The sequence below is a fragment of the Barbatula barbatula genome, assembly GCF_947034865.1.
Source record: "Barbatula barbatula genome assembly, chromosome: 11".
NCBI classification, from domain to species: Eukaryota; Metazoa; Chordata; class Actinopteri; order Cypriniformes; family Nemacheilidae; genus Barbatula; species Barbatula barbatula.
Window position 1 is genome coordinate 2,094,074 of NC_136774.1, and position 72,089 is coordinate 2,166,162.

The window sequence follows — 72,089 nt, forward strand, 5'->3', positions numbered from 1 at the left end:
CATGATCCAGTTTTCATTTGCCCTGTGTATTGTGGACTTTTTATGTTACTTCCTGTCCTCTGTCATGTTTTGTAGTCCTTTGTAGTTTTTCTTGTTGATTGGTCTTGCTACCCTGTTTAGTTCTGTCTGTATAAGCCCTCGAGTTTCACTTGTCATTTGATGTTTCTGTGTACCTTAGTTCTTTGTTCTTCTTTATGTTGTAGGCCTACTTTGTTTTGTGTTAAATAATTCTTAAACTGCATATGGATCCACTTTCTTGCCTGGTTCCTATTATAACACATCACATGTTAAAGCGATCATTAAAGATGGACTTACATGCTATTTCATGTATTCTGACTTCTCAAAAACCAGTTGGACATATGACTTAATATTTCTGTGCTCGAAACACTCCCCCAGCACTCCAACTGGTTTCCGGAAGTGTTTTATAACTCTGGATTTGTAGCGGGGATCTGTTACATTTACATTTAGCAGACGCTTTTATCCAAAGCGACTTACATAGCATTATCCTATACATTTTTTTGACAAAGGTATCTGAAATCCCCCTGGGATAGAACCCACAACTTTACGTTGTTAACGCAATGCTCTTACCGCTGAGCTACAAGAAAGCTTCTCTTAAAGAAAACCATGCCCATGCGTCAAGCAGCCACATGAGAAAGAGCAGCAAAATTGCAGACAAATTGTTTGTGCAGGTCTTACTGGAGCATCCGAGACTAGGACAGCAAGTCTTTGTGGTGTATCGAGAGCCAGAGTAATGTCAGAATACCAGCATGAATGATGAACCACATCTAACAAGAGTAACTGTCGGCGAAGAGGAAGCCAAGTGTTGATTTGATAGACTAAATTGATCGAACGTAGTAAACTCACTATCGGACTTTAGCTTGGTCATCTCTTTAAAAAAAAACATGTTTATTTTATCAAACAAAATTTTTTTCCAAATGTTTTTCTAAATGAACTTGATAAAGGAAAAAATACATATATAACTACTTTACCATTAAAAAACAAAAACAAAACTATTTAAATGGCTACAACAGTAGTACTGGCTGTGTAATGGGATATAAGAAAAATAAAGAATCAGGCTCTAGGCGGGATTGGGCTGATAATTCTGATAAGCTTGTCGAGCAGGGCCGGACTAGGGTCTGGATTTAAGGCCTGCGCAGGTTTCTAGGGAGAGTTATGGTATGGAGAAGCCCCAGAGTTTACCACCCGGACTGTTGCATACTCAGAGTGAAGCATGGGGTGGATCAGTGATGGTTTGGGCTGCAATATCATGGCATTGTCTAGTCCCAATACTTGTGCTAGATAGGCACGTCACTGTCAAGGACTACCTTACCATTCTAAAGGACCATGTGTACCCAACATTGTACCGTAAAGGGTGTGCCGTGTATCAGGATGATAATTATTTGATGAAAATGAAAGGGAAGTTAAACATCTCCCATGGCCTCCAGTCACCAGATCTGAATATTGAGCCACTTGGGGTGTTTTGGACCAGTGAGTCAAGAAACGTTTTCCACCATCAGCATCACGAAGTGATGAGAAATCCCTCTGGCCACTGTGCATGTTACTTTTAAAATGTATGTAAAATTACTTGGATGCCCACAGTATTAAATATGTTAAAATCAATGAAATAGAAACTAAGTAGAATGATTTATTTTAATACAACATTGTACACTACTTTAATGTTGCTGTGGGACAATGTGAGAGACACATATTTTATTTACATTAAAATATATATTTTAATTTTAAATATTCTCATTGCTTTACTGGAACAAAACACAGTAGATGGATTAGAACTGTTAATTGTTATTGCACAGACAAAACAAATTATGTTCCTTAAGACCAAAAAATAAATGATATAAAAAATATACATGAACATTTTGCAAAAGTAAACAGTTTAACAAGAAGTGCTCTCAATGTTTGACTGCTTTCCAGTGTGATAGAGGTATTGTTAGAATGTGCATACTTAAGATTGCATTTCAGGAGACGTAATACTTCATTGTCAGCTAAATCTGAAACTGTTAGTCTTGCCATCGCTCTCTGTCTCTGTCTGAATACTGTGTGCCACCGTGCTTGTGTGTGAAAACCCACCCTACTATGCCTAATGTGGATACATATCCATGGTTTGCCAACCAAAACCAATCATCATCAGTTAATCGTTTTCATTAAGAGCTTAATCATTGTACCTCCCCTGGGGGTTGGTGAAGGAAATCGATCCCCTAGTTCCTCTGTTTTGTGACTAGCGGCCTGCAGTTCGCCTTCGAGGGCCGAGCAGGTTAGTATAAAATCCTGCCCTTCAGCCTGGCCCTGCTTCCTCGCATCTTTACCAAGGTCACAGAGGCTAGGAGCACTCGCAAGATCAGTTATGTACGCACAAGGACCTTGTTCTCTGGCACAAACACTTCAGACAGAAACCAGGGGTCCCTTTGAAACTGTTTCAGAGGCTCCTAGGACACATGGCATCCTTGGCAGGAGTTAAATTGAGTACTTACAATAAACAAATAGTTGGAAACATTTGAGATATTGTGAGAAAATCCTCAAATTTTTACCAGTGACACAGGACCGTGTCTGGCAGTCGTCTGTCAATGGCTTCATATCCACTTCACCAAAGACACTAGATGTTAAGCAGGATCTCCACTGAGACTGCACTGCTATCGGTCACAGAAGCAAAGAAGCACACAAAAGAAAAATACACCCGTATAAAGAAATGTTGTAGTCTACAATTTTTAGTTTAGAGCATGGGTCTTCAACTCGGGGTCTAGAACTGCAAGGGGTCCGCTAATTACGGTTTACTCACAGGCAACGTTCTGTTAAAAATGTAAAAAAATATTACAACCAATGTTCTCTTTAAGCTGCCCACGTGAGCAGCCGCGCAGTCACATTGAAGCTCCCGGCCACTGCTATTACAATCTGTGTGCGGACAAAAACATCCATTCAGGCTGCAGAAGTGATAGAAGAAATGTTACATCTGCATCATAAAAACCGGTAGGGCCTAAATCAAATAAGTACCTGTGTCTTTCAAGACTGCAGGTTTAGAATCAGAACATTCTCTGTTGCGTACAAATAAAGTGCATTCTCTAAAAATATGACCATAAGTTCCGAAATATATAAGGTGTAAAGTGCTAATTTGACAGGCAAATGACACCACACCGCTTCTGCATTCTGAAAAAATGATTAAAATCAATGAAATGTGCACCAAGAATAACACAGAATTGTTTCATATTGCTCTCCAGAAAAAACTTGTGAACTTTGCTGTAACGGCTACGACAATAATGATCCACGAGAAAGATAATAGCGGTAATAGCAACACAGAGAAGCGGAAAAAAAGGAAAAAAATGACACGAAATAAAACGGCCTGCTTTAACATAACATCTGCACTGATTTCATTCACATCTAGAGACGACCTCTACCTCCACTAGAATAGTCTTTGTGCCATCAACCAGGTTCAGTGATCTCATTGAAGCCTAAATGAAAACTAAGGGTAAAGGACAAGTAAATGTTTAACTGTCCGCCTCACAGTAAAATGAAAATAATCCCTTAAAATAATCAAACAATCAATATTAAAAATAAAAATAACAGAAAAGTGTGTATGTGCAACAATAACATGCATAATAGTGCTAATGTAATTTCTTAACATAATATTGCTGTGAACATAAGGGTTGTTTTATATTTGAATAGCTCCTAGTATAAGGGGGTCCCTGCTCCATGCATCTCTCATCTGAGGGGTCCTTGCCCCGAAGACCCCTGGTTTAGAGTATTTCTTATATCAGTACCTCATCTTATTGAATGAACTGTTGTTAAAACAGTTTACTACCCTTGAAAACTGGTGGGCATCACTAGGTTCTGAGGTAATGTAAAGCTGGGTATTAAAAAGAAAACTGACACCGTGAAAATGTCTCCTAGAGGAGGGATGTATACGTAGCAAGAGGATGTGGCCTAGAACTGATTCCTGTGGTAAACCATATTTAACCCATGAGTTATGACTTCCTCATCAAATCAATACCACTTTGTTTATGAAAATAAGTAGAACCTTAACCAAATGGATATCAATATAATTATTCGGTTGATCCATGCATTACATGTTTTACCATAGCTGGTTACTGTTATGTGGCATTGTGAGGTAGGACCATTCTTTTTCTATAGATTTTATTTTCCTTTTATTTTTTAATGAAGTAATATTGTTTATGTAATGAGTATTTTCATTTAGTTCTTTTTACAATGGATGTGTGCATTTGAATTATGTATTTTTGTTTGTTTATTTGTAGTGTTTGGAGGGGCTATGATGTATGTTGTTGCATCTATTTAGTGGTATAATCACACTGGGTGTTGTGTATTTGACTTCTACTCAATTGTGTGTGTGTATGAGGGGTGTGTTTTTGGAATATACAAGTGGCTGCCACTACCCTGCCTCTCCATCCCCCTTAAAACTGGTATCTTTTAGTTTTTCAGTGTGTGTCTATAGTCCTTGTGTCCACCCCTTTTATTGGGGATGCATGGAGAGGTGACTATATTTCCCATGACTATATTACGCTATATTTCCCGACATGCATTGCGCAGCAACTGCAATGGAGCAGGAAAACAGCCAAATGTTCATAATATTACGGTTATTTTGTAATAAAATGTGGGTGAAAATGTATGTGTTTAAAGTTCAAATCTGCAGTTGGTTAATAAAGATAGCGTCTATTTTAAAATATGCTGGAATGATTTCAGAGATGTGAGTTCCAAACAAACACCGGGCACTCAGCGCTCATGTACTAGCTAAGGGGCAACCTCACCTCTGGAAGTGCTTCTGAATCTCACGGCTGGCTCTGATGTAGCTGTAGCAGTTAAAACATGATATATAATGAATTTAGGGAATATCTAACGGTCAATCTTTGGGCTTTTAAATCTCTTATTTGTTCCCTGGCAAATCAGTCTGGCTGATGGCAAAGTTAAGTTTCACTTTTCAATTATTGATTTAATATTGCGCTTCCTACTGGAGTAATGTTGCTTATGACTAAATGATTTGCTTGTTATATTCCAAGCACACACTCGGTCACCATCTGGCCTCATGTGCAGCACAGATTCTTTAATATGCTTCAGTGTATGAATTGTGTCAAAGCTCTTGGGGGTCCCCTAATCAGCCTTAAAAAAATGACCATTACACGCATCAATCATATGATTCATTGGATCAGTAATATGATCACATTACACACATAAATGTCCTTAAAATGTTGGTAATCCCTTTAAAGAGATCCACATAAGGGAGAGATTTAAAATATATATTGATTTCTTTGCAGTGACCATGCTATCGATCTTGCTTTTAATTTATTTTACAATCAAACATTTTGCCTAGGTTTGAAGTCTTCCTTGTTGAGATTTAACTCTCTCTCTCTCTCTCTCTCTCCTTAGATTCTTGTTCTTTATATTATTGTAATGCAGCGCTGTCTCCTTTCTGGAAATATTAATAAAAAGAATCCTTGGTGCAAGTGATTGAGAGGACACATCAAAGTCAATACTGGCTTTCTGTACAGTACTGCCAAATCCACCAGTCACCGTGTGCAGAAGCGTACGGACGTTTTAAACGTGATTCATCTCCCGATAATGTAGATCAAGCATATGAACCAAAGCAGTATAAGAAAAAATATTGTCATTCCTGTGCTGCTTACATGCTCTCCAGTGTATGTTCTGTGTGTCCAGGTATCTCAGAGTGATCCTGTTATAAAGTCACACATCTGGTTATCCTAGTGACTTACCTATTACTCCTGACTATCCCGAGTTTTTACCAAAGTCATCCATTGCATCCTCCAGGGTTCCTGTTTTCTTCTGTATCCTGTGGAATCCCCATCTGCATGTGTGTGCTCTGGCAACCTGAAAAAGGATATTATCAGCAATCTGTCCATTAAAACCAAGTTCAATATCTGCTATATCAATACTTACCTCAGATTTACCAACCTGCACATGTGGAGGTCCAAACAAATGATCATTCATGTGTTCCTGCTTCATTTGGGTCATTCTGTGACAATAGCGACTTGAATATCTAACACTTCAACAATATATTAGTGCTGTCAAAATAATTGTATTAACTTTAAATGATTTACTTTTTTAGCTGTTAATCATGTTAAAAATTGAATTTCAATGTTATGAAGCTTTTTATCAGTCAAAAGTTTGAAGTAGATGTCGGTCAATAAAAATACTTAAAAAATGTATTCAGAGAAATAACATGGACGGCTAACTAACTTTAAGATAAGGAACTTTATTTAAAAACATTAACAGTTGTAAGTTTCTATATATCAGTTACTTTTCCCTAAAAATAGTAGACATTGCACATAACTTGATACAAAACGTACAAGGTGTTAATTATTCTTTAGACATCACTATAAACTAAAACACATTAAATTCACATGCACATGAATTATATTCACCAATGCATCCTCTAAACTGAACCCAAACCAATAGAACACAAAATCTCTTTTTTTAATGTTAGAAATCTATGCTACCGAGTATATCTAACATCGCACCGCACACTTTGGCTCCAACTCTAATCAAACACACATAATTCAGCTAATCAAGGTCTTAAGCATTCTAAGCAGGTGTGGTTTGGAGCTAAACTCTGCAGAGCTGTGACTCTCCAGAAATTGAGTTTGAGACCACTGTTGTAATAAAATAGAGAAAAGGGTATCCAGTTTCATGTGTCAATGAAATGTGTCAAGCAACTGAGTTTGTCTGCTTTATATACACCATGATGGTGGTTTAACTTCTACTAATGGTTTGAGTGTAGTTCTGAATAGATGTTTGAAAGTATGCAGCAGTGTTCTTCTTGGGCTGAAATAACATGATGTAAGATTTTGGTATGAAATAGCTTAAGAGAATTCCATATATACTGGTTATTTGGGCCAATGCATTCAAAAGCAGGACGTATTTGCTACTAAAAGTGAGATAAATTGTGAAGTATGTAATCCAGCTCAGATAGTACATAAGCAGACTAAAGGTAATTGGTTTGGCCTCGTTGTAACTTTTTGGCAAATCTCTTCCCATGTAAGAAAACGAGATACACAGAAAACCAAGGAACCAACTTATGAACAAAACTATGCTGATGGTTATCGTGTTTCTCCTTTCACAAATGAGCATAGTTTGATCATTAAAAGTGATCGAGTCCCTGACGGGATGGTCAGGTGAGACAGTTGCCCATAATACACAAGAAATAAAATGAATAAACGAAGAGAACAAAATAAAGAGCCACTGGCCGTTGTGCTTCACCCACAAACCGTGTAATTTAGGGAACTCGGCAGCCATTTTGAAGACGCAAACTATTTGAAAGGAACGAACAGTCAAACAGGAGAGACAGATAGTGAAGAAAAACGAAAATATGAAATTTCTCAGTATGCAGTCAACAGATGTGGGTTGTCCAAAGAAAAAGAAGACACTCACGCTTGACATAGTTAAACACGCCAACATAAGGAAACACATGTTGCCACCAGCAGATCTCACCACTGGTGTGTTATAGTTGAAGGCGAAAAGACAAAAGATGAAAATGAGCAGAGTGATCAGGCAAGCAGTGAGAGAGATGACAACAATGGAGGTGATTTCTGTGAACTGAAGATAGACGACAGAGCGAATCTTACATGTTGTGCTGCCCTCATCAGACCATTCGGTCTCTGCACATGGATAACATGTATAAGGATCACCTGAAAAAGATGTACATGTAAATGTTTAGTAATACTGCTATAATCCTAATCATAGTGATTCATTAACATCACATTATTTACAAACCATGAAAATGACATGCACACACTTCAATGAGATGCACAAATCATTTGATCTACAGACTGAATTGTGGATTTTTTTCAGAATAAAGTTAGCAAATAAAATGTTGATATTCAAGTATTGTGGAACAAAAATATCGTGTGCTACAGATATTTCAAAGCAAAACAGAAAAGCTAAGTAATTAAAGTTTTACAGTACGGCAGGGTCGGCCCTCTGTCCGCAGTGCTCTGTGATGTGGGGCTGGGCTCTGGGTCATTGGCGGGTTACTCACCAGCACCCACTCCACAAAATTGGCAAGATTCCCGAGGACCAATCTCCAGAGGACTAGGAAGGCTGGGTCGTCCACGATAAAAAAAACAGAAACAAAACCGAAAAAAAGGGAAAAGGATGAACAATATCACTTTGGGTCCGGTATTTTGTCACGCTGGCTCGTGCTGGAGAAGGCTCGACAGACGAATATAATCCAAAACACTTTTATAGTGATCCAAGCAGACCATAAAAAAAACATGTAATACGGGTGATGTAGTCCAGTGGTAAGTGAGGGCAGACAGGGAACACACGCAGCACAACATTACGAAGATAATCCCAGACAGGGAACTGTGACAACAACCTACGCCTACTAAGTAGCCAATGAAAATGCTAAATGAAATGATGAATAGATCAATACTACATGCCACTAAAATATAAGTAGGCCTAAATTATTACATTTATTTCCAGCACACATAAAAAACACAATGTTGTTGTGTTTGTTTACAATTTGCGCACCCTGATGCCCTGATGACATTTTATAACTTGCACCGTAGCCTAAGATTCAGATGTCATAATTTTAAAGTCTACGTGCATGTCGTACCCAAGTTTATTAGATCCACGTCCCACAGTGTGACCTGTCATGATCTTATAAAATCTCTGAAATCGCACAGTCTGTAGCTGTCCTTTGAGACAAAAACTGGCCCAGCATATACTGGGGGTCAATTTGCTGAAAACTTAGCTTCAAAATCAGATTTGGGGGAAAAAAATATTTTGTTCGATTATTAAATCAGAGCGTCTTGAAAGGAGTGCTGAATTAATGTACTGTATTCATTTGGGACTCAATGTATGTATGCAATATGTTTGATTTATTATTGTATTAAACACAAAATGGGTGTCATTTTCAGTAAGAATGTATCATGCAAATGTAAATATGTATAAAAGTGTGTCTTAAAATGCTGCCTATGCATTTAACTGCAGATGACAGCAGATCTGACAAAGAAGCTTTGTTATTGATAAGTGTCAAGTAGAGAAACTGTTTAAACTCTGAATATACCAAACTAATTTAGTACTATGGATTCAATTGAACCAAGAGAAAATGTATGTCAAAACGTCTTTGTTACGGATGTAACCTCAGTTTCCCGATAGAGGGAACGAGTAGTTGTGTCGAACTAAGACATGGGGTTTGATCTTGAAAACCAACTCTGATGTACTTTCTTATAAGGCCAATGAAATTGATGAAAGGCGTGGCACGCCAGTCCGCGCCCTGTACATACAGGAATAAAAGGAAGATGGCGTGCCCATTCATTCACCTTTTGGGCTGAGGAACCTGGGAAGGATACCAGGGTTGCTGCAGCGGACATCCATAACCAAGACATTGTCTCTCTGTCAGCCTCTCGATGTTGTGTCGAACCGACAGATGGGGTTCCTATACGAAACGCCACTGAGCTTTGCCAGATCACAATCTCAAGCGGCGCAACCCTGACCCTGATGGGGAGGTCACAGGTTCTCCAGCGGGGAACCAAGAGTAAGGAATACGTCAGAAGGGACGACCCTTAGGGGGGTTACTACGTGTGGAGCATCAGCTCAAGTGACAGGGGTTCTCCTCGAGGGGGAAACTCGCCCGGAAAAGGGGAAGCCGGGATATCAGGTCCACGTGGGAGTCCCCGGCACTCGTTGGACAGGGAGAGTTCATGTAGACCCCCTACCCTCAAGCTATCACAGCAGAGCCGTCTTTATTATAGATGAGATGGAGCGGCCTCTCCCCGGGGCTCTACAGGGCCTACAATGACCACATAGAGGTCCAAAATAGGTACAGAGCGTGCCTCCATGGGCCCATCAGGGATCTGAAGATCAGGTCGTGCTGACCGATACTTACCTGTGACCAGTACGTGATATGTGGTGATGGCGGCAACCTGAAGGGTAGAAGGGGAGATTGCTCTCCAACCCTTCCTGGAGCACGACCCTGACTGTACCACTCTGCGGGTCTTCCCAGAGGGAACCGAACTATGGCGAGAAGAGGCGCCACTGCCTAGTGGCGGAAGCCCTAAAAGATTTTCAGTGGGACTGCTGGTTGCCACCTGAGAACTAACAGGCGCTGACTGCATTCCACAGTGTAATGGTGACAGATTATAGTTCCACACCGAGAGAAGAGGTGCTCTCGCAGGGGAGAGCCTCTCCTGTCCCAGCTGACCTGCAGGCCCAATCGGTCAAGGTACCGATGCCCAAGGTCCCTGTGCGTACACAATTGATCTTGTGAGATGGTTGAGGATACGCAAGCCCTACTCCCCGAGGGGAGCAAGAGCCAGACCGAACGGCAGGACTTCGCACTGAAATGCTCGGGTCTAGAGTGAGGATCGAGACATGAAAGTATGTGTCCTCCAGGTCGACAGCCATGAAACAATCCTGATGTCAGATGGGCCTCGGGACACTCCTCTGCGTCAACATTGATTGATTGATTGATTTTATTTGACCATTTTGTTTAAAATACGATACATCTTTGCATCATACATTAAAAGAAACAAAACAAAGTCAGGATAACACAATAAAGCCCTAGGGCTTATTTCCTTTGAGGTCCTGAGGAAGGGGGGACATAGCAAGTGGCAACTAATCAAGTATCAATCATCACATCCATATAAATATTAAATGAAACCGTCAAGAAAAAACTGTTAAATACTAAGATTGGCATCCGAGCCATTTTTTCAGTGCCAGCTTAAAACCCTTAAAACTTCTGGTCATTTTTAGATTTCCTGGCAACCCTTTCCACAGGCTTGTTGCTACAAACAAGAAGGACTCTTTACCTAAATTACTCTTAACTCTTGGAGGTACAAAATCAGTAGAGCTGCCTCTGGTGGAGTAGCTGTGAACATCTCTCACTCTATTAAGATAATTAATCAAATATTTGGGGACAACCCCATGTACAGTCCAATTGCACAGGTGAATCTGAGAGATTCGATCTTCTACATTCAACCACCCAATAGTCTCAAAATGAGAAATATCTAGATGAATTCTCATGGGGAGGTTCAAAACAATCCTTATTATCTTATTTTGAGCAGTCTGAAGCCTGAATTTGAGGTGCTTTAAGACAACATTGTACCAAGAGCAACATGCATAATCAAAATAAGGCTGAATTAGAGCACTAGCCAGAATTAACTTAGTTTTTTTGTCCAAGAACTTTGAGATTCTGGACAAGAAACGTACTCTTTGATTTATCTTCATAAGAACCTTGTGCGCTTGGCCCACTCCAGACAAGTGGCAGTCCAGCACACAGCCAAGGTAACCAACCGAGTCCTTTACATTAATCTCATTATCATCAACTTAAACCTTAAAACCCTGGGATCTTTTCAATTACATTTTTGACCCAAACAGTATGGCTTCTGTTTTCCATAAGTGAAGTGATAGCTTATAATCTGACATCCATCTGCTGACATTCGATAGTTCTACACTTAGAGTTCTTTCAACTTTTGTGAAAACAATAACGCAGAATCATCTGCATATAAAAAAAGGTTGCATTAACATACAGACTTCAGGTCATTTATATATAGTAGGAAAGAAAGTGGGCCCAAAACACTCCCTTGAGGAACCCCAAATTCTATATACTGTGGACATTGCTCCTCCAATATTCACCACCTGCTTCCTATCCTTCAGATAAGATCTCACCCATTTGACCGCTTAGTCATTAAAGCCAATGGCTTTTAATGTACGTACCAAAATACCATGGTCAACGGTATCAAAGGCCTTCTGTAGGTCTAACATGACCATACCACAAAAAGGTGCTGAAAGCATTCTTTAGAAATGTTGGCCCATATTGATAGGATAGCATCTTGCAGTTGATGGAGATTTGTGGCATGCACATCCAGGGCATGAAGCTCCCGTTCCACCACATCCCAAAGATGCTCTATTGGGTTGAGATCTGGTGACTGTGGGGGCCATTTTAGTACAGTGAACTCATTGTCATGTTCAAGAAACCAATTTGAAATGATTCGAGCTTTGTGACATGGGGCATTATCCTGCTGGAAGTAGCCATCAGAGGATGGGTACATGGGGGTCATAAAGGGATGGACATGGTCAGAAACAATGCTCAGGTAGGCCTTGGCATTTAAACGATGCCCAATTGGCAGTAAGGGGCCTAAAGTGTGCCAAGAAAACATCCCCCACACCATTACACCACCATCACCAGCCTGCACTGTGGTAACAAGGCATGATGGATTCATGTTTTCATTCTGTTTATGCCAAATTCTGATTCTACCATCTGAATGTCTCAACAGAAATCGAGACTCATCAGACTAGGCAATTTTTTTTTCAGTCTTCAACTGTCCAATTTTGGGGAGCTCGTGCAAATTGTAGCCTCTTTTTACTATTTTTAGCGCAGATGAGTGGTACCCGGTGGGGTCTTTTGCTGTTGAAGCCCATCCGCCTCAAGATTGTGCGTGTTGTGGCTTGAATAAGTCGGCCCATTCTCCTCTGACCTCTAGCATCAACAAGGCATTTTCACCCACAGGACTGCCGCATACTGGATGTTTTTTCCTTTTCACACCGTTCTTCGTAAACCCTAGAGATGGTTGTGCGTGAAAATCCCAGTAACTGAGCAGATTATGAAATACTCAGAGCGGCCCGTCTGGCACCAACAACCATGCCACGCTCAAAATTGCTTAAATCACCTTTCTTTCCCATTCTGACATTCAGTTTGGAGTTCAGGAGATTGTCTTGACCAGGACCACACCCCTAAATGCATTGATGCAACTGCCATGTGATTGGTGATTAGATAATTGAATTAATGAGAAATTGAACAGGTGTTCCTAATATTCCTTTAGGTGAGTGTATACAGTACATGCCGTTTCATACAGCTCCTGTCAGACCTACCCTTGTGTAGCTTGTTAAATGCTACGACCTCATGGACCTGCAGGATAGCAATGGTGCTCACAGCAGAAGTGGCCCGACACACAACATTGTAAGCTTTTACCCACAATGACAAAGAGCATTTACAAGCTTTGAAAGGGATATGTAAACTATGCCTTTTTAAACTATGCTTATTGTTGGCTCCTTTAACAAAATATGCTAAATTAAACACACGTAATTGAAATACAATTGTTTCCTGTTTAGCTCCCTAATCAAACACAAGTTAATCAATAGGTGTGTTCGACTTGATGCAGCGCCGCAAGAACCGAAAGGCAGATGACATCACATTACTGCGAGAGAGAGAGTCAAGAGCAGACTGCGGCTCTGCATCAAGCACCTATTGTCTTTAGGATCACTAATGCTACAGGCGGGTGGGTTTTCTCAGGGTTTGAGCTAAACTCTGCACCTCTGTAGGATCAACATTGCAGGCCCCCTATACTATGAATCCAAAATGTTTTCAGTGTGCTAGGGGGCATGAAGAATACACAAGAGTGCCCCAGTAAACAGAAATTTAGTTAACACAGCAATTGTCTTTGCGTGTCATTAAGGTTTTATAAGGACATAGTAGTATAACAGGATTAATAAAAAAATATATATTTCTGTTAATTCCCTAAATCCACAATAATAGTGACAAAACAACAGTTTAATGTAGAAAATATTTTCCAAGGTACTTACGAGAATAATCCACATAGGTGTTTTGTGGGCATTTTTTACACCGAAAACAGCAAGCATGAAATCCTTCATGCTCCCTCGAATATCCCTTCCTACACTCAATAGAGCAGTTTGAGAAAGGAACCTTCATGGAACAGAAAATGATGAAGTAAGAATAAAACATATAGAGGATCAAATGTAAAGATCAACAAAACCACCTACTTACAAGTGTGTTGTCACGCCAGGGCATGAGAGAGTTGTTGAGGGTGAAGACAACTTCTGGATATGTATCATAGGTGCCCACTATCTCAAACTGTGGAGAATTTTTTTCAGTCTGCCAGAGCACAGCTGCATAACTGATGGTTGGGTCACCATTGACATCATATTTCACTTGACGCCCATTTAGTGGAAAATCCAAGTTCTTAATTTCTTTTACAATCTATTTTGACATATTAAATATTTTACACAACATTTAATACTGATTTACAATGAAATAACAGATATATTCATGTGTCTTTATAAAGATAATTCAGTTACCATGTATGGCTTTACTGTTATGTTTTTGTGGCATCCATTCGTGTTGCACTGAAGAACTTTATGTAAAGCGTGAGCTACTGAATACATAGCAGCGTAGATGGCAAAGGAAAATGAAGGATTTTCATTTATAATTTCCTCTGCAGTAAGCAATGCACTTTCCTTACATTCTTGATTGCAGATCTCACTCTGGACTTCACTCTCAACATTACTATTATTATCTTCATTTGGTGTTTCTTTGAATTTATATACAAACTCATCAAATCCAGGTAATGACAATAATCGCTCTGTAATGCCAATAACTGTACCAATTTTCTCAACTCCCGGCTCTCTAGGAAGCTGCTGATTCATTGACCATGTTTCACTTGCAATCCAAACTTTGTCTCGGATGTTGTTTGCTATTGCAGCTCTCACTATGTTTTCTGCATATATTGGCACAGCGAACACCACAATGACATTAATGTTTAGCATATTGATGTTTTTAAGTGTTTGATTGTAGTTTCCTCGTATTTGAAGAGTCTCTTGATAAGCCAAGCAAATGCCAGTATTGCTTGTATACTTGTAAAACAGTCTTAGACCATCTTCACTGTAATTATCTGGACCTCCAAGAAAGGCAACCCAGTTCCATCCGTACCACTGTATAATGTGAATAATCATCTCTATCATGTCTTTGTTGCTTGGGACTGCTCTTATGTAAGAAGGATACTGGAGTTTATTACTTAAGGCATAACTAGAAGCTCCGTAGTTCACCTTTGAAATGGAAAAAAACAAATGAGACATTTACTCATTTGGCAGACGCTTTTATCAAAAGCGTTATACTATACATTTGTTGGGATCAAACCCATGACCTTTAACCACGGAGCAGATTTTAGAAATATGTTTTACTCATTGCAACATACAATACACATACACATTAGGTCAAAGTAACAGAAAAAATTTAATACTGCAAAGAAAAGAAGTTGATATTAACTTCTAAGCAATACAATGCTTATACATGCATTTGGAAAAAGCTCAAAAACAATGTTTTATGTGAACTCAATTTTTATTGTAGTTCTAACATGTCTTGTCTTTCTGTCAGTCTTTCACATTTGTTGTAGGGTGACTTTGTGGGTTTGAGGTTTGTTTTGTTGAAATTCAAGAAACACTTAAATTGAAGGGCAATAATAAATATAGGAATGCTGATTTGAAAATAAAATAGAAATAAGTACAGTAGGAACAATAAATCTTAGCAATGTACAATATTTTTTTAACCAAATACCCATTCAACTGTACAATAATATTGAAATCATCAAGTTTCTTGTATGTATGTTTTTAGTTATGGCTATTAATAGATTCAATGTTTGTAGTTGCAACGGATGAGCATGTCTGAAACCTCCGTTCCCTAATGGAGGGAATGAGACGTTGTGTTGAGAGACTGACTGGGTTTGATCTTGAGAACCTATCTTCTCCGAGATAATTAATTATAAAACGCCAATGGGCTTGGAGAATGGCACGCATACGCCAGTCTCCGCCCCGTACATACGGGTATAAAGGAAGATGGCGGCGGTCATTCACTCAACCTTTGTACCTGAGAGGGCACTCCCGTTCACTGCAGTGGTTCGTCGCAGCGTTGTGGCATGAAGACATCCCTCCTTCATGGAACAGAGGTTACAGACGTAACCGAGACGTTCCCCTTCAAACGGTCTTTCGACGTTGTGTTGAGAGACTGACTGGGGATCTATCTATACGCCACAGCGCTTGCACCATATCATGACCTCCAGCGGGCGCAACCCTGACTAGGCTAGCGAGTCACAAGAGTGCTACCGCGAGACGTAATCTTCCAGTAACATAGTAGTGGTCATACTGAGAAGCCTGTACTTACGGAAATCACGAACAGTGGCGTACGCCTCTAGTAGCGAGGAGCTGTCCGGAGCCGAATACTGGGGAAACACCGCTCTCCTCTTTGAAGAGTGTGTTACGGAGGCCACATCCTACCCAGAGGGGAGGTTACATGTGGAGACACTAACATGGTCTCACCAGTGGGGTGAACAACATGCAACAAAAAGGTGTCAGCCCGAGTAGGGGGACAAATACAGGTGGGACTACCACCGGCGGGGAGGTCACAGATTCACCAATCGGGACATCAGGAGTGAGGAATTCAACACCAGGGACGACCCAGAGGGGAGTCACTACGTATGGGGCACTAGCCCTAGTACAGGGGTCTACCTGAGTAGGGATGACTCTACCTATACTGGACCTGGTTCCAACAGACGGCTCCGCTCAGTCTGTTACCAAGTGCCAATGCTTAGTGATGGATGGAATGCCTATACTTCGCCGCGAGAGGGGAAAGTAGGGAGGTTAAAATAGCGCACTAGTCTCACCTGATGAGGGGAGAAGGTGCTTTCGCAGGCGTACGCCCAAACCAGGAGTCTGCCCTAAACGCAGGGGGCGTTAAGGACATGGGCTGCAACTGGTTCAACGCGGAGATTGTAAAATCTCGAGAAAGTTACTGGGCGTAGCCCAACCTGCAGCACTGCAGATGTCTGCCAGAGAGGCGCCCTGCGCCAGTGCCCATGAGGAGGTCATGCTCCGAGTGGAGTATGCTCTTACTGCGAGCGGGCACGGGCAATCTTGGGATTGGTATGCCACCGCGATGGCATCCACAATCCAGTGCGCCAATCTCTGTTTGGAGACAGCCCTCCCCGGGTACTGTCCTCCATAACAGACAAAGAGCTGCTCAGAGCTTCTGAGGCTCCGTGTGCGGTCCAGATAGAGGCGCAGCGCGCGCACTGGACACAACACATTGAAGGCTGGGTCTTCCTCCCCTAGGGGGGAGTGCCTGCAGGTTCACCACCTGGTCCCGAAAGGGAGTGGTGGGAACCTTGGGCACGTAAACGGGGGGTCTCAAGACAAAGTGAGAATTGCCGGCCCCGAACTCTAGGCACCCTTGAGACACGGAGAATGCCTGTAGGTCCCCCACCCTCTTGGTGGAGGCGAGCGCCGTTAGGAGTGCAGTTTTCATCGACAGATGAGGAAGATTGGCATCTCCGAGGGGCTCAAACGGGGCGGTACCAATGCCCTGCCGGACCACGTTAAGGTCCCAAGAGGGTACGGAGCGCGGTCGAGGTGGATTCACCCTTCTCGCGCCCCTGAGGAACCTGGTGACCAGGTCGTGCTGACCGAGAGACTTACCCTCCATTAGATTGTGATGTGCGGCAATAGCGGCTACTTACACTCTCAACGCGGAGGGGGATTACTCTCTAGTCTCTGCTGTAGAAAAGCCAGCACCAACCCGATCGGGCAACTAGTCCGTGTTTGTCCTGCACGAGGGGCTGGAGCAATTATAGGCAGTTGATATGCCACCGCAGTCGGGGACCCGTACACCGACCCGATACTGCGTGCCCGTTGCACACCGCACCCCACCCTTGCAGGGAGGCGTCTGTCATCACCATGACACGCCTCGAAACCTGTCCAAGCAGAACCCCGGCCCGGAGAAAGGTCAAGTCTGACCAGGGTGAGAGAGTGCGAAGGCACTGAGGCGTTACCGTAATTCGCCTGGTACCGGCGTGCCACGCCGTCCAGTGAACCCGACTCTGTAGCCAGTGCTGAAGCGGCCGCATGTGCATCAACCCGAAAGGGATTACCCCTGTCGAGGACGCCATGTGCCCCAGGAGCCTCTGAAAGTTCTTCAGCGGCGTCGAGGGATTCCGCCTGATCAACCTCAGACAGCTCAGCGCCGACTGTGCACGCTTGTTGGTGACATACGGACAGAGTCTAGTTCCATACCGAGGTAAGAGGAGCTCTGCGCGGGGGAGAGCTTGCTCTTTTCCTGGTTGACCCGAAGGCCCAGACGGTCTAGGTGCCGAAGCACAAGGTCCCTGTGCGTGCACAACACATCTTGCGAGTGTGCTAAAATAAGCCAGTCGTCGAGATAGTTTAGAACTGGCACGCCTTGCTCCCTGACAGGAGCTAAGGCAGCCTCCACTAGTTTGGTAAAAACCCGTGGAGATGCGGCCAGACCGAAGGGCAGGACTCTGTGCTGATACGCCCTTCCCTCGAACACGAACCGTAGGAACGGCCGGTGTCGAGGGACAATAGAGACGTGAAAGTACGCGTCCTTCAGGTCGATTTCCACGATCCAATCCTGGTGACGTACTGAGCCCAGGATGCGCCTCTGCATCAAAATCCTGAACGGCAGCTTGTGTAAGTGCTTATTCAGCAGGCGCAGATCCAAAATGGGGCGTAGTCCCCCGCCCTTTTTGGGCACGATGAAGTACGGGCTGCAAAACCCGGCCGACATCTCTGTTATAGGGACGGGTTCAACCGCACCCTTCGCCAGAAGGGCGGCGACCTCCTCCCGAAGCAAGGGGGCATTCTCTCCTCGCACCGAGGTGTACAGAATGCCACGAAACTTGGGGGGGCGCCTGGCAAACTGGATCGAGTAACCGAGACGGATTGTCCTCTCTATCCGGCATGACGGGCTGGTGCGCTGCTAAGCGCCCAAGAACCGTGAAAGCGGGACCAAAGAGGCAATCTGCTACACCATGCCGGGGGAGGCTGGTTCGGTGGCTGACAGTGCGGTCACCTCGCACAGGGGGGACCCCAGGGAGGTAGACGGCTCTGCTTGTTTACCTGCTTTCAGCAGGGGAAACGGGGCAGGCAGCATCCTTCTTCGACCCAGCGTTGGTAAGGCCAGGATCGGGCCCAGTGAAATCTCCCCCAGGCTCGTACCGTCAGGGCTGCTTAGATGACCTCTTGGCGGTCTGCTGACGGGGAACAGATGCTTTGTTCCGCGGGGGTCTACGCCTCGGGTGGGCCGTCGCGGGAGGGCAGGGCTGCTGGGAAGCAGGCTGCGCTCGGGACCGTGACGACCTGTTGGTGGTCACGTCGCGGTGTGGCAGGATCTGCTTGATCACCTCAGTCTGCTTCTGGACCGCGGAGAACTGCTGTGCCAGGTCCTCCATGGTATCACCGAAGAGCCCTGCATGTGAGATGTGCGTAAGATTAAGCCACAGATGCCTCTCTTGGACCACCATAGTGTACATCGACCGACCCAAGGCACGTGCCGTGGCCTTCGTTGCTCGTAGCGCGAGGTCTGTGGCCGTACGCAGCTCACTCATACGAGTTGGGTCGGAATTCTGGCCGTCCAAATCCTTCAGGACTTTCGCCTGAAAAACCTGGAGGACCGCCATGGCGTGGAGAGCGGAGGCGGTTCGTCCAGCAGCACTGCAAGCCTTCGACACGAGTGTCGAAGAGAGCTTACATGCTCTGGACGGGAGTCTAGGTCGAGCCCCCCAAGTGGCATCTGTCTGCAGGCACAAGTGGCCCGCGACTGCACGCTCCACGCGGGGGACGTGAACATAGCCTCTAGCCGCCCCACCAACCAGGGAAGTCACAGCCACCGAGCCCTCCGGCCTGAAACGCGCCGAAAGGGCGCATTCCAGGACTTGGCGAGCTCGTCATGCACCTCCGGGAAGAATGGTAACGGAGCGGGCGTGGCTTTTGACCACGCCCCCGAAACCGCCCATCTAGCCGCGAGCGTTCTGGGGAGGATGTTGTTACACCCTGCAACCCGATGCAAGCGGCTGCCCGGGAAAGCATGGCCGACATCTCAGCGTCAGTCTCCTCCGGAGCTCGACTGCCTGACGACAGGAGATCAGAGGAGTCTTCCGCATCCGATGCCAGCAGGCAGCTATCTAATGCAGCGACAGAGATAGTCATCATCCCTGTACAAAGCCTTGCCACTATGAGACGGCCATCTGCCGCTCGTAGGGGACGAAACAGGTGAGCGTGTAGGGGTATGGATGGTCTGCGAGCATGAAGCTGACGCTGCGACATCCATAGGAGTCCCCAAATCACCCCCGCCGCTCACCGAAACGGTAGCTGAACACGCCTGGAAAGCAGATGGGGTGGTGGCAGTGCTCGAAAAGAACGTAGCCAACTGTGACCGCAACACCCTGATTGCCATGTCCGAATCAGTGAAACCTGCCTCAGCATGCTTGAGCCCCAAGCAAGTGACACAGGTATCATGGCCGTCAGACTCCGGGATGAGTCTGTCGCAGCCAAGGACACAGCCTCGAGACATGCTCGTAGCCGTGGGAACTTGCCTCTTAAGGTCTGTAGCTTTCTGCCGAAACACCCAGGGGATGTCCACCGAGAAGGAGAAGTCCGCTGCTCCGCGTCGTAAATCCAGCAGTTATTAAAAAGTCTCGGAGTCGAGTAAGTATTCGACAGCATGTGCCAAACACAGGTTCGAAAGAACAAAGGATGAGTGAATGACCGCCGCCATCTTCCTTTATACCCGTATGTACGGGGCGGAGACTGGCGTGCGCGTGCCATTCGCAGTTTTAAAATTAATTATCTCGGAGAAGGTAGGTTCTCAAGATCAAACCCAGTCAGTCTCTCAACACAATGCCGAGAGACCGACTGAAGGGGAACCATGGTTACAGTCAGAACCGAAGACGTTCCCTTTCAAGGGAACTCAACACTGTGTCATGGAATGACTCTTTGGGACCAAAATGCCCTTTACGCGATTATGAATTGTGTCAGTAGTGTGAAGATGTCTATGCTCATCTGGGATCCAGGAAAGGTCTAGCCTGTAGTACCTCATTAATGTATGCGGGGAAGACTAACCCGAGTTATCAAACGTTCAGACACTATATGCCCACAACGGAAAACTTACTTCACTACTAACTAGTTGTTATCTTCTCTTCAGTTTAACGTTTGCTAGTCTCCTTGTGTAGGGATGCAGTGCTTTTTGCACTCCTGACTGAGCTCTCGTTCTTTAAGTGTGCCCAGCACCATTTACAGTATTTTATAGGTTTCAACACTAGTTTCACACACATTTTCAATAGAGTATGTATTTTACCACAGTAAAGTGACTTTTACTTTTGATACTTGACTGTTGTACTTTTATTTTATTTATCTTTAAACCTTTTTTATCCAAATACCGTTCCTGTAAATTATATTGCTCAGCCAACTTGAGACAGTCATAACTTTTGTTGTGAACGATGATGAACTATGAACGAAATAAAAACTGACTTGAAAAGGGCTTGAACCCAGCTTTCATATGGTATTAAAACCTGGAATCTGTTAAATGTCACCATGTGTTGGGTTTTCTGAGATCCAGTGGATTAATCCTGAATTTGTAAAGTCCTTGCACAATTAGGCAAAACTATATAAGATTTAGAATTTAGTACAAAAACACATGCCTTCTTGTTCTTTTGCTTCACGTTGTTGGATTTTTTTCACTACGATGGATAGCTTCATTATAAAGCCATGGCCATATAAATACGCATCATCACATCACGCGCATGTAATCACCTGCCGCGCAATACATTATGTCCGAGAACGAGTAAAGTAATTCAATAAATTAAGTATTGAAAAGGAAATTTCCAAATGATTCCTGTAAAGTTTATTCCGCAAGTTATACAAATAGCATCTTGTTAACATTTTAGTGTTTTTGATTCGGTACTCAAGGGGGCCCCGATGGTGTAGGGGCCCTACGCAACCTGTTTAGTCTGCACAGAGGAAAAGATCGGCTCTGCTAGCAATAAATTTAATCTTTGCTGACTCGTGAGGTGGTGGATAAAACCCCTGAAGAACTAGGGTTCTGGCCACATTACTAGGTACCTTAGGAAAATACCCCGGCATATATTCTCCTCAGAGAAGTAATGGCTACTAAGAATGCTAGCTTAAGGGACAAATATTTGTCCAAGCTGGACTCAATTTGCTCAAAGGGTACATGGGAAATTCCTGAAAAAGAGGCCTCATCCTTAATGTGCCACACAAGAACTGAACAACCAAGGGATGTCTCCCCACAGACCCCTCCGGCAGAGGGGAGTGAAAGGCAGATATAGGTGCCACATTTACTTTGATAGTAGAAGATGCAAGACCCGTAGAAAATAATTCCTGAAGAAGCTCCAGTAATGAAGGTTTTGATTATGCGTGAAGTGCCGATAGAGGGCATCAAGTGATTGTCTCCATAGTAATTTAGGATCACAAACAACGACCAGGTTAGCCCCAATATCTGTTAATCCTTACTTGTTCTTTTAAAAGAAGCTAGTATTTATTACAAGTTCTTATTGAATGGCTAAAATAAAACATCTTGCGTAAACTTTTCTTCCCCATAGAAGTCCATTAAAAGGAAACGTTAAATAAATTTGTTTAACACTGATAACAAACATAAAAATGATAACAATAAAAGTTTTATGTTCTCAGTATGTCGCTGCCTTGAGCCATGTTATGTGGTTTCTTTATAATGAACTTCTATGAAGAACAAACTTAACATGAGACTATTCTCAAGAGCTAGTGTTGTATTACAATGAAGGTTTAAAATAAATGTAGTTTTACGTGGTCGTTATTTCATTATGTTAAGATGTTTCTTTTAATGGATTTCTATTGGAAAGAAACGCTTAATGCAAGATTTATCACTTTATCTGTATAAAGGACTTGTTTTTTTAACAGCAGCTCTTGTTTATTACAAGGTTTGACAGAAATTGGAGCACATCTGGTGATTGTTTAAGTACTTTAAACCTTGTTTAACATTTAAAACATGTTACCCAGTTCGGCTCCTTAAAACAGTTTCTTTGGGTAGACTGATGAATCTGTTTGATGGAAACCGACGTTTCCCTTAGCGTTGTGGACAGAGGGGCTAACATATTGATTTCCTTAGGGCTTCTTGTGAGGTAAGAACTCTTCAGTTCCCCAAGAGGGGGCGCCCTCTGATGCCCTGCAAAACCGTTAGCAGAACCCTTTAGGACATAATTTTTGGGCATGCATTTCTAGGACTCTAGGTTTTTAGCTACAACGGAAGCGACGAGTGCATCAAAGGGTTTTCCTGAAGTATGGACAACAATAAGAGTGTGAGTATCAAATGTGAATCATATTTTTTCGTTTAACATTAAATTTAATTGGAAAGTAAATGTAGCTGAAGTTAGTTGATTGCACAACATGTAGCACTTCGTAGTGAAACCTTGTTAATTATACTCATTCTTTATCCATTTTAAGTTATCTTTATCATTTAATTGCCTGTTCAACGTAAAAAGTCTGTTCAGTGCAGGCAATAGTATGACAAAAGATTAATAAAAAAACATTTGTTAAGTAATGTTACTAGGCTTCGGCCTTAGTGGTCACTATTCAATTCAATTCAAATTTATTTATATAGTGCTTTTTACAATGTACATGTCACGGCTCTCGTGTCAGACGAGACAGACGAGAATCCAGGTTTTACAAAAACAGGTAACTTTTAATCAACAGACTGGTACACGAAACGCAAAACAAGACATTCAATAACCGACAAGGGAACAAAAGGAAACACAGGGTATAAATAGTCTTTGGTGATGACTGGCAGGTGCGGGAATTCATGTGATCACCAATGACGAACAGGTGTGGGAACGTGGAAAATCAAGTGAAACAAACAAGGGAACAGACGGGAGTGTTACAGTGCATTGTTCAAAAGCAGCTTTACATGGGAAAATAAGAAAACAAACGAAAAATACTAAAAAGGTTTATTTAGCATATTTGCATTAATTGAATGGTTGGCTGAAAAGATGCGTCTTTAATCTAGATTTAAATTGGGCGAGTGTGTCAGATCCTCGAATAGTATGAGGAAGGCTATTCCAGAGTTTAGGTGCTAGGTATGAGAAAGCTCGTCCCCCTTTGGTGGATTTAGTTATTCTAGGTATTATCAAAAGTCCTGAGTTTTGAGATCTTAGAGAGCGTGATGGGTTGTAGTGTGATAGAAGCTCTGTTAGGTAGGTAGGGGCTAAACCCTTTAAAGAACTTTAAAGTCAATACAATACTTATTGGGTTGATAAATTTGGGGTTATGTGATGGTATTTTCTGGACCTGGTTAGAACGCTGGCAGCTGCATTCTGAACTAACTGTAGTTTGTTTATTGGTGATGCAGGACAACCACTAAGTAGAGCATTACAGTAGTCAAGTCTTGAGGTCACAAATGCATGAATAAGCTTCTCCGTGTCAGCAACACATAGAATATTTCGTAATTTGGTCCGATAAGTAATATTTCTGTTTTATTAGAAGTTAAAAGAAGGAAATTACAAGCCATCCAATGTTTTATATCTTCAATGCACTCTGCAAATTTGGATAGCTGGGAGGAAGCATCTGGTCTTGATGAGATATATAGCTGGGCATCATCTGCATAACAGTGGAAGCTAACACCATGTTTTTTAATAATGCTTCCGAGGGGCAGCATGTATATGGAGAACAGCACAGGTCCCAGAACCGATCCCTGAGGTAATCTATAATTTACTGTTTTTAAAAACCTCTAATTGGGTTTGTTTCCAGTTTACGTGTTTCTCTTTTAAGGGCGCAGGTGGTGCTATTGTACCATGGTGCTATGATTTTCTCATTGACTTCATAGGAGCAACAGCTTCTAATGTATTAGAGAAAATAGTGTCCAATTTGCTGGTCATGTCATCGAGCGATTCTTTATTTACTGGTATGGTTATTAAAAGAGTCAGATCTGGCAAGATCTTTGCGAAACTATCTTTAGTAGTCAAGGTAATTGTTCTACCCTGTCGATAACGAGTTAAACGGCTGATTTGCGCAGTGTACATGTAATAAGATAGTGATCGGTGACATCGTTGCTTTGAGGTATAATATCTATATTGGTAAGATCGGCTCTGTGAGATATAATCAGGTCTTTTGACTATGATCCAGGATCTACTACCTCGTCCTCTTGAATATCCCCCAGCAAGTCGGCCTGGTATGACCCATGGTGTGCAGACATGCCCCTACCTGACCTGCAGCCATATACGCCTGGCCCACTAAATTAGATGTACATGACACGGTTTGGTGGGTAATGTCGAAGGTTGTAAAGATGATGCCTTTTCTGGTGAAAGATAGTTGGCAAAGTAGTGGATTTGTAGTGAAGAAAACAGCTTTTTATGATTTAGACACTTCAGACACTTGAAAAAAAAGCAACCCCCACTTTAAGGCTGTACCTGTCTCCGCACACTAAACGAGCTCCATCTACGAACCCTACGAACAAGATGGCGCACCACCTTGGCCGAGGCTGGCCCCGAACCAGGTAGCTTGCTGAATATTGCTTGACCCATCAAGCAATGAGAAACGGGAGTGGCGCCATAGCCACAAATAGTGTTTACAGGCAGCCCCCTCTAGAGCTGCCTTAGGATGCCCAACTCCAAACACTCAACACAAAGCTCATGTGTATCCTCATTAGTAATGTCGGGAGGACAGGGAGTAGCACATGGCTTAATACTCCTTTGCTTCCTTACACACTCACAAACTAATCTAAACACCAAACAACTTTAGACAACACGGTAAGACAATATACAAGACACATTCACACACAGAGCGCTTTGGTGAAATGACAGAAGCTGATTTGCGTTTGCTTTAGCTTCCAGTGTCACACTTGACTGTGAATAATTTAATGAAATTGAAGGAAAAGTTAAAAAAAAGTAACCAAAATACAAATATGAGGTTCAAGCTGTAATGCTAAACACAATTATTTGAAGAGTCCAGATGCAAAACCAATCAAATGACTTTTAGTATAAATTAGAATGTTTCATCCTGCTCCTACATTTATGTACCTACAGTAATACTAGATATTTCAGACCAGGCAGAGACTCTTTGTGACAATTAAATACTTAAATAGCAAAACAGATGAAACTGTAGGTCACTATATGTATATACTTATTTGGATATAAATACTAGATATTTTTGGCCAATATAATTGTTGGATGTTGTTATAGCGATAGTGTTAATAGCGATTATTTTTTTTCCTGAAAGTTTAAATCAAAACTTGATTATTATTAGTCAAAACATTTTATATAAAATGCTAAATAATTTAACACAGATATTACCCCTTTGGGGTTGACATATAAACAATTAGTAAACTATTTAAACTGAATAATATACGAGTAACGCAGAAGAGTTTTAAACTGCTGATTATTCATTTAGAGCTTCACATTTAATTTTTGAATATGACAAAAGCTACAACCATGGTTTAATTCGATTTTTCTTAATGGAAACAAATACACAAATAAACGTATTAATTTATGTGAGCATCATAAAATATAACAGATGAAGTCAACATAATTTACCCATGGTATGAGGTCCATTGTGACCAATGGTGAAATGGTAATCGTTCTTGTGCTTCCATATGGTCCTGTCAAGGCAATCACTTTAGGTTGATGGCTGTTGAGTTTTTCTTGAGGTTTTATTGATCCATTCTGTGAGATAAAACTAAAGACTGAAGGGAAGTTCTTAGTGTTCGAACAATGGTCAAAAATTTCATAGCCCAGAGAAACATTAGGCAGCAGGGTGGTGGAGTTATTAATCTCCTCAATAGCAAACCTCATTACTTGGAGCATCTGATAGCCAGATTTGGAGAAAACATGCCTAGAAAACATCAGTAAGAGAACCAACAAAATTTCATTGACTTTAAAGATTTGACTTGGAACATAGATCATCATAGGCAGTACTGAAAATGGAAAATTCTTCAGTATTTAAAATGTTGTAAGACTAAGAGTGTGAAAAGCATTCAGTTGATCAAACAAGCAATAAAATGTTCTTGCTTACCCTTTACATTCAATGGCCGCTGGGGAGAACATGGATGGCGCCAATTCAACTTCATGTACTGGAAAAAGGCCACCCAATAAGTAATCTCCATCCAAGCTGAACTCAGATGAAGAGCAAACTTTGAAAAAAAAACAATTGGTAAAGCTTACAAGGAAAATATAAGCCCGACTCAGAATCATGATTACAGATGTAAAGTTTCTCATGAAAAATATTTGCGGTGTGATCTACATTGAAGAGAAGGCAGACTCATATACTATACTTAATTTGCTTAAACCACTATATTTACTGACACAATTTTCATAGCAAAAACAAATCAGCATATGTCAATCAGTTATTAAATAGAGCATTACACCACACCACAAAAAAAGATGCAAAATTTAAATGTAAAATATTATTACTTTACACACAAAAAATGCTTGGTTATTTTTAACCCAACGTTAGTCAATAAAGGTCAAAGGGTTGTTTTTAGCCAAATGCTGTGGTTTTTAGAACAAATATGTGTACATGCAACCAAAAAATCCACTTGCAATCAGATTGATGGCTCAATTGGACTGAAAAGCCTTTATGTAAACACCTTAATTAATCCGCTTGAGGTTGATCTGAATAATATCTGTGATCGGATTGAAGGGGGTGGTGTAGATTTAGGGCAATACATTTACATTTACATTTATTCATTTGGCAGACGCTTTTATCCAAAGCGACTTACAAGTAGTTTTATACAGTGGCACATTACTGCAGAGCAATCAGGGGTAAGGTGCCTTGCTCAAGGGCCCTTCAGTCATGACCTGCTGGCACTGAGATTAGAACCGGCAACCTTCTGATCACAAGCTCAACGCTCTAACCATTAGGCCATACGCAAACAAAGAGGCGAAAATGAACCATGTAAAAGCTTGAATACATTTTCTCAATCCGATTCAAAAATACCTTTTGCAAGTGCACAGCGCAATGCTGTGTGATTTTTAAGGGAATAGGATCCTGCACTGTATGTTCTGCAGGGCTTGTGCATCTTTTTGAAACATTACATACAGTAAATAAAGAACGTTGTGTTCTTCTGAGACTTTTTTTTCCCTTACACATATGAAAATATTGCATTTATTTACTTTTTACATCCAACCGAGTTTCCATTCAAAGTGCAAATTTTTCTTATGCACAAAATTGGAATAGCGCATAAAACATTTGCATTAACCGTCACTTCCCAATACGCTGCCGCTAAATATCAGAGAAGCCAATGAATATAACAATTTTCATATATAATAATTACTTGTGCAAGCGGATGAAACACCATAAATTAGGTCCTTTTTGTGGATGCCTGCTGTTTGGGAATCACAGTAGTGACAGTTCTGGATGGTAATTACAGAAAAACTTTGCTCGGGCATTTTAAGAATGACCACAACAATATTTCAGATGCGGCGTAACAATCAGTCCTCTGGTTGGTCAGGTTAAGCCTTTTCAGTGTAGTAAAATTACTTTTTGGAGGAATTTATTCGGCAAATACGTTTCTATCTCCCATTATTCGTATTAACCCCTTTTCGCAAAAAATCGTCATATGTTCATATTTGGCTAATGCAACATTTGGGCTAGTTTTTAATTTTATTTTCAGATTGCAACATTTAGGAGACATAAACAGTGTACTATTGTAATCTGCATCCGGTTAAATCTATTCAAATTTAAGAAAAAGGGTGCATGTGGGGTGACATTTAAACATTTAACACTTGCAAATTGGGTTCTGTCTGTTGGGTTGTAAATTAACCTATTCTGGGATATTATCACCTACTTCTGGGTCCATCCTTTTAGACCCAACGCTGAGTTGAAAATGACCCAGCGACGGAAGGTTCATAAATCATGAAACTTGAGTCTTGGAAATCTAGTATAGATTAATATTATGACACTTTATATATAATATTCATATTCATTATTTTTTACCCTAAATTTATTTAACATTCCTCTGTATTTTAGAAAAATTACATATATTTATATTCCCAAAAGGCAGTTATAATTAAGACCATTGTACCGTCAGTTATAATTTAGTTGAATAAATTAGTAGTTCCTAGATAATGTGAGCCACACAGCTTCAGTTTACAAAAAATCTAAAACATCACAGAGGTGAGTGCTGTGGTGTTTTATCAATGTTTGAGGATTAAAAAAAAAGATATAAATTATAAATTCATAGGACTAAAAGTAGCATCATTGCTGTTGAAAGAGGGAAACAAGAGAAAACCAAACAAAAGAAGCCATGCTAACTAGACATCTGAAAAGTACTGGTGGACAACCACATGACACAGGGTAACTCTGGTGTGACATTGTTCACAAATACTTTACATGTTTTAAACTCACTTAATCCTGTTCCTGGATCAATTCAAATTATTTTGCAAATTAAAAATTTATAGTAAAATTATAACACATCAACATGACATCCAGTCCCACTTACACAAGACCTGTTGAATAACCACACATAATTGTTGGTCATATACTCTACATGCTATATGTATGCAAATAGGACATTTGCACTCTCACAAGGAGACTTTATCAGAAAATAAATCTGTAAATAGTTCATTCAAATAGTAACAAAAGGATAACCAGCTTTCCTATAGGATTTTGTTCAACAGCTGTTAATCTCAAGGTAAGATCAATTAATTTGTGTAATAAATAAATTACTGTAAAATATGGATTTCATGTATGAGTGGGATAATGTGAGTTGTGGTGTTTGGGCTATTTTTGGGCTAGCTTTGATTGGCCATTGGGCAGGTTTTGTTACAAAAACCTGGCAAACCTGCGCGCATGTGCAACATCCTATAGGTTTTGTTTCAGAAACAGAAACCTACTTAGTCCTACGGTCCTAGTAATTCATTTATCATCAAGTGTTAGCCCCATAGAAAAACCTATGCAGTCTGTCCCACAAAGATACATTTCCAAAGTCTTAAGGTCCAAGACCTTGCATGTCCACCTCCCGGATCAGCTTTCAGTGATGGATGCATGTTGTATGAATTATAAGTATTAATTAATATAAGATGATCAAAAGATAGGTGCAATAAAATTTTCGACAAAAACCACAGCTTGTTCGTTAGTATTTTAATATAAATAATTCCTAATCTGTTTATGATGTCTAGTGCATAATTGTTATCTTACACAGGCAATCTCTTTTATTAAATAATTGCACATTAAAATCATATAATTTTTATAATATACTTTGCTAACTGCATGAGACTTTTCATTTTAAAAAACTTTTCTTGAAAACGTGACTCAAAATGGTCTTTGAATAATAAATGCATAACACTACAGAAATGCTTGCAACTACATGAATATTTGTAAGGAAAGATACGTTTTTTTTGTATCCAATACATTATATATGCAGCTGTCATATAACTTGACAAAAGAACAAACGACTGGAGATGAACTAATAATTTATTTTTCCAGTACAAGCCTCATACTAGCGGATTGGGTTTAAGAACAGCGGCTCGAACCTGAAGACTTGGGAGGTGAACAAATCATTCCTGTTTCCAGTATAGTCCGCATAGACTAGCCTATGGGGTTGTCCAATAATTCTCCATATGAGCTCCCCACTTCCAAGTGATCTCCCAGAGAAGGACCTTAGAATAGAAATCCAGGCTTCTTCCATATGACCAAGGCATGCAGACAACAGCACGTGACCTTGATCATGCAAAACATATTTTCCACCACTCAAAACTGGCTGCTGCCTTCGGACATAATAAACTTTTCTCATTGAATGCTTGCTCCAGCTTTATCTTGTTTACTGCTGCCAGGATTGAGTGAATAAGTGGGGATGAAAAACTTGAAAGCATACTTTTCTTGGCATCCAGCCCCAGCTCTTTTATGTGTAAGAGAACAACATCTCAATGTTGAACCGCCATCTGCTCTGATTCTGGAAACTTATAGGGGTGGTTCAACAGTGTTTCATGCATTCTGACTTCTTAACAATGTAAAATGTGCTGGCTTCTCATGCTTAAACTTGTCAAAAAACGAGTTGGGCATATGATGTAGTATTTTTGTGCTTCATACACTCCCCCAAGGTTCCTATGGGTTTCTTGAAGTTTCTTTTGAAACATTGAATATGAAATTCCTTTACGTAACTACTTTGTTTTTCCCTTATTGGGCAATTCTCCCCGTAAAAGCACATCCATGTGTCAACCAGTGAGAGCGAGAAAACGACACAAACTTATAGTAATAAACAGTTATGAATGAATGAAACATGGCTACACAGCGGTATACCGGACAACGCTATTGAGTTAGCGGGCTACAACACAAACCGGGCGGATAGAACGGCAGAGGAATCCGGTAAGACAAGAGGAGGTGGATTGTGCATCTACATCAACAAAACTTGGTGCACGAACTCTGTTATTGTCGGGAGACACTGCTCGGCTAACCTTGAGTTTCTCATGGTTAAATGTAGACCGTTTTATCTGCCATGGGAATTCACTTCCACCATTATAACGGCTGCTTATATTCCACCGGATGCTGATGCCAAGCTTGCTATGAAAGAACTTCATGCAGCCATCAGTAAACAACAGACTGCTCACCCGGAGGCTGCATTTATTGTTGCGGGAGATTTTAATCACTCAAACTTAAAGACAGTGCTCCCTAAATTTCATCAGCATGTTTCCTGCCACACAAGAGGAAACAAAACTTTGGACCATGTCTACACAAACATGGCTAAAGCTTACGCCGCGACACCCCTCCCCCACCTGGGTCAATCTGATCACCTTTCTTTGTTCCTCACCCCCAAATACATTAATCTCATCAATCGTGTGAAGCCATCAGTGAAGACCATCAAGGTGTGGCCTGCGGGGGCAGACTTTACACTCCAGGAAAGGTTTCTACACACAGACTGGAGTCTGTTTGCTTCTCAGGCCACCAGTGGCTCTCACACGGACATCAACAGCTACACCTCTTCTGTATTGGACTACATAAATTCCACCATTGATAGTGTCACAACCCAGAAGCAGATCACCACGTACCCTAATCAGAAGCCATTGATGAACAAGGAAGTGCGCCTCCTGTTGAAAGCACGTAACACTGCCTTCCGATCGGAAGATGCACAGGCCTATAGTACTTCTAGGGCAAATCTGAAGAGGGGCATCAAAAAGGCCAAGCACTGCTACAAGTTGAAGCTAGAGGAGCATTTTTCCAATTCTGACCCTCGACGCATGTGGCAGGGCATCCAGGCCACCAGTGATTACAAACCCAACCACTCCACCCCCATAGCCACAGATGCCGTCTTCCTGAACGAGCTTAATGACTTTTATGCTCGCTTTGAGAGAGACAACAAGGAAACAGCTACCAAGCTCACACCCTGTGCTGACCACCCAATCATCACACTTAACTCCACTGATGTTCACAATGCACTAAGTCGGATCAACGCGCGCAAGGCTGCTGGCCCAGATGGCATCCCTGGTCGCGTACTTCGGGCATGTTCAGAGCAGCTCGCTGGGGTCTTCACGGACTTCAACCTGTCCCTCGCCCAAGCAGTGGTTCCAGCATGTTTTAAATCCACCTCCATTGTGCCCATCCCCAAAAATTCAAACCCGACGTGCCTGAACGACTAGCGCCCGGTAGCACTCACACCAATTGTCATGAAGTGTTTTTGAGCGGCTGGTCCTGGCACACCTAAAGGACTCTCTACCACCCACACTGGACCCATACCAATTTGCCTATCGCAACAATAGGAGCACAGATGATGCCGTGTCCATGGCGCTGCACTCCGTGCTCACACATCTGGACAATAAGGACACTTATGCACTTATGCACGTATGCTGTTTGTAGACTTCAGCTCTGCTTTCAATACCGTCATCCCTTCCAAGCTAATCGTCAAACTTGGAAACCTAGGCATCAACAACCCTACCTGCAATTGGATTATGGACTTCCTGACGAACAGGCCTCAGCTTGTTAGGTTAGGCCCCATCTGCTCCACCACCACCACCCTCAACACTGGTGTACCACAGGGCTGCGTACTGAGCCCCTTTCTCTACTCCCTTTTCACACTCGACTGCAGGCCTGTGAACGGATCTAACTTCTTCATCAAGTTTGCAGACGATACAACAGTGATTGGTCTCATCAGCAGCAACGATGAGACTGCATACAGGGAGGAGGTCCGGCCATATGGTGCTCAGACAACAACCTGCTCCTTAACACCTCCAAGACAAAGGAGATCATCGTGGACTTCAGGAAGGCGAAAGGAGACACACACGACCCCATCCACATTAATGGAATGGCTGTTGAACGTGTTTCCAGTTTTAAGTTCCTGGGGACTCACATTTCGGAGGACCTGTCCTGGACCACCAACACCTCATGCCTGGTCAAGAAGGCTCACCAGCGTCTCTTCTTTCTGAGGACACTGAAGAAGAACCAACTGTCTTCAACTATCCTGGTGAACTTCTATCGCTGCACGATAGAGAGCATCCTGACCAACTGTGTCACAGTCTGGTACGGGAACTGTTCTGTTGCTGAGCGCAAGGCACTGCAGCGGGTGGTGAAAACAGCCCAGCGCATCACAGGGACTACACTTTCTGCCATTGAGGACATCCAGAAGAAACGCTGTCTGCGACGAGCTCGCAGCATCCTCAAGGACTCCTCTCACCCCGCTCATAGACTGTTTACTCTCCTGCCTTCCGGTAGGCGCTTCCGGTGCCTCCGGACAAGAACCAGCAGACTAAGAAACAGCTTTTTTCCCAGAGCTGTTTCATTATTGAACTCTGCCCCCCACTGATTCCACTACCTCTCTTACCTTTAACTCCAATGCTGCTATAACATTGTTTACATTGCACTACAGGGCTGCATGCATGACTGAACTGTACACACCAGTACTTCATGTATCTGCTCTACCGGACTGTTTACACACACACAGCACCATTTGCACTCTATACTGCTCACTTGCACACCAGGAATATTTAACTGAATGCTCATTTGCACTAATGGACCACTTCCATAACTGCATTAACCTATCTACTGCACTGTAATTCTATTAACTGCATCTAGTCATCTACTGCACTGTAATTCTATTAACTGCATCTAGTCATCTACTGCACTGTAACTTCAATAACTGCATTAACTAACCAACTGCACGGTAACTCTATTAACTGCATCTACTCATCAATTGCACTATAACTTCAATAACTGCATTAACTAATCAACTGCACTGTAACTCTATTAACTGCATCTACTCATCAATTGCACTGTAACTTCAGTAACTGCATTAACTAATCTACTGCTCTGTAACCTTATTAACTGCATTAACTCATCTTCTGGACTGCAACCTATTAACTGCATCAACTTCAACAACTGCATTAACTCACCTATTGCACTGCAACTTTAATAGCCAATGTCAATAATTTATGCATACCTAAGTCACTTGCACTATTTTAGTCTAAATTATTATCTGTTCATATCCACCTGTACATTAATGTTCATAGTATATAGTCATCTGTATATATTGTTCATAGTATATTCCTACTGTCATATTTTCATAGAACATTCCTACTGCAAAATATTTGTATAGTCCATGCCCACTGTATTATATTCCCACTATTGTATTCTGTATTTATTCTAACTGTATATCCTGCACTTGCTAACTGCACTTCTGGTTAGACCTAAACTACATTTCGTTACACTGTACTTGTATATGTGTAATGACAGTAAAGTTGAATCTAATCTAATCTTATGCAGGGATGATGCGATGACATATTGTGTGCTCGTGCAGTACTTACATGTACACTTATTCATTTGTCAGACGCTAAGCTACTTCAACCCTGAACGATAGAGCATTGATGTGCAACACCTTGGGTCGTATTAAGTTTTTAAACTTATTGCTCTCAATATAGAGAAGTTACTTATAAAGTTCTTTGAGGATAACAACATCCATGGTCCAACCTTGTCAGCATGCTAATGGACTCCTGTGGTGTTATGCGAGGCAGTAGGATGGGGTTGGAAACAAAAGTGAGGCAAAACTAGAGCTGCTCGTTGGAGCAGCGAGTCACATCACACGCGAGTCACATCACACGTGTGAAAACATCGCAAGTGGCTTGAAGCAGTTTCTTCAAGAATGGAATTTAGATGAGGAGAAACAGGTGTGCCTAACAATGGACAGCTTGGCCAATATAGTAAAAGCAGTCACTCTAAAATATACTGACCCTAAGAGAGAAAGAGTAAACTTACCAATAGCAATGTGTAGACAATGGCCAAAGCAAGACAGTTTTGTCCACATATTTAATATATGCAAACATGATCTTAATATTTTCTGTATTTGTTTCTGCATTAGTAATGTAACTATATCCAGTATTTTGAACAGTAATTCCTTTTATATGAGCCAATATGTATATATTATGTGTATTTATTTTATTTACATTAAATACATTTAATATTAGTTTCATCTTTAATTTTTTTGCTCAGTCTTTTTATTGACATTTCACAGTTTTACAGAGTAAAGCTTACGACAAATGTCATCAAATAAACATATTACTCCCTTACCCCGGCTCCAACAGAGTTTTACCTCTTCTGTTTGCTAATAAATGTATACTCTTTTTGTTTTCTCCTGTTTATAGTCAGCGAGGAAGGCAAGGAAGTCAAATGTTGTTAATTTATATTTTCTTTCCGGTATTAGGTTATTTATATTCCCCTCGCAGCGCAGTAAGCTTGGTTTATTTGTTTATTTATTTTGGCTTTACCCTCTTCCAAAGTCTGTGCTTCATCTAAAGTTCAATGCTCTTGTAAAATTTTATCTGTTCAACAATAAATGTTTGAACAGAAACCTATGTTGACATTTGTGCTGGGACAGAGGACTGAGTAACCTCATCATTCAACATTTTTCCTTTATTTTTTCTTCTAATAATGTGACCCCCTTATACCCCTAGACTTTTGGGTTTGTAACATTAATGGGGGCTCGTCTAATGTTACCCCCTTATACGACTATCGAGGCCTTCAATGAGTGTAAGAAGAAAGATTTGTATTTGATAGCAGAATTTTTCAATGTTAATGTTTTAGAGGGGTCAATAAGCCAGTAGTTAAGGCAGAACTGTATTCAGCCCCTGTCAAAGAGGGAATACTGCCTGCAGAATTTGACGATGTCTCAGAGGGGGGTATCAGTGAGGGAGAAGAAACTGGGATACCTGATCCATTTCCCCGCACTCAACTCTCCTCTTCACCTGCTCTCCTGCAAGCTCCTTCCCAAGCTGCGGAAGACTTTGCAGTCGTTGGTGAGTACCACTCTACTTTTGCTAAGCAAAAGACATGTGGGGCCTACTGTTGCAATGTAATTTATAGGGCAAAGCCCAGCATGTGTGTTCTGCTTTATCGGTCGAGCAGTGTTTAGACTATGACTTGGTTAATGCGGCCGTTCTCCGAGCTTATGAACTTGTAATGAAAACAGTCAACCAAACTTTTGTTGAATTCGCCAGAGAGAAAAAAAACTGAGAAGTGGTGTCTTGCGAGTAAGGTTACCAATTGTGATCAACTTCAAAAGTTAATGTTACTCGAAGACTTTAAGAATTGTGTGCCAGAGAGTGTGGTTATTCACTTTAATGAACAGAAGAGCGTTCTTCTGGGCCATATCCCTCCCAGTCGAACAAATGTTTTACCCCGGGATGATGCAAATCCAACCGTCTGCGTACCGTGTACGTGGGTTGCTCATCGATGACGCGTGCAGCCTGTGCCGGTTTGTGAGCTGGAGAGAGAGAAGAACAAGCAAATGGTTTTACTCAGGAGATATGAAACGTAGGGTGAATCCTCATGGACCAGGGTGTCACGGTTGGGACATTCATTGATTCCTCCTTGCACTGTTTTTATGTGTTTACTGCATTGTTGTGGGCGTGGTCACTGATGATCCTCAGGGAGAATCAGCGCCAGCTGATTCTCATCATCAATTGTATATATATACTCACCTTGAACATCTTTTGTTGTCAGATCGTTGTCTCCGGTGTTGTGCAGTCTTTCCTCGTGTCCCTGTGTTGCAGTTCCGGTTACCTGTGTGTTTTCTCTCGGTGTCTGTTTCCAGTTCTCGTCTCACGCCTTGTTGTTGGAATTACCACATCACCTCTCTTATCCTCTGGACTACCGAGTTGCCCTGGACTTGCCTGCGCTACTCTTCCTTTCGGATTCTGTCTGTGAACTCTCGGACTGCCACTGAGGATTATTTACGGCTATTTGTTGAGCTGGATTACTCTGCACAATAAACCAGATTACTTGCATTTGCCTCCACTGTTCTTATTCACGTGACACAGGGCAGTTGGTAAGATACTGGGTTTATCCTTCTCAGGATCTTGAAAAGAACAGATGAACCGTGGAGCCAGCTTGCGAGATTCCACTCTCATAGAGATTGAGAGTCACACCTTCTGACCCGACGAAGTCTTGGTCCTACCCTTCTACGTTGGTTCACTTGATTCTGCTGTTGTTGCCTGGCCCTTTGCAGTGCTCTTCGAGCTCTCTGCCAGGTCCTCTGACAACAGGGAACAAGTTGAGCCGCTGCAGGAACACAGACCTCGGACTCCTGTCCGGGGAACAAAAGGGGGGAAACCCAAACTGGCACTCGAAAAGGTACATGTTAAGAGATGAGTGGTGAAGCGTGTTTTGTACAAGCTCAGCCCATATTAAACGGGAGCTCCAGGTGGTCTGATTGTCTGCTGCCAAACATCTGAGTGTCTTTATCTCCTCGTTACTCTCTCTGTCTGCCCATTGGACTGAGGATGGTATCCAGGCGATAGGCTTATGTTAGATCTGATGAGGCTACCGAAAGCCTTCCAGAACCGAGACGGGAACTGGGAGCCTCTGTCTGACACCATATCCTCGGAGAAGCCATTAATCCTGAACACATGCCGTGGGAGAAGGTCTGCAGTCTGGCCTGCTGTGCGAAGTTTGGGTAGGGGCAGAAGATGGCATGCTTTAGAAAATCTGTCCACTGCCACGAGAATGACTGTATTACCATGCAATTTCAGTAAGCCTGTGACTAAGTCGAGTGATATATGTGACCACGGCTGCTTAGGGATGGGCAGGGGATTCAGTAGTCCTTGAGGGTGGGTTCTGGGTTCCTTATTCTGGGCACATACTGTACAGGCAGCCAGAAAGTCCCGGACATCCTTTTGCAATTTTGGCCACCAAAACCTTCTCTGAATAAGTCATTCTTGGACCCTGGTCGGTACGAGAGGACAAAATCAAACCTATTAAAAAACAGAACCCAACGTGCTTGACGGGCATTGAGCCTCTTGGCATCTCGAATGTAGGTCAGATTCCTGTGTTCCGTCCAGATGAGGAAAGTATGCTTACCCTCCAACCAATGTCTCCACTCCTCTAGGGCTACCTTTACCGACAGTAACACGATTTCCGATGTCATATTTTCTTTCTGCAGGAGTTAGTCGACAAGAAAGATAAACACAGGGGTGAAGCTTGTTATCCTTTCCAGACCTTTGAGATAACACGGCCCCTATCCCGTAGCTTTCTCTGTCCACTTGAAAGGTTGAACTGATCTCTTCGTCAACGCGACAAGTGGTTCTGCCACAGAGCTGAAGTTCCTGATGAAGCGTCTATAGAAGTTAGCAAACCCAAGAAAAAGCTGGGCTGAGACATTCTTAAATCGCACACACCTTGCCGGGATCCATCTGGAGACTACCCCTCGAGACAATAAAACCAAGGGAAGGTATCTTCGTCTGGGTCTCGGGACTACTGTAGAAAGCCTGGGTGACTGCGTGGATTCGAAGGCTCAGGAAAAGAACTAGAGAAAGCTCTGGGGATTGAGTGAGGAAAAATTGTATACACTTCTTATGGTCGCCAACCTCAAAATGTAGGAGTGAAGTACAATGACCGACCTGTCCTGAGCCCAGTGGTCTGCTGTCCAATGCTGTGATGTTAAGTGGTCTTCGAAGGGGAACAATTGTGATGTCTAGCTAACTTCAGATCCAAGAAGTTTCCAGCTGCTCCTGAATCGATGAATGCCCCATCTGGTGACGCTGATTGTTACGCTCGGATTGCCAAATCGATAAGGGACTCCAGATCAGCGCAGGATCTCTTAATGCCACCTCATCCTTGAGTTCGGGGCACAAGGCTTGATAAAAAGTCCCTAAGGGCTTGTTGATCCCACCTGCTCTCTGTAGCCAGGGTACGAAAGTCTATGGCAAACTCCACCATAGTCCCGGTGCCCTGAGAAAGCTGAAGCAGGTGATACTCCTCATCTCCCACGCTGGCCGGGTGATGGAACACCTTCAACTCACTTATAAAGCGACCACTGTCTGAGGTGAGTGTGACCAGGTTATTGCTCTGCCTGTATGAAGTGTGATCATATAGGCCACCTTGCCGTTCTCTGTCAGAAAGCTGCCAGGATGCAGTTGAAACACCAGGGTACACTGACTAATAAAGCCACAGCATTTCTCCAGACTACCATCAAACTGTCTGGAAGTGTCAGCTCTGACAGGGACGATATTATCAACTGAGAAGGACTCCCGGATAACTGCTGAGGTTCTGTAGGTGCTGCCGTCCGAAGACTCAGTTGTTGAAGGACCTCGGTGAGCATCTGGTCATGTTTCTGAACGGCTGTTGTTTGTCCTGCAAGGGCAGACAAAATACGATCAACATTAGAGGGTGGTGAGGCTTATTCCGCGGGATTCATCTTTTTTGGTACATTTACATTTATTAATTTGGCAGACGCCCTTCCTTGAACCGCCACCTTAACGTGGTGGAGGGGTTTGAGTACCCGAGTGACCCTAGGAGCTATGTTGTCAGGGGCTATATGCCCCTGGTAGGGTCTCCCAAGGCAAACAGGTCCTAGGCGACGGGTCAGACTAAGAGTGGTTAAAAAATCCATGGCGCTACCGGGTCACCACCCTGGAGCCAGGCCCGGGGTCGGTGCTCATATGCGAGCGCCTGGTGGCCGGGCCTTTCCCCACGGGGTCCGACCGGGCTCAGCCCGAAGGAGCGACGTGGGGCTGCCTTCCCGTGGGCTCACCACGTGCGGGAGGGGGTCGGTGCATAGTGGATCGGGCGGCAGTCGGAGGAGAGTGCCTCGACAGCCCGATCCCTGGACAGGGAAGCTAGTTCTAGGGACGTGGAACGTCACCTCGCTGGCGGGGAAGGAGCCTGAGATGGTGCGTGAGGTTGAGAGGTTACGACTAGAGATAGTCGTGATCACCTCTATGCATGGCTTGGGCTCTGGAACCACACTCCTCGAGAGAGGATGGACACTTCATCACTTTGGAGTTGCCCATGGTGAGCGGCGGCGGGCTGGTGTGGGTTTGCTTATAGCCCCCCAGCTTTCCCGCCATGTGTTGGAGTTTACGCCGGTGAATGAGAGGGTCGTTTCCCTGTGCCTACGGGTCGGACGGCAGTGCTGAGTACCCAACCTTCTTGGAGTCTCTGGGAGGGGTGCTGGAAAGTGCTCCGATCGGAGACTCCGTCGTCCTACTGGGGGACTACAACACCCATGTAGGCAACGACAGTGACACCTGGAGGGGCGTGATTGGGAGGAACGGCCCCCTGATCTGAACACGAGCGGTGTTCAGTTATTGGACTTCTGTGCTAGTCACAGTTTGTCTATAACAAACACCATGTTCAAGCATAAGGGTGTCCATCAGTACACGTGGCACCAGGACACCCTAGGCCGCAGGTCGATGATCGACTTTGTGGTCGTTTCATCTGACCTGCGACCGTATGTTTTGGACACTCAGGTTAAGAGAGGGGCGGAGCTGTCAACTGATCACCACCTGGTGGTGAGTTTGATCCAATGGCAAGAGAGGAAGCTGGACAGACTCAGCAGACCCAAACGTACAGTAAGGGTCTGCTGGGAACACCTAGCCAAGTCTCCTGTCAGAGAGATCTTTAACTCCCACCTCCGGCAGCGCTTCAACCGGATCCCGAGGGATGCTGGAGATATTGAGTCCGAGTGGACCATGTTCTCTGCCTCCATTGTCGAAGCGGCCACTCGGAGCTGTGGCCATAAGGTCCCCGGTGCCTGTCAAGGCGGAAATCCCCGAACCCGGTGGTGGACACCGGAAGTAAGGGAAACCGTCAAGCTGAAGAAGGATTCCTATCGGGCCTGGTTGGCTTGTGGGACTCCTGAGGCAGCTGACGGGTACCGGCAGGCCAAGCGGACTGCTGCCCGGGTGGTTGTGGTGGCAAAAACTTTTGGTGAGGCCATGGAGAATGACTATCGACTGGCCTCGAAGAGATTCTGGCAAACCGTCCGGCGCCTCAGGAGAGGGAAATAGTGCCCTACCAACGCTTTTTACAGTGGAGGTGGGAAGCTGTTGACCTCAACAGGGGATGTCGTCAGACGGTGGAAGGAGTACTTCGAGGATCTCCTCAATCCCACCGTCACGTCCTCCATTGAGGAAGCAGAGACTGAGGGCTCAGAGGTGGACTCGTCCATCACCCAAGACGAAGTCACTGAGGTAGTCAAGGGACTCCTCAGTGGCAAGGCACCGGGGGTGGATGAGATTCGCCCTGAGTACCTCAAGTCTCTGGATGTTGTGGGGCTGTCTTGGCTGACACGCCTCTGCAGCATCACGTGGCGGCCGGGGACAGCGCCTCTGGGATGGCAGACCGGGGTGGTGGTCCCTCTTTTTAAGAAGGGGGACCGGAGGGTGTGTTCCAACTACAGGAGGATCACACTTCTCAGCCTCCCCGGGAAAGTCTATGGCAGGGTACTGGAAAGGAGAATACGGCCGATAGTAGAACCTCGGATTCAGGAGGAACAGTGTGGTTTTCGTCCAGGCCGTGGAACGCTGGACCAGCTCTACACCCTCTACAGGGTGCTGGAGGGTTCATGGGAGTTTGCTCAACCAATCCACATGTGTTTTGTGGATTTGGAGAAGGCATTCGACTGTGTCCCTCGTGGCATCCTGTGGAGGGTGCTTCTGGAGTATGGGGTCTGTGGTCCTTTACAAAGGGCTGTCTGGTCCCTGTACGGCCGAAGCAGAAGCTTGGTTCGCATTGCCGCCAGTAAGTCGGACTTGTTCCCAGTGCATGTCGGACTCCGGCAGGGCTGCCCTTTGACACCGGTTCTGTTCGTAATTTTTATGGACAGAATTTCTAGGCGCAGCCAGGGGCCGGAGGGTGTCAGGTTTGGGGACGACACGATCTCGTCTCTGCTATTTGCGGATGATGTTGTCGTGTTGGCCCCTTCAAACCAGGACCTTCAGCATGCACTGGGACGGTTTACAGCAGAGTGTGAAGCGGCTGGAATGAAAATCAGTACCTCCAAATCCGAGGCCATGGTCCTCAGTCGGAAAAGGGTGGCTTGCCCACTTCAGGTTGGTGGAGAGTTCCTTCTCAAGTGGAGGAGTTTAAGTATCTCGGGGTCTTGTTCACGAGTGAGGGAAGGATGGAACGGGAGATTGACAGACGGATCGGTGCAGCTTCTGCAGTAATGCGGTTGATGTACCGGTCCGTTGGGGTAAAGAAAGAGCTGAGCAGCAAGGCGAAGCTCTCAATTTACCGGTCAATCTACGTTCCTACTCTCACCTATGGTCATGAGCTTTGGGTCATGACCGAAAGGACAAGATCCCGGATACAGGCGGCTGAAATGAGCTTCCTCCGCAGGGTGGCTGGGCGATCCCTTAGAGATAGGGTGAGAAGCTCGGTCAACCGGGAGGAGCTCGGAGTAGAGCCGCTGCTCCTCCACATCGAGAGGACACGCTGCTGGGACTATGTCTCCCGTCTGGCCTGGGATCGCCTTGGTGTCCCCCCGGAAGAGTTAGAGGAAGTGTCTAGGGTGAGGGATGTCTGAGCATCTCTACTTAGACTGCTGCCCCCGTGACCCGGCCCCGGAAAAAGCGGAAGAAAATGGATGGATGGATGGCATTTGGCAAACGCTTTTATCAAAAGCGACTTGAAAGTAGTTTTCTACAGTGGCACATTACTGCAGAACAATAAGGGGTAAGGTGCCTTGATTAAGGGGACTTCAGTCAAGACCTGCTGGCACTGAGATTTGAACATTCTGATCACAAGCCCAACGCTCTAGCCACTAGGCCACAGCTGACTACAGTCATCTCTAGATGTAAGATCCTTTAATGAATCCAAGAGCGGAGACAACAAGTCAAGAGCCTTTTAGAAAAATAGCTTTAATTTAAAAACGGAGGTAACAAAAGCAACATTTCCATAACAATAGACTGCTACAATATAACTAGGTGCAGACAGCGGGTAACATAGGCTCAAGACTGAACAAAGGGTTGATAACATGAGTCCCTCTAAATAGGGTTAAGTTCAGGTGTAAGGCATCAGGCTTGATTAGGGTGGCGTTGAGGATGGATCTAGAGTAGATCGCCCCCTGCTGGTCCGGAGGTAAGGAGCGCTCTTGTGGTAGATCCTTACAGTAATCAATAAAATATATTTTAATTGGTAACTTTTTTCTTCTATGACAAACTTTTAAAGGCAAGAAATATTCTAAAAATATAATACTAAACACAACAACCACTGTTTCAAATAAAGGTGTATTCAGCTTCTGGGCTTCTATTCTTCAGCTGGCCTTCAAGCATCGGAGTACTTATGGTCTGCAGTATCCGAGGTTGCTGTTAATTTCCTTATAAATTAATACAAGCCCCCAAAATAATGAATTGTGAAGTTGTTGCTGGCTAAATAGTTGGAGGAAGGGATTCATTCTGGCTATTTTTGTGGAGGAGGGGATTTATTCTAAACTAAACAGTCTTTAAAACACATAGCATGTCAGACAAAGCCTTCTCAGAGACGGACTCTTACGTTGAAATCGTTACTATGGTAACAGTTCAGCTCTGTCCGGTAGTCAGTATTGCTGTAGCGGCGCTATCTTACTCTGGCAGTCGACTGGGGCAGAAGTTTATAGTTCATATTTAAGTTTATATTTTGATTATCCGATCGTTTTGCACAAGCAAGGTACTAGTCATTGAAGAAAGAAGTAAGACAATTTAGTATTATCTCTTGGTGATGCACGTTGTATTATTTACTTCGGTTTCGCATGGACATGAGCTGATTGGTTTATATATTTGTTTTCCCGGTCTGGAATATAATTTACCCTGTTGTTAATTCAGTCAATTACTAAGATGTTTAGAGTAAATAATATTGAGATATATACTGTAATTATTGCGTTCTGCTATATTCTGTTCATTATGTATTTAATATGTATATTATTTAGGATAAATGTGAAACTATAGCTCGATGCATTTAACTGTAAGAGGTGGTTACTCAGATAAGCCTTCTGATAACTCCTGTTGATAGAAATGTGTATCTACCAGTATAATTGATTGCAACTGCGCTGATTTAAATGTGGACACTGCATTATTAAGACTCAGTTAGTTTATTAATAATTTATTGTACGTTTATTTCTAGACTAAATGGATAACTCTGCCTGTGAGGATACAGTTTGATGTTGATACTTAGGATGTTCATCTGCCTCCAATACACTATATAAAACCAACGAACCTGTCTCTTCGCTGGACTATTGTAATGCCCTATACTTGGGTCTCAAAGCTCGCCTTCAGTATGTTCAAAATGCTGCTGCTAGGCTTCTAACTGGCACTAAGAAGAGGGATCACATAACACCTGTGTTAATTGCTTTACACTGGCTTCCAGTGTTATATAGGCTGGAATATAAGGTCCTGATCATTGTGTATAAGGCCTTACATCAACAGGCTACTAATTACATCAAAGCTATGTTGAGCCCATACAAAGCCTCTCGCTCTTTGAGAGCAAATGATCATATGTTGTTGTCTGTTCCACGAACACGGTTAAGGAGGAGTGGAGATCGTGCTTTCTCCGTGGCAGCTCCTTTGCTATGGAACGGGCTACCGTTGTCTCTGAAATCGGCTCCCTCCTTGGGTAGTTTTAAAGGACAATTAAAGACTTACCTTTTCTCTAAGGCATTTGCTCACCCAGGGGGTGTTTACTCAATGTCATGATACCAAAACCTAACCTCTAAAACACTGTTTTCTATACCTTATTTGGTATAACATGTGTCTTATTGTTCACTATATAAAGACGTGTCTTCCCTGAAAGAAATTAGTTTTAAAGCTTGATGCCTCTCTGTGAGATCTGCAGAAGAATTCTCTCACAACATCCAACCTATTACTGATTTGATTTTAATGGTGATCCAAAACCTAGAAAGAAAACACTAACCTAACCACAAGCCTTTCTTGTGCTTGACCGAAAGCAAACTCATCCATGGACTTGAATGGACAAAATCATCCTTCAAAAGCACATGTGCATACATTTGTCCTTTTTCCAGTGGCGGTTCTACATTGAATTGCACCCCAGGCGAGACCACCTTTGAGCCATTTCACACAATTCAGAAAAATAAAAATGTGCAGGAACTATAGGCCTGTATTCATTACATTATGAATAAAATGTGCCTTATTTGGAAGAAAGTCGAGGTGGTGTGTGACTGACTTTAGCCCACTAATTGAATTCACGTCATGGGTTGCTTTGTCATAATCATGGGCTTGCGTGAATGTCTGGTATTAAGTCTTGCGTTACGTGTACCAGTCCGTTTTAAGTATTAAAAGTTACCCGTTTTTGTAAACCTGGTTATTCTCGTCTGTGAAGCCGGCATGAGAGCCGTGACAGAATAACCGACCGCAAATATGGAATACATCAACATCTCTCCAGTGGACGAGCTCGTGGGCATTCTTCAAGACGGACGGCCACTGGAGAGGTACGTGGAGGAATTCTTTGGGGTGTGTTACCGGGTGGGTTGGGACGATCCCACATTTAACAGCGCAAGCAGCGCGAGTGCGCTTCCGGGATTCCGCCGCAGCGGAATATGGAAGGCCAAGAGGGACAAAATCCTGGTCGCACCAGAGTCACTCCGGGAGTTGGATACCCTCTGGTGTTCCGAGCCTGTGCCCCGAAGCACTCCCGTGCCAGTGCCCCGAAGCACTCCCGTGCCAGTGTAGTACTCCTGCAATGAGGAGAAGATTATATGAAAGAACAAGATGGACGCATTGCTTCCTCATCAGTGTTCTTACTGGAAAGATCTTTAATGTAATGTCATTGAATATATTTAAAATGTAAAAGAACAGCATGAATGATTCAAACATATGTTTACCCAACATAGAGAAATGATCAGTGACGTAACATCCACTCTGATAATAGCATTCAGTACTCATAGATTGTTAACGTCAACCGCTCTTAAATAACAATTCAGAACCGGGAGAAAATAACGCAAGCAGCACGAGTGCGCCCTCAGGATTCCGCCGCAGCGGAATATGGAAGGCCAAGAGGGTCAAAATCTCCGGCCTTCCCGGGCACAGCTACGGGTCCTGATCGCACCAGAGGCACTCCGTGAGTTGGATCCCCTCTGGTGTTCCGAGCCTGCGCCCCGATGCACTCCCGTGCCTGCGCCCCGATGCACTCCCGTGCCTGCGCCCCGATGCACTCCCGTGCCAGCACCCCGAAGCACAATCGTGCCAGCGCCCCGAAGCACACCCGTGCCAGCGCCCCGAAGCACACCCGTGCCAGCGCCCCGAATCACTTCCGTGCCAGCGCCCCGAAGCACACCCGTGACAGCGCCCCGATGCACACCCGTGACAGCGCCCCGATGCACACCCGTGCCAGCGCCCCGATGCACACCCGTGCCAGCGTCCCGATGCACACCCGAGCCCGAGCCTCACCAGGCCTCCGTACCCGTGCCTCACCAGGCCTCCGTATCCGTGCCTCACCAGGCCTCCGTACCCGTCTCCGAGCCTCACCAGGCCTCCGTACCCGTCTCTGAGCTTTCTCCATAGCCCAAGGAACCCCAGGGGCCAACCCAAATGTTTTTTGGGGGGGTGCACATTGCATATCCGGGGAGTCCGGCACCCACCAGTCTTTCCATGGCCCCAGATAGCCCAGAGCCCAAGCCGCCGGACCCACAGCCCGAGCCCAAGCCGCCGGGCCCGAGCCCAAGCCTCCGGACCCACAGCCCGAGCCCAAGCCTCCTGACCCCAAGCCAGGGGAAGCCAGCTGAGAGACTCCCTGTCCCGTCCTAGTTTGTATGTCCCGCACGAGTCTCTCAGCTGCCCACCCCCCCTCCCTGGTATTTCGTTGGCGCGAGGACGCGCCTTTGGGGAGGGGGGTGCACTGTAACACTCCCGTCCGTTTCCCTGCCTGTTTTTCCCTATGGACTTCATTTCTCACGATCCCGCACCTGTTCGTCATCTGTAATCACCTCGTTTCCCGCACCGGCCAGCCATCATTGTAATTACCAAGGACTATTTATACCCTGTGTTTCCTTTGTCCCCTTGTCGGTTATTGAATGTCTTGTCTTGCGTTACGTGTACCTGTCTGTTTGATTCATTAAAAGTTATCTGTTTTGTACTCCTGGATCCGCGTCTGTCTCGTCCGGCACGTGAGCCGTGACAACATTAACTTAAATTGACATTCGACTTTCATATAACAACGTAATTTTAACAAACTACATGCACTTAAATTGACAGTCGACTTTCAGTATACCACACCAGCGCCCCGATGCACTTTCCCGAGTCTCCCCAGAACCCTGTACCTGATCCCGAGCCACCCCAGGCTTCTTTACCTGATCCCGAGCCTCAACAGGCGTCTGTACCGGATCCCGAACCTCACCAGGCCTCCGTATCGGTCCCAGAGCTCTCTCCAGCGCCTCCAGAGCCCAAGGAACCCCAGGGGCCAACCCAAATGTTTTTGGGGGGGTGCACATTGCCTATCCGGGGAGCCTGGCACCCACCAGTCTTCCCAGGGCCCCGGATATCCCAGAACCCGAGCCTCAGCCTCCGGACCCAGAGCCCGAACCCAAGCCTCCGGACCCTCAGCCCAAACCCAAGCCTCCGGACCCACAGCCCGAGCCCAAGCCTCCGGACCCACAGCCCGAGTCCAAGCCTCCTGACCCCAAACCAGGGGAAGCCAGCTGAGAGACTCCCTGTCCCGTCTTGGCTTGTATGTCCCGCACGAGTCTCTCAGCTCCAATGCAGTGTAAGTTTTGCAACCAGTCCATTATATTTGATACAATGGTTAAGAAATAAGCAAAAATAACAGACAAGTAGACAAAGTAATTGCACTTTCTTGACAATTATTTGTCTCCTTATCCCTCCTTCTCAAATTAATTTTTGTCCTAATTACTGATAATTTGCCAAATTTAGATATAAAAAATGATCAGTTACTTCTGGTTGCTCAATCACCATATACATTCTCCAGTAAACCGCGGTTCGTCCTCTGCAGCCCCAGTCAAGCTTGTCAAAAGCCCAAACAAGAGGATCCAGTTTCAAGACACACCAAGGCACCTTGAAAATCTGTGCTGTTTGACACTTTCTTGAGTCTAGAATCTAGGGGGATGAGTTTTCTCAAAAGACACTTTCAAAATTGAACACCCCGTAATTTTAACCAGTATTGGGAAGTCATGGGCAGTCCAGCGTCAATTGCCATAACATGTACCATACTTCATATTCTATATTAATATTCTATATAATATATTCTATATTCTATATTAATATTCTATATAATATATTCTATATTTGTTAAGTCTACTAACAAAGGTTTAGTTAATCATACATATCTTACTGGGGTTAAATTCATAGTTCCCGAGAATACACTACACCAATCTACTGTAGTACAGTACCACTTCAGACTTCGTAACGAGATCAAGCAGTTGAAGTTGGTTCATTGCTGCATCAAAATATATAGTTTGAAACCAAAATATTGAAACATTTCCACCCTCTTCATTCAGAGTGTTCCCAAGGGTTTGCTCCTTAATAACTCGTTTCTACATCATCTGCTTTGTTACTATTCTGAGACACTTTCTCTAAAATTATGTTCAACAAAGTAAAATGACTTGACATTTTCAATGTTACATTGATTATACACTATACACAGTAGCACACATTTGTTTATGAGCTACTTATAATTTCATTTTGTTACATGCTAGCAACAACTACACGTTACATGCTAACTTAACACGCTGTCATCCTATTAATTATTTAATAATTCACACTTTCTAAGTATATGCATGTTGTCACATTTAAGTGTGGTGATGCGATCGCATAATCTACCTATGTTTGAGGAAATGGTACGGTCCAGGGGTATAAAGGTAGATAGGACTGGCATGCCACACAGGTGTGTCCTATAGGGCTTCGGGAAGTACCGTTATTTCCGGTGGGTTGGGCTACTCGTCCAAGAGGTAAGATCTACCAGTGGCAGTTAAATTGTAGATGTCGAACAGGGTAAATGGAGATGCATTTAAATTTCAGTGTGGTTGAGGAGTACTGCGGGCATTTGTGAATGGCTGTGTATTTTCGTGAGCCATAAATCCGCGTCAAGTGTGTGGTGCATTACGGGTCATTAGCTGCAGGTGTGTTACTCAATTTTCACGTATGAGGTTGTGGGAATGTATTTTCTCTCTAAATTCATTCGCTTGTATATTTCTGCAGTGACTTGGGGTGTTGGAGGTGTTGCAGCAGGCTGAGCCAACGCCAGTTCGCAGGCTGATATCGGCGCTATATGGGGCTGTGATTCTCCCTTATGGAGTAGCGCTATCGTACCTGCATGTATAATGACTGCTTGAACTGGAGTGTTTCCGAGATAGACAGTGTCACTACTGTTCGCACTGATTCACCCAACTTACCGTTCTTTGCCATCTGACGGCGTAGTGGATACATGAAGTAGATTGTTCCGGACCGAAATGAACAGTTTGTAGAGACGTGTTTATTCACGTGATTTCCCTTTCACTCTTTCTCTTGTTGGCGTGCCTGGGACAGTGTCTTTGTCCCGGATTGGTGCAGAGGACTATTCCCATTTAGCTGGCATACATCTAGTGCATAATAGCCATTTTGTGTCTGTTAACGTGCTTCGGTGACACGTTTTGCGTGTCTATAGGCATGACATTGAACTCTCTCTCTCGGAGGACTAGGAGAGGGGTGATTACTGGACTAGAGGATGATATGCGAGTAATTAGTATCAATGTTATTTGGGGTTAATTCGTTTTGTTTAAAATCGATTTTGTTTAATTTGTTTTGTTTAAATTGATTTTGTTTCAATTCGTCCTGTTTAAAGTGATTTTGTTTTATTTGTTTTGGTTTGTGTTGAGTTTATTAATTTTCTTTTCGTTCCAGAGTTGGGGAATTGGTCGTGGCCGAGATCCTCTGTGTGTGGTGTTGTTCTGTGGTTGATTTGTTTGCAGTGTTCACAACAGAGAAACATTTGGCGTGTGGTGACGTGAGTGAGCACAACGGTTCTTGGATCAATCGGACGACCTTCCCCAATTCTGGGTTGGATGATTTATGTGGTGTGTGCGTGCTTGGTATTGTTATGACGGCTTGTGCCTTAAATTAAACGTGATCTTGTATTTTAGATGGTGTGTGAAATAAATTGTTTGCCATCTCCCCTTTTTGTCTGCTACCTGTCTCAGCCAATAATGAACCTGTGAGCTTTTGGTATTCTCTTAATTTCGGGTCCCCGGACCTATCCAGGGTTGCGTAGTCGGCTCGTGCTTTGATTTATCTCCTTTCCCCCTTATGCCATCGCCACATAAGAAAGCAATCACACACACAAATCTCTGAATTTTTTCTTTAAGATAATATACCATTAAAATTCTATCCTTTCTCCTTTTGAGCCAACATTTAGGAATTTATTTTGAGAATAACTTATTTTGGAAAATAAAAATTACTATGATCCAGTGCATGGTACTGCATCCTTAAACTTGCGTTATCTTATATCACCATTATATTCTCGTCTATGCTAGTATATCTTTCCATATTATTCACAGAAATACTTTGCAATTCCATCGAATAGTGGAATGCATAATCAATATAAAAAAGTGGATGAGTAACAATTTCATAATACTGAACTCGGACAAAACAGAAAGTTTTACTTATTGGACCGAAAACCACCATACGTAAAAACGAAGAATACTGCTGAACTATTGATGGATGTTCCGTAAAACCCTCATCTTCAGCAAAGAATCTTGGCGTTTTATTCGATAGTACTCCATGTCACCAACACCTGTAAAATTGCGTTTTTCCATCTTAAAAAATATAATGAAACTACATCATATGCTGTCACCGTCAGATCCAGAGATGTTCATTCATGCCTTTATGACATCAAGGCTAGATTACTGTAATGCACTTTTAGGTGGTTGCCCTGCAGGCTTGTTACATAAACTCCAACTGGTCCAAAATGCAGCAGCTCGAGTTCTTACACATACAAAAAAGTATGAGCATATTTGCCCGGTTCTGTCAATCTTGCACTGGGTACCTATAAACAGGGGCGCCGCCAGGAATTTTGGGCCCCATGACAAAAAAATCGAATTGGGCCCCCTCGGTGCAGCTGTTGTCACCACATCTCTAGAACCTTACTGTCCCATCAAATTTTTTTAATAATAACTCTAGTCAAAGGCTTGCAACTGTCTTGCTTCTTGTAGTTCAATACTAGTACTAGCAAAATATGTACTGCTGGTGATCTGTAAATGCAAGTCTGCATACAGTATTCAATTCACTATTTGATGCAAGATTGAAAGCCACCATAAAAATGTCCTTAAGGCAATCCTTTATTTTCTCAATGTATTTTATTTTAAAAATATTGAAAGATTAAAAAAGACAAAAGAAAAAACCTTAATATATATTAATTTTTAATCAAAATAAATTAACATAATCATATCAAAACAATGAAAACTGCTGATTTTTTTTAACTTAACTGCACATTTATGACAACAACAAACAGTTGACGTGTAAAACGGAATTTCCACATCAGGGATATTATTAGGCTACAAAACAGAGCAAGTGATCACTAAATCAATAGGTTTTGAGGTTTGGAATATCTTCATAACAAAACTAACAGTACCAGTGACATCAAATTAAAATTTAAATTAACATGGTACAAATAAGAACAATGGACTTCAGGACCCCCATATTTTTACCTCAAATAACAGTTCAACACTTTTTTGGCAGTTTAGCCATACATCTTGTTCTCAGTATGTTTTCAATTTCCATAGCCATACCATTTGACAGCTATCACTAGATCTTGCTCAGCCTTACTTACCAAGAGCCCAGCGTCGAGCCTTCTTGCTAGCAAAGTCATTGATCAAGTCTTTGAAGTCTAGCTTTCTAGCCAACTGACTTTCAATGGACAACATGGCAAGACTGCAAAGCCTGTCCTGAGACATAGTAGACCTCAAATAGTTTTTTATCAGTTTTAGCTTACTGAAAGCTCTCTCCCCACCAGCAACAGTCACAGGCAATGTACAAAATATACGTAAAACAATGCAGACTTCTCCAAAAAATGCTATGTAGCTGCATCTTGTTAATTGCATTCAGGAGACCAAGAGGGGACAAGTTAGGAGGAAAAGCGGCACCATATACTGTGTTCAGGTGTCTCATTTCATTTTCAAACTCGGACGTGAGATCCTTGGAATATTTCTTGATAAGTGGTTGGCACACAGAAGGGACTTTATCCTCACTAATCTGCCCAACTTTTAAAACAGCAGAGAATTCCTTAACTATTTCTGCTGTGGTGCGGAACCTGGTGTCCAGATCACTTATGATGCTGTCCATAGCAGTGAAAAACACTGTGTTCCGACACACTGTTGCTGCACTGTCATGAGCTGTCTCCTCTTGAGAGGTCTCATCATGGAATCTCTTCATTTTCTTTTGCCGACTGTGTTCCTTGCTAAACTGAGGTGCAACATCCATTTGTGTTGCAATGAGGGTTGCCTCAGACAGAAGTGACTCCCATCCATCTCTAAGAGCCAGCATCTCTTTTGTCAAGGCATTGATATTGTCTGCCTCTGTATCAAGAGAGATTTTTCCAGACTGGATAACCACATTCCTGTCATCAATGCACTGCAGTGCTTTGAGCCAGACAATAGCATTGAATGACATGAAGTACATTTACATTTATTCATTTGGTAGACGCTTTTATCCAAAGCGACTTACAAGTAGTTTTTTTACAGTGGCACATTACTGCAGAGCAATCAGGGGTAAGGTGTCTTGCTCAAGGGCACTTCAGTCATGACCTGCTGGCACTGAGATGTGAACCAGCAACCTTCTGATCACAAGACCAACGCTCTAACCACTAGGCCACAGCTGACCCCAGTAGTAGTTCTTCAGACCACTAGCCTCTGATCTGGCCTCGCTGGTGAGACTACATGTCGTGAGTATACTGTCAAGGGCCTCAATGACAGAAAGAAAATGTTGTGCTACAGGTTTAACAGCCATGATTCTTGCACTCCAGCGGGTATCTGAGAGGCGATGCAAAGAGCAACCTCTTTTCTCTTGGTAGATGGCCCAGCGTTCTGGGCTGGCACTAAAAAGTGAGTAAAGGCGATTGATGCAGTCAAAAAAAACTTCTGGGCTTGTCTGTGCAGCATGCACACCTACAAGATTTAAGGTTTGGGAGGCACAGGGTGAAAATGTAGCTAGATGATTTTTCTTTAATATCTGGGCTTGGACTCCCTTGACCCTTCCTGACATGTTTGCACCGTTGTCATATCCTTGCCCTCTGCAGTCCCCAATGTCCATCCCTTTGTCATCAAGCACATTTTCAATCATTTCTGCTATCTCACTTCCTGTTTTTTTGTGAAAGTCCTTAAATTCTAAGAACCTTTCCGTGAACCTTTCCCAGTCATCGGTTTCTTTGTTATACCTCACATATCTGATGAGCACCACATTTTGCTCAGTGTGGGAAATGTCTGGTGTAGCATCACAGATGACTGAAAAATAAATAGCATCTTCCCTTTCCTTTAAAATTTTTTCAAAATTCTTCTGCCACATACATCAATAAATTCATTCTGAATGTCAGAGCTCAGATAATGTGTCAGCCTGGTTCCTTTTTTTTCCTTGACTTTTTGCAAGTGCTCATTAAGCAGTGGATCGTAATGAGACAAAAGCTCTAGTGTGCCTAAGAAATTTCCATTATGGACATCATCTAGGTCTTTGGTACTCTTATAATATATATATTCCAAAGATTTAGGCTGCACTAATTAGATCAACCGGAACCAGTAACACTTCCAATAACAACTGATGCATTTATTGCATCAAAGTGTCACAGAGGGCACGACAACGCCTTCTGGTGTCATTAGGTCCCTTTCTCCTGCATACTAGGACTGCCTATCCCATTATCCAAGGAGCGCGTCATTCCCTGATCACCTCATTATAGTTTCATCAGTCTCACCTATGCACCCTCAACTACCCTTTATCTGGACTGCTCTGTTCTGTTCCCTTTCGTGAAGTATTATTTTACCAAACCTCTGTCTCCGTTTGTATCTCTTGTTACTCAGTGCTTTGTCTTTATCTCGTGTATTTGAACTTGGACTTTCAACTCGTTTTTGTGAACCTTTGCTGCCTGCCTCTGTCTATTGCTTGATCGATTTCGATTCTGGATTACCCTTGACGTCTTTTCAGCTATCCTCATCTTGTTCTCAGTTTGTTATCACCTTTAATAAACATCTGCAAATGGATTCGACCGTCTCCGCCTCTACGTCACACAAAGAGTGCTCTACTCTCAGCCAGTCTTGTCTCATTGTTCCCAGGTTACCGGATTGGGCAGGGCACAATCCATAACCAGACCTGCCAAATGCTGTGATGATAGAGCTGGACAAAGGACGTGGCGACTCTACTAAACTTCAGCCGCTATTAGATTATTAATGCTAATCTTCAATCTAACTTTTTTTTTATTTTGCCTTGTTGTGCAAGCACTGTCGAGCTTGTTCAGAGACTGCAGCTTTTGCCAGAGGGGAACTGGAATCCCCTGGTTAGGCCTGGTTTCCCTCTGAGGTTTTTTTCTCCTCCAATGGAGTTTTGGGTTCCTCGTCACAGTTTGCATACTGTTTTGCACTGTTTGCCTGGCCGGGGGGCTGCTAGAATTTTATAGTTTTATTTAATGAACACTGCATATAGAAATTTATAGTGTGTCTGATATTTGACCTGTTTTGACTTGCATAACCTTTTATGTTTTGCTTAGCTGCTTTGTAAAAATGAAAATTGTAAAAAGCGCTATATAAATGAAGCTGACTTGACTCGACAATAGGGATGCAATGGCCAGACAATTCTTTAGCACAAAACTACAAAAAGTGATTGGAACACAGAGTACTTTAATCTTTCATTTAAGTTTTAATAGCTGAGTTAGCCTGTACAGTATTAGCTTGTCAAAATGCAGCAGTGGTTTGGTAATGTGCCAGCACAAAACCGGCTCTCCTGGGAGCATCAGTTTTTTCTGCACCATTGAAGTTTTGGTTCCTTGCCACTGTCAGGGTATTATGTTTTGCACACTGAGATTTCGGACAGACTATTCATGACACGTACTGATTGTTAGTTGTCAGGATGGGGACGGGAGAAGAATGCAGGCAGCAGTGCAAACAATGAATAACTGGACTTTCCAAAAAAAAAACAATGGCAAGACCGACCAGTAAAACGACAACGGCAAGACCGACAAATAAAACGACAACGGCAAGACCGACTATTAAAACAACAACCCGTAAGACTGACATATAAAACGGCAATGGCAAGAACAACAAAAAAATGACAACGGCAAGACCTAAAAATAAAACGACAATGGCAAGACCGACTATTAAAACGACAACTCGTAAGGCCGACAAAAAAGATTACAACGGCAAGACCGACCAATAAAACGACAGTGGCAAGACCGACAAATAAAACGACAACGGCAAGACCGACTATTAAAACGACAACCCGTAAGACTGACAAATAAAACGACAACGGCAAGACTGACAAAAAAATGACAACGGCAAGACGACTAATAAAACGACAACGGCAAGACCGACTAATAAGTAGACAACAGCAAGACCAATTTATAAAACGGCAAGACCAACTAATAAAACGACATCCAAAACACAAACAGGAATCCAACAATGGCATATAATCCGGCAAGGTAACAGAGACACAAGCATTAACACTAGTAATAAACAAATCTGCACAGGACAGACCACACAAGGGCAAGGTGTTTTAGATGAGACCGGAGAGAGCGCATGTTATGTCAGAACCAACCATAACATGTCTTTCTCCCCTCAAAACATGAGGCTCTGTCAAGATCCTGCCATTAGACCAAGAAAAACATGACATGATGGGGCAGAATCATGACAGTTAAGTTGCCATATTGATTAAGTGTTTAGTGTTTGACTTTATATCCCCTGAATGAAAGGTCAGAGGAAATCGACATGACTTGACTTTATAAGTCTAATTTTTGTCATTTTGTTAATCTTTGCACAAGACCCTATAAGCTATTTAATTTTGAAGAAGTAAGTTACAGTCTAAACGTACAGCTGAATGTGACAATTGACCCTTCACCTGGACAGTTTGATTGACAGGTGACCTGATGATAATGGTGATATTATGCGCCCCCTTTATTGTACAACAATAAGGACTTCTTAAAAAAGACTTTCATATGAAAATTTTTCAAAGAGTGTCACATGAGCCACACTGTAGGACTGCATCTCATCAACACTGCCAGAATTTTATGGGAGGTAAAAACTTCATTCATTTCAAATTTATACTTCAAATGCATATTTTAGACCTCCTTATTGTTTTTGGCTTAGAGAACACATCTTTTTTTCAAATTATTATTTCAAGATAAATATTCCTCAGTGCAGTGGGAGCGCTTTGGCTGATGTCGGACATAACAAAAGGGGGCAGGCTTTGCGATTGGTCAATTAAGGTCAGAAAAGTGTCTTTATGTGCTCTGCCACTCATTATAATTTATTTCTGAGAGCTTGTACCCTCCGGATTCTTCACCCAGCCTTCATCGTGTATTTGGATTACCCTTGCTCCCGTTCCTAAGTACCTTATTTTTTTACCCTTGTGGGCAGTTTTTGGTTTTGCCTCGCTTTTGTTGATGTTTTCCCCATTGTGGGGGTTTTGTTTAATAAAAGTTCCCCTTCAGTCGGTCTCTCGACGTTGTGAGAGACTGACTGGGGTTTGATCTTGAGAACCTACCTTCTCCGAGATAATTAATTAATAAAACGCCAATGGGCTTGGCGAATGGCACGCGCACGCCAGTCTCCGCCCCGTGCATACGGGTATAAAGGAAGATGGCGGCGGTCATTCACTCATCCTTTGTTCTTCGGAACCTGTGTGTTTGCTGATGCTACACGCGATACTCGACTTCGAGAAAAACCTGCTGGATTTATGACGCGGAGCAGCGGACTTCTCCTTTCGGTGGACTTCCCCTGGGCGTTTCGGCAGAAGGCTACAGACCTTAAGAGGTAAGTCCCTCCGGCTACGAGCATGTTTCGTAGCTGTATCCTTGGGTGCGACAGACTCATCCCGGAGTCTGACGGCCATGATTCCTGTGTCACTTGCTTGGGGCTCAAGCATGCTGAGGCAGGTTTTCACTGGTGCAATGTCCCGTGTGTGCGGACATAGCAATCAGGGTGTTGCGGTCACGGTTGGCTACGTTCTTTCGAGCGCTGCCACCACCCCGTCTGTTTCCCAGGCGTGTTCAGCTGCCGTTTCGGCGAGGTTGACCGCTTTGGCGAGCGGCGGGGGTGATTTAGGGACGCGATAGATGTCGCTCCGTCAGCTTCACGGTCGTGGACCATCTATACCTCTTCACGCTCACCTGGTTCGTCCCCTACGAGCGGCAGACGGCCGTCTCATAGTGGTAAGACTTCGCACACGGATGATGACGCTATCTGTGTCGCTGCATCGGACAGCTGCCTGCTGGCATCGGATGCGGAAGAGAGCTCCGGAGGAGACTCGGGCTAAGATGTCGGCCATGCTTTCCCGGGCAGCCGCGTGCATCGGGTTGCAGGGTGTAACAACATCCTCGCCGGAACGCTCGCGGCTAGATGCGCGGTTTCGGGGGCGTGGTCAAAAGCCACGCCCCGCTCCGTTACCATTTTTCCCGGAGGTGCATGACGAGCTCGCCAAGTCCTGGAATGCGCTCCTTTTGGCGCGTTTCAGGCCGGAGGGCTCTGTGGCTGTGACTTCCCTGGTTGGTGGGGCGGCTAGAGTCTATGTTGACGTTCCCCGCGTGGAGCGTGCAGTCGCGGGCCACTTGTGCCCGCAGACAGCTGCCACTGGGGGGGGCTCGACCTAGACTCCCGTCCAGAGCACGTAAGCTCTTCGACACTCGTCGAAGACTTGCAGTGCTGCTGGACGAACCGCCTCCGCTCTCCACGCCATGGCGGTCCTCCGGGTTTTTCAGGTAAGTCCTGAAGGATTTGGACGACGGGAAGTTCGACCCAACTCGTATGAGAGCTACGTACTGCCACAGACCTCGCGCTACGAGCGACGAAGGCCACGGCACGTGCACTGGGTCGGTCGATGTCCACAATGGTGGTCCAAGAGAGGCATCTGTGGCTTAGTCTTGCGCAGGTGAGCGGCGCCCAGAACGTCGGTTCTGGATGCGCCCATCTCGCAAGCAGGGCTGCTTGGTGATACCGTGGAGGATGGCAGTTCTCCGCGGTCTGGCAGACTGAGGCGATCGAACAGATCCTGCCACGCGGCAACGTGCCCGCCAACAGGTCGGCATGGTCTCGGGCACAGTCTGGTTCCCAGCAGCCCTGCCCTCCCGCGGCGGCCCTCCGGTTAAGGAACCTCCCAGAGGACGACCCACCAGAGGTGGACCCCCGCGGAAGAGGGCATCTGTTCCCCGTCAGCAGCCCGCCAAGAGGCTCTTTAAAGCGGCCCTGACGGGACGAACCAGGGGGAGATTTTACTGGGCCCGAATCCCGGCCTTTCCAATGCCGGATCGGAAAAGGACGCTGCCTGCCGCGTTCCATCGAGTCTGGGCCCTTTTCAGGGTCCGGCGCCCACATACTCTCAAAGAGACAAATCTCCCCTGGGTTTTCCTCCACAACACTCTCGTCCAGACGGTGTATGGGATGGATCGGGCCGCCGACCGCAATCTCCTCCGGACATTGCGTTGGGCCGCCTGAAGCAGGTAAACATACAGAGCCGTCAACCTCCCTGGGGGTCCCCCCTGTGCGAGGTGACCGTACTGTCAGCCACCGAACCAGCCTCCCCCGGCACGGTGAGGCAGATTGTCCCTCTGGTCCCGTTGTCACGGTTCTTGGGCGCTTGGTAGCGCACCAGCCCGTCACACTGGATAGAGAGGACGGTCCGTCTCGGTTACTCGATCCAATTCGCCAGGCGCCCCCCCCAAGTTTCGTGGCATTCTGTACACCTCGGGGCGAGGAGAGAATGCTTCCGTACTTCGGCAGGAGGTCGCCGCCCTTCTGGCGAAGGGTGCGGTCGAACCCGTCCCTATAACCGTGATGTCGTCCGAGTTTTACACTTCATCGTGCCCAAAAAAAGGGCGGGGGGCTGCGGCCCATTTTTGGATCTGCGGCACCTGAACAAGCACCTGCACAAGCTGCCGTTCAGAGTGCTGACGCAGAGGCGCATCCTGGGCTCGGTACGTCACCAGGATTGGTTCGTGGCAATCGACCTGAAGGACGCGTACTTTCACGTCTCTATTCTCCCCCGACACCGGCCGTTCCTACGGTTCGCGTTCGAGGGAAGGGCGAATCAGTACAGGGTCCTGCCATTCGGTCTGGCCCTGTCTCCACGGGTTTTTTCCAAGCTAGTGGAGGCTGCCTTAGCTCCTGGCAGGGAGCAAGGCGTGCGAGTGCTAAACTATCTTGACGACTGGCTTGTCTTGGCACACTCGCGAGATGTGTTGTGCACGCACAGGGACCTTGTGCTTCGGCACCTAGACCGTCTAGGCCTCCGGGTCAACCAGGAGAAGAGCAAGCTCTCCCCCGCGCAGAGCACCTCTTACCTCGGTATGGAACTAGACTCTGTCCGTATGTCAGCACGTCTCACCAACGAGCGTGCACAGTCAGTGCTGCGTTGTCTGAGGTTGATCAGTCAGAATCCCTCGACGCCGCTGAAGAATTTTCAGAGGCTCCTGGGGCACATGCCGTCCTCGACGGGGGTAATCCCGCTCGGGTTGATGCACATGCGGCCGCTTCAGCACTGGCTACAGAGTCGGGTTCCCTGGACGGCGTGGCACGCCGGCACCAGGCGGATTACGGTAACGCCTCAGTGCCTTCGCACTCTCTTACCCTGGTCAGACTTGACCTTTTCTCCGAGCGGGGGTCCCGCTCGGACAGGTTTCGAGGCGTGTCGTGGGAACGACAGACGCCTCCCTGCAAGGGTGGTGTGCGGTGTGCAAGTGGGCACGCAGTATCGGGGCGGTGGACAGGTCCCCGACTGCGTGGGCATATCAACTGCCTAGAGTTGTTGGCAATCCTTCTGGCACTGAGGAGGCTCCAGCCCCTCGTGCAGGACAAACACGTGCTAGTCCGGTTGGACAGCACGACTGCCGTAGCGTACATCAATCATACGCTCACCGCAGTTATCACAACTCGCCCGACGCCTCCTCCTTGGGAGTCAGCAGGTGAATCCCTGCGGGCCACGTTTCTTCTGGGCAACCTGAACCAGACAGCCGATGCGCTCTCTCGACAGTGTACTCCCCACGGAGAGTGGCGACTCCATCCCCGTGCAGCCGGCTCATGTGGGAAGCGGTTCGGCAGGCACAGGTGGACCTGTTGCCTCCCCGGACTCCACCCATTACCCGCTATGGTATTCCAAGACCGAGGGTCCCCTCGGCACGGATGCCCTAGCACACAGCTGGCCGCGGGACAAGCGGAAGTACGCCTTCCCCCCCAGTGAGCCTCCTTGCACAGGTCCTGTGCAAGGTAAGAGAAAGGGGCATCAGGTTCGGCTGAGTGGTGCCATACTGGCCCAACCAGACCTGGCTCTCGGATCTGGTAGATCTGACGACAGCCCCCCTGGCCCATTCCCCTGACGAAGGACCTTCCGTTGCAGGGGAAGGGCACGTTGTGGCACCCCAACGCAGGCCTCTGGAACCTCCATGCCTGGCCCCTGGACGGGACGAGGGCTTGCCCGTTAGCGGTCCGGGAGACTGTCTTACAGGCTAGAGCCCCGCCTCTAGGCGGTCATACGCTTATAAGTGGCGCCAATTGTCCTGGTGTTCTCCCCGGGAGGAGAACCCGCGGAGTTGCCTGATCGGATCAGTGCTGACCCGCAGGTAAGTATCCCCGTCAGCACAACCTGGTCACCAGGTTCCTCAGGAGCGCGAGGAGGGTGTGTCCACCCTGGCCGCGCTCCGTACCCTCTTGGGACCCTAATGGGGTCCTACAGGGCCTTGGTACGGCCCTGGTGAGCCCCTAAGTATTGCCAATCTTCCTCAGTCGGATGAAAGATGCACTCTTTGTGGCGCTCACCTCCATCAAGAGGGTGGGGGACCTACAGGCATTCTCTGTGTCCCAAAGGTGCCTGGAACTCGGGATCGGTAATTCTCACGTGGTCCTGAGATCCTATCCCGACAACGAGCCCAAGCTTCCCACTACTCCCTTCCGGGACCAGGTGGTGAACCTGCAGGCGCTCCCCTCCGGAGAGGAAGACCCAACCTTTCTATGTGTTGTGTCCAGTACGCGCGCTGCGCCTCGGTCTGGACCGCACACAGAGCCTCAGAAGCTCTGAGCAGCTCTTTGTCTGTTCTGGGAGACGGCACCCGGGGGGGGCTGTCTCCAAACAGAAGTGGCGCACTGGGTACCAATCCCAGGATCGCCGTGCCCGCTGGCAGTGAGAGCCCACTCCACTCGTGGGCACTGGCACAGGGCGCCTCTCTGGCAGACATTGTAGAACTGCGGGTTGGGCTACGCCCAGTACCTTCACGAGATTTTACAATCTCCACGTGGAACCAGTTGCAGCACATCCCTTAAACGCCGCCAACGTTTAGGGTGGGCTCCTGGTTTGGGCGTACGCCTGCGAAAGCGCCTTCTCCCCTCACCAGGTGAGACTAGTGCGCTATTGTAGCCTACCTACTTTCCCCTCTCGGGCGAAGTATAGGCATTCCATCCATCACTAAGCATTGCACTTGGTAACAGACTGGGCGGAGCCGTCTGTTAGAACCAGGTCCGTTACAGGTAGAGTCATCCCTGCTCAGGCAGACCCCTGTATTAGGACTAGTGCCCCATACGTAGTGACTCCCCTTTGGGTCGTCCCGTGTGTTGAATTCCTCACTCAGGATTTCCCGATTGGTGAATCTGTGACCTCCCCGCCGGTGGTAATCCCACCTGGATTGTCCCCCTATTCGGGCTAACACCGTTCCGCATGTTGTTCTCCCCGCCGGGGAGACCATGTCATGTCTCCACATGTACCTCCCCTCCGGGTAGGATGTGGCCTCCGTAGCACACTCTTCTAAGAGGAGAGCAGTGTTTCCCCAGTGTTCGGCTCCGGACAGCTCCTCGCTACTAGAGGCGTACGCCACTGTCCGTGAGGCCGTCAGTAGAGGCTTCTCGGTATGACCAATACTATATGACTGGAAGATTACGTCTCGCGGTAGCACTCTGGGACTCGCTAGCCCAGTCAGGGTCGCTCCGCTAGAGGTCGTGATATCGGTGCAAGCGCTGTGGCGTTTAAGATTGATCCCCAGTCAGTCTCTCACAACGTCGAGAGACCGACTGAAGGGGAACGTCTCGGTTACGTCTGTAACCTCGGTTCCCTGATGGAGGGAACGAGACGTTGTGACTTCATGCCACAACGCTGCACCGAATCACTGCAGTGAACGGGAGTGCCCTCTCAGGTTCCTCAGTACAAAGGGTGAGTGAATGACCGCCGCCATCTTCCTTTATACCCGTATGCACGGGGCGGAGACTGGCGTGCGCGTGCCATTCGCCAAGCCCATTGGCGTTTTATTAATTAATTATCTCGGAGAAGGTAGGTTCTCAAGATCAAACCCCAGTCAGTCTCTCACAACGTCTCGTTCCCTCCATCAGGGAACCGAGGTTACAGACGTAACCGAGACGTTTTTTATTGTTACCCTTCATCTGCCTGCATCTGGGTTCTATCCAATCATTCCATGACATTGTATGATGTTACTTGTGCCACCGCATTAAACATCCTTTGTTATCCCTTATCTGCTGTCTGCGCTTGGGTCCTCTGTCCTTGTTACCTCCACGTTCGCGACACATATTTATCTGAATTAATAGCTTCAGCATCTTTAGTGTTGTCTTTTTTCCTTCACTGTCAAAGAATTATTGCGAGTAATTAAATATTTAGTCTCTTAAAATGCAATCTAAAGTACGCACAACTAAAATTCCGCTATCATACTGGAAAGTAGTCAAAACATTAAGAGCATTTCTCGTTATTAAACTTTAAAGAATTTTAAGAAATTACGAAAAATAAGTAGTACAGTACAGTGTGTCTAGCAGTTTTGAAGTTGGTACATATCCATATATTTATATCCTTGAACCACTTGACCACACGGCGGTGAGATCGCGTGTCGTAACTCTGGATTTCAACGGCTCTGGTTCTAACAATATTTTATATCACTAAAACATTTGCTCATAAAAATACTAACTGATTTTAGTTGACTGACCCAGACAAAACACGTTTTAAAATGTATTTCTTAAGTATTATAATTATTATATCTTATTAAAATATTATGTATTTCTAACTAACTAAAACATTTTTTTAAACAATTTATTAAAAACACAAAAAAGCTAAAACACAGTACATGAATAGTTTAACTTGTTATAAAAAGACCTAATAAATAATATCTAATGTCAGCATCTCCTGGTGGTTTATTTAGCATATTTTGCATTAAGTGAATGCTTTGCTGAAAAGATGCGTCTTTAATCTAGATTTAAATTGGGCAAGTGTGTCTGATCCTCTAATAATATCAGGAAGGCTATTCCAGAGTTTAGGTGCTACGTATGAGAAAGCTCGTCCCCCTTTGGTGGATTTAGTTATTCTAGGTATTATCAAAAGTCCTGAGTTTTGAGATCTTAGAGAGCGTGATGGGTTGTAGTGTGATAGAAGCTCTGTTAGGTAGGTAGGGGCTAAACCCTTTAAGGCTTTATATGTGATTAAAAGTACTTAATGGGTAGCCAGTGAAGGGTTGATAAAATTGGGGTTATGTGATCGTATTTTCTGGACCTGGTTAGAACTCTGGCAGCTGCGTTCTGAACTAACTGTAGTTTGTTTATTGATGATGCATGACAACCACTAAGTAGCGCATTACAGTAGTCAAGTCTTGAGGTCATAAATGCATTAATAAGCTTCTCCGCGTAAGCTACACATGTACATGTAATTTGGCAACATTTTTTAGGTGGAAAAAGGCTGTTTTTGTGACATTTGAGATGTGATTTTGAAATGACAGGTTGCTGTCTAATATAACGTATCTAATATGTACCGGTCTGTCGTGAAGAAGGAGCTGAGCCGCAAGGCAGAGGATAAGCAGAAGATGATGATTCAATTAATGCAAATATGCTAAATAAATCAGATTTACATAGATATTATTTACTAGAATAATTGGATTTTTATAAAACACCATGTAGCGTGTTTTACCCTTTCTTGGGTTTTTCGTTTTTCCCCTGTAAAGCTGCTTTGGAACAATGCAAATTGTGAAAAGCGCTATATAAATAAAATTGAATTGAATTGAATGATGAAAGTAATTTAGAATTTTTTACATTATATTAAGTTCGAGCTAAATGTAATTTCTGCTTTGTAATAGACAGTATGTATGTAAAACACACCTAAGTATGTCTACCAAAAAATGCTTTTGCAGTCCAGAAAAAAAGATTTGTGCTGTTCTTAACGGAAATTCACATTATTAGCCCCTAATGTCTAAGTACATTTAGACTAATGCCAAGTTGTTAGCTGGTGTATCTTTGCCACCTAGACAGGATTCTAGTCCATCACCAACCTGAAAGGGGATTTGCGGTAACTACGATGTAACAGGAAAAACGTCTTACACTGAAAACTGTAGGCAGAGATCGAAGACAAACATGCTTTGAAGCTAAACTTGACTGTACTGTATTTTGTAGTTTGCACTTGCAATCGCAATAGTTTGAAAATTAAAGGTTATGCCAACAATATACATAATTAATGAAAAATGTGAACAAGCATGAAAACATTGTGATGTCCTTTGTTGTGTAATGTTACTAATACTAAGCTAAACAGATTTATGCAATGAGAATTTAACTGATCTCATCAACAGCCCTGTGTTGTAAGGAAGTACTGTCTCTTCAAAGAGGAAGGGGAGTTGGACATGCCTATTCAAGTCAAATAATTCGCATTAAAATAAATGTTTCTTTATGGTGTTTATTCCACAGAAACTGAGGAAACCGCTAAAAGCACAATGGCAAAAGTCCAGTGGAGCACTTTGGAGACATCGCTCACCGGAAGAAGTAATTCAAGCCAGAAAATTGGTGAAAGAAGTAGTGATCAAAGAAGGACAAATGTTAAGCATCCTGCACCCACAAACTTGGCAGCGATGAAATGGATGCAGCTTGTTTTTACATTTCACAGCAGTTCCCTCATATTGATGGGTTTCAGTCCAACCTCCTCTACCAGTGTCTACACAGAAACCATTTGTTTAAGTATTGAACATAAAATGACAACCACTGGATAACAGTAAGCAACCTTTTCTGTGGACCAAATAAGGTGTGGGTATATGACAGACTGAACACAAACATCTTCAGGCATACAAATAACAAATTATCATGGTTGATTCGTCCACAAGCACCCCTGTTAAAAAACCTGCCGCACAAATGCAGCAGTAGTCATCTAGCATCTGTAGATTTTTTGCATTGGCCTTTGCAACTATGTTATGTGATGGGGTCAAACCAGAAGAGTGCCAGTTTCATGAAAGAAACATGACGCTAACACTGTACAGAGCTTTGAAGAATAAAAAGGCTCCAGTATTTATATAGCAACCAATAAATGTAAAAACTGAACCTGAAAGTTGACCTCACAGAACCAAGAGGTGATGGTGCAGTGTAGCAACTGCAATAACTCGTATCACCCCAACTGTGTCTCTGTCCCACACAAAGTGTTGGATACCACCGCAGAAGAGTGGTATTGTGAAATCTACATTATTTAAAATGTGAATTGTAGTGGTTTGGAATAAATCTTGTTTGAGCTGACATACATGTTCAGGTACTTTGGATGATGTTGCAGAATGTACAATGAGTACATTTGTTGTGATAGTCAGTGACATAGTTACTTTTCCAAGATGTTATTTGGTACTGTTTATTTAAAGTTTGACCTATTCAAAGTAAACAATCCTTTTGTTTTATGAATTATTTTCTATATACAGTATATGTACGGTATGTTGTCACAATAATTCAGTGGGGTACTGAGTAGACTCAGAGGTAATGTCACCAACAATGTCTTTATTCACATGCAGTTTAGAAGCAGCATTGGAATCAGGTTACTCTCAAATTGATGTAGATTGAAAGCATTAACAGTTCTTGGTTTGCTGCAGGTGCTAATTGGTATGTAGTGCACTCTTGGAAAAGACTATAACTGAAGACTGGCAAGGGTGCAACTAATAGCTTACTAAGTAATTCCATGTGGAGAGATGAGACCTGACGGTGTGTTGGCGTTTCCTTATGTGGTAGGGCTGATACGTTTTCCATGGCACCAATTGGTGCATCCGATTATTAGCTGTCCTATCCGTGATATGGGGAGGGTATATATATCCTAGGTTAAAGAGGTTTTTGATTCTACTAGTCCCGCCCTTTCTTTTTGCTTCTGCGTTACATCCAGTCGTCCAACAGGTATGTAGGAATGTCGACTATGTCATTGATAACCTGTGGTAGATTAATGCTAGCGATTCTTTGCAGAACGGTGCGTTGAGAGAAACCTTGTGACTGGTATTTGGTTGGCGTCGCCCCTCTACAGGTAAATGTACTGGCTGTGGTGGTGTGATGTAGGATTGGCTAGGGGTGACACCAGACAGGCTTTGTGTTTACAGGCGAACCGTGAGTGAGCTGGAGTCGTGCTTGGGTGTCCGTTGTGAATATTTTGGGGGTTGGCTGTGTGTGTATTTAACATACAGAACGTGTTGTCCCCCCGAACATTTGCGTGATTACCTGATTCGCGGAGTTACAAGATCGGATGTGCACGGTACGTGGGTTAAACCTCATCTCGCTTACACATTCTATTTTAGACTTTATGATGATGATGATCTCTGTATGTCTCTGTCCTCATAAACGAACTCCGCCTACAGACTGTGAACAGCCGCAACCGCCTAGACACTCATTTGTTGCTTATCGGGGGTGGGGAGTTTCTTCATGGTATGTACTGGGAAAGTTTGTCAGGATTGTAATGTGGTCTAATCGATCTTACCATTTATTGCATTACTGACAGATTGGCTGTGCCCCTATAAACGAGTAGTTCTCACGCGTTTGAGCTACGAGAGCTATCCGGAGGCGCTGTTGCTTTACCTTATGTTATTGTTAATTTTTCTTTGGTTTAATTTGTTTTGCTTGTGTTTGCTGTTTCTATTTTTATTATTTTTCTCTTATTTTTACTGTGCCTGGTTTTGCTGTTTGTGTTTTTGCTTTTGTTTGGTTTACTACTGTAGTCCTGGTGGTGCTGCAGCAGCAGGTTTAATTTAAGTTGATCCTATTATATTGTTTTCTTGATGCTTGTTGTTTTTTTCTGTATTTTCTGAGGCTGAATTATTGTGGGCAAGTAGAGCGCCTACTAGCCATATTGTACTATAGTGCCCCGTACCTGCAGAGTGCCTGCACCCCTGAAATTTGTGCCAAACCTGTCCCTGTCTATTTCCTTTACAGGAGCTGATTGCCGAAGGCGGGGCGTAGTTTGGTGTGGTGGTGTTCCCCACGAGTGCTGTGGTGTGTGTGTGCGCGTGAGCGTGTGTACCCCGGTGTAACCAGTTTGAGGTGTAGTGTGGCCTAGTGTGTCCCTAGACCCCGCACCCGGCCCTAGCTCCTGTTCTATTTCGGTTTGGTCCATTTAGAGGGGTTTGTTGTCTCCGGTGGCTTACGGTGGTATTCTTCCCCCTCGTATTTGCTTTTGTTTGTATTTTATATTTCTTCTTTATTTCCAAATGATTATGTGTCCGATTCTTTTAAATAAAAGTATACATATTTCTATGCTCACGTCTCTTGCCGCTTTCTGAAGTGAACCTGTGTGCTTTAAGTTATACGAATTTCTATTTTGTCCCTGGCAAGTATCCAGGGTGGCGTAGTTGCTCCATTTTGTGGTCGATTGGCGTCAGGTCACATTCATATCTGTGTGTGTGCATTTCCTTATATCTGGTGCCATACAATCTTTTTGATGGAATGCTGGATTGATTGTTTGAATTCTACTAGTCAGCATAATGAAGGTATCTACTACAATAAACAAATTAATATAACAACCACTGCTTATAATAAGTAGTATTGGTCATGACGTTGGTGTGCAATTATTTAAAAATGAAAATCACCACAGTGGTACTTGGGGAGACGTTGAGCAAGAATCTGGTAGAGTTCGCAGAAAACAATGTGGTTTGATATTTTTATGATTTCTTTAATTATGTCTGTATAGCAAAATAGTCAATACTGGTCATGACTTTGGTGTATAATTATTAAAAAATGAAACCGTGAAAGAACACAAAAATCACCATAGTGGTACTCGGGAAGACATAGAACAACATTCCGGTTAAGTTTGTAGAAAAAACTTTGATTTGATATTTATGTGAATTTATAAAATATACAAAAACAATTATTTGGGGTGCAATTATTGAAGAATGAAATAGTTTAACAACATGAAAACTTCATATAAAACTCCTCCATTGTGTATAATTGAAAGCAAATGTTTATTGTCATTTGATTCTGAACATGATTCTGAATCAAAATAAAACTTTCCCACTTAGGTCCCACAATTATTTTACAGCAAATGTAAAAAAAGGTTAAACACAGCTATCCGGTTGTTAAACCTGACGTCACACCATATTTGAAAGGCCATATACGGTTTCTGTATCCAAATGCTCTGAATGCATAGGAGGCAAACAACTAAATTGTTTGCTGTAAGACCACGATCCTAACCTTTATCTCCATAAAGAAATTCTACTTGTCCAGACAACGGTTAATATTCACAATTCGACTTTAAAGGCGGATTGTTACCGAACAACCCTGTGTAGATGTGTGACCACACTTATCCGAACCGCAGATGGCGTGACTAGTCGAAATACAGAGGGTGTGGCTAGCGATTGTGTGAACAGGCTGAAATGCGCATGTCTCACTGTGAATGTTGAGAGCCCTTAGAATATGATAGGAATACCTATGTTTTGCATTAAGATGAGTACAATAAACAAAAATGGGATATAAAAATCTAATTTGTGTGAGTATAATCGTAACCGAGTGTGTCAGAATAAACACGCAACCCATGTCATATATGAGCCAATGAGAATATAGTGTGTCGTAATCAAGGCTTTACCTGCCAATTTTGAGCAACTGCAGCGTGGCCCGATCAAAGTCGAACAAATTGTCTAAACAGAATGCATTGTTGTTGTCAGGCTGCTGCAGATTCTTGCTTGTCAATTGTTGTTATGCTGCCTTTATACCAAACGCGAATGAAGCGTTAAGCACGAGTGATTTACATGCTAAGTCAATGCAAAGACGCGATAGACCTGCTTACGGTGCAATAAGCGTGAATGAGTGTTCACACCAAACGCGACTTGCGTGAATAAAACGTGCTATTCGTGAGTAGTTGGACGCTTGAACATTTTGAGTTTACTTTAATTGGCGTCATGGGAGGGGCTTCTGGCTGGCGGCTCCCGTCTAATTACAAAATGGCGGACAAGGATTTTGTTGAGAGGGTAGCTTCGCTTAATGTGCTATGGAAGGCTGAAAAACAGCGTAAACTCGTTCGGCGCCGTGTCTGGGTCCATCCGATCCTTTGGAGGTTTCACTACCTCCTCCAGGAGCTGCGCCTGGATGACGGCCGCTTTCAGCGGTACTTCCGACTGAGCAGGCCCCAGTTCGATGACCTGCTGTCCTGTGACGGTGGGAGGATTTCCCTCCAGGACACCAACTACAGGCGCTGTATTCCTCCTGCAGAGCACCTATCAATCTGTCTCCGCTCAGTAAATTATTTAATATTCTGTATGATTATAAGTAGTTAAAGACTGAGAACCTCCTCATACATATGACGATTTTGATTCCAATTCATTTTATTAGCGATGACAGATTGAATCTATCTTTATTCCGTTCCCTGAATGTAAGATTAGTTTTGTATTGAGTTCAGAGGCTGTCATATGTTGATTAACTCACTTTCTTGTGTTTTTTCGACAGTTTCAATATGAAAAATAACTTTTAAATTGATTCAATTGATATATAATTTAGAAAGGACCACTTCTAAAGATATGTATATCCTAGAGGCGACTAGACAGTTGGAAACTAAGCACTATGAAAGAATTACTAGCAATCCAATGTCTGAATTGACTGTTATTTTTCATAACATTTTAACTCATGCCAGAGATTCTGAATGGATTACTGATAGTGAAATGAAATATATAATAGTTGAACACCCATCTGTGGCTACATTTTATTTACTTCCTAAGGTACATAAACCCCCTTTTGATAACCCCCCTGGGCGACCAATTATTTCGGGTAACGGTACACTTACTGAACCAGCGTCCAAGTTTGTTGATTTTTTCATTAAGCCGTTTGTTAGAACTCTTCCTTCTTTCATCGAGGATACTGTGGATGTTTTAAACAGTTTGTCTAATTTAGGCAATGTTGGGTCCCACTATTTAATTAGCATGGATGTTGAGTCTTTATATACTAACATTGACCACGAGGAGGGTCTACACGCTTTGAAACATTTTATTTCTGATAGAAAGGACAATAGACCTCCTTCTCAATTCATTGTACAACTCACTGAGTTTATTATTTATAATAATGTTTTTATATTTATTGACAAGCTGTGCAAACAGAAGATTGGTGTACCAATGGGTTGTTGTTTTTCGCCCAATTACACTTGTCTTGGGGTTATGGGAGAAGCTGCATGTCCTCAACTCGGTTAATCCTTTCTATCATTGTATTACATGGTATGGTCGTTACATTGATGATTTATTATATATTTTTAAGGGTACCGACTCTCAGGTCCGGGAGTTTCACCAATACCTTAATTCCATCAATAGGAATATTAAATTATCTTTAGAATACTCTAAAACCAGAATTGATTTCTTAGACCTAACCATTTCTATTGACCCAGAAGGAAAGTTACATACTACGCTTTTCAGAAAAAAGACCTCCAGAAATACCATTCTTAGGGCTGACTCTTTTCACCCTCCGTATCTCATTGATAATGTACCTTTCGGCCAATTCTGTCAGGTCCCGGGTTTGATCTCCCTTCATGTTCTCACTCACCTTTCCATGTGCACAGCTGATGCAGCTTGGCAACAGCTGAGCGGCTCAGCAGCGCACAGCTGTTTCTTATTGCTCTCATTATTTTCCTCCCTTTATATTCCTCTCTGTTTCTCTCCTTCGTTGCTGTTGCGTTGTATTAACTACCTCACTCTAGCCTCTTGCCTTGTTGGATTATTTATGCTAACCTTGCTCTCTTCTAGTTATAGTTTTTGCATTGGATTATTGTTTTGGACTGGGCTGCCGCTTAGATCCGGATTCTCTTTGTTAGTCTGCACCGGTTTGGATTACGAGTTTTGCCTTTCCCTCTGGACTCTGTTTGCACCTCTACCGACCCTTGCCTGTTGTGCTTCCTCTTTTGGATTACCCCTCGGACTCTGATTGCACCTCGACTGACCACCTGCCTGCCTGACCTTGCATCTGCTTTGCCCTGAACTGTCTGAAGCTCTGCTTCTTGTCTTGCTTATCTGATTAAAACATTATTATTTGAGTCCTTACCTTCTGTACCTGACAAATTCCAGTGGTTACGCCGCATATGTGACGACAATGTTGATTTTGAAAAACAGGCAGATATTATGTCAGCTTGTTTTATTAAAAGAGCCTACAAACCAGATATCGTCGCTTGTGCACGTTCCAGAGCTCAATCCCTTTATCACCCTGATACTTTGATTAAGAAGGGACGTAAAACAGATACTCAATCCCGCCCCTTTTTTGTTACACAATATAGTAGGGAGGCCAGACAGATAAAACGGATTATTCAGGATAACTGGGCCATTACTAGTTCTGATTCTACCCTCCAACAGGTCTTTCCTCAACCGCCTCTGTTTTCTTACAGAAGGGCCCCGACTCTTCGAGATAAGTTGGTACGTAGCTATCTTCCCCCTGAGAAGAAGGAAAGTTGGCTTAAGAGACCTATTGGGTTATACCGTTGTATGAATTGTCCTCATTGTAATAATATCATTCCCTGTAAAAGTTTTGTGGATTTTAAATCTAATAGAACATTTAAGATGAATGATTTTATAAACTGTAACACTACATTTGTTATTTACCGTTTATCTTGCCCATGTAAGAATGTGTTTTATGTCGGTCGCACAAAAAGACATTTACGTGATCGGTTGGCGGAGCATAAATTTGCTATTCGTATTAGCAGCCCAGATTATCAGATGGCTCAACACTTCTTACATATGCACAATAAGAATGATTCCCTATTGAAAATGGAGGTCTTGGAGCATGTGAGACCTTTGGATAGAGGTGGGGATAGGATTCGTAGACTCAACCAGCGCGAGGCATTTTGATCCATCAGCTCGATGCGCTTCGTTATCCAGGTCTGAACGAGGACATTGAGTTTAAGTGTTTTTTATGATATGTTTTCTATGCCTATATATTGGTTTAGCCTTATACGTTATATATGTTTTTCATA

At 44.0% G+C, this 72,089-nt stretch overlaps 1 protein-coding gene across 1 annotated transcript; it reads right to left on the reverse strand.

Moving 5' to 3' along the window:
• Positions 1 to 4,261: 4,261 nt before the first annotated feature.
• tas1r2.1 (taste receptor, type 1, member 2, tandem duplicate 1) lies at positions 4,262 to 35,306 on the reverse strand. The gene is made up of 7 exons (XM_079467943.1): positions 35,095 to 35,306; positions 26,617 to 26,734; positions 26,139 to 26,436; positions 14,074 to 14,820; positions 13,763 to 13,975; positions 13,561 to 13,681; positions 4,262 to 7,661 (listed from the first exon to the last, which is right to left on the reverse strand). Exons 2-7 carry the CDS (start codon positions 26,646 to 26,648, stop codon positions 6,727 to 6,729), a joined length of 2,346 nt encoding a protein of 781 aa, XP_079324069.1. The 5' UTR covers positions 26,649 to 26,734; positions 35,095 to 35,306; the 3' UTR covers positions 4,262 to 6,726.
• Positions 35,307 to 72,089: the final 36,783 nt, after the last annotated feature.

Excerpts from the sequence above, each read along its gene's own strand:
- tas1r2.1 (XM_079467943.1), bottom strand. The coding sequence starts at position 26,648 with ATGTTCTCCCCAGCGGCCATTGAATGTAAAGG. Across the intron at positions 26,437-26,616 it reads GCGGCCATTGAATGTAAAGG|GCATGTTTTCTCCAAATCTG; the intron begins GTAAGCAAGAAC and ends GATGTTTTCTAG. Across the intron at positions 14,821-26,138 it reads CAATGGACCTCATACCATGG|GTGAACTACGGAGCTTCTAG; the intron begins GTAAATTATGTT and ends TCCATTTCAAAG.